Source organism: Hyperoodon ampullatus (genome assembly GCF_949752795.1).
Source record: "Hyperoodon ampullatus genome assembly, chromosome: 10".
NCBI classification, from domain to species: domain Eukaryota; kingdom Metazoa; phylum Chordata; class Mammalia; order Artiodactyla; family Ziphiidae; genus Hyperoodon; species Hyperoodon ampullatus.
This window is the reverse complement of record NC_136923.1, coordinates 78,030,290-78,096,307: the sequence shown is the minus strand read 5'-3', so window position 1 is coordinate 78,096,307 and position 66,018 is coordinate 78,030,290. Positions and strand designations below refer to the sequence as shown.

At 40.8% G+C, this 66,018-nt stretch overlaps 1 protein-coding gene across 1 annotated transcript; it reads right to left on the bottom strand.

The window, feature by feature from the left end:
- Positions 1-17,353: 17,353 nt before the first annotated feature.
- Positions 17,354-56,093, bottom strand: OPN5 (opsin 5; the record flags this gene model as incomplete). Its single annotated transcript, XM_079712654.1, has 8 exons — positions 17,354-17,561; positions 18,212-18,270; positions 31,032-31,089; positions 32,539-32,780; positions 44,661-44,995; positions 48,303-48,473; positions 51,799-51,918; positions 55,964-56,093. 8 exons carry the CDS (start codon positions 56,091-56,093, stop codon positions 17,354-17,356), a joined length of 1,323 nt encoding a protein of 440 aa, XP_079568780.1.
- Between the last annotated feature and the right edge of the window lie 9,925 nt (positions 56,094-66,018).

Below are 66,018 nucleotides of genomic sequence, written 5' to 3'. Positions count from 1 at the left end.
AGTCTCGCTCCCTTGTGAGTCAACACCTTCAGATAGTTGTTAGGAAGCTCATCTTCACATTGATCTGATATTTATGTTCATCCTTTGTCTCAGTCAGGCTAAATCTAGCTCACCTTTCCCATAACAGATCCTCAGTATTTAAAGAGATCTCCCTTGTTCCCCTTTGGACTCTCACCTTCCAAAAAAAAAAGAAAAGAAAAAATACAATCTCCAGCCCCTTCGACTACTGCTCAGATAACACTATTTGCTGACCCCCCCATGATGCTGGTTTCCCTGTTTGAACTTGCCCCTGCTTCTCAGCAACACTCTGGAAACACCTTGCCCAGAACTGGACACAGCCTGATTGTCACACAATAAGAGGGAAGATTTATTACCTCCTCGGCAGCCTAAGGTCCCGTGAGCCATCCAGGCAGCCACATGGCACTGTCAGCACAAGCACAGGATGTTATCAAGTAGAGAGCACCATTACTTCTCAGAAGCTCTTCAGCTATCTTCTTACTGATGAGGCCCTGGGAACCCACTCCCATGCAATTTACTGATAGGAAACAGGACCGGGAAAGCCCTGGGCGCCCATGCTGCAGTTAGCTCCTAATTTCTTCAGAAGCCAACACCAGCTGCAGGAGGGAAGCTATTCCCTGCCAGGTTCCCTGACTCAGACCCTATGTGACATCCTACAAAGGTTGATCTCAGAGCAATCTCAGCACCCATTGCTGTCAGGAGGGAGTCAAACAATCCATGTTGATTGGGCATCCCTGCCCACCCTTTCAGATTTGGGGTCTTAATTCCTGATTTGAACAAATACTTCATAACTTCTAAACTATAGAAGAAAATGAGCACTAGAAAAATCCCACCTTCTATGTTTTTAAAATTTTTATTGAAATAGAGTTGATTTACAATGTTGTGTTATTTTAGGTGTACAGCAAAGTGATTCAGATATATATTCTGTTTTTACATTCTCTTCCATTATAGGTTATTATAAGTTATTGAGTATAGTTCCCTGTGCTATATAGTAGGTCCTTGTTGATTATCTATTTTATATATAGTAGTGTGTATGTGTTAATCCCAAACTCCTAATTTTTCCCTCCCCCCTCCCCTTTGGTAATCATAAGTTTGCTTTCTATGTCTGTGAGTCTATTTCCATTTTGTAAATAAGTTGATTTGTATCTTTTTTTAAAATTCCACATATAAGCGGTATCATATGATATTTGTCTTTCTCTGTCTGGTTTACTTCACTCATATGAGTTAGGAGGCAATGGCCTTCATTTAGCATCAACACTGTACTAATTATACAGCAATCTTTCTTCTGAATCTTGAAGTCATAAGCTGAACTTCAGTTATCTCTATCTTGTGGAAATATGGAAGTTGAAGTATCTAGTTGATAATATTCTATCAGTTGTGATGAGTAGTGAGTTAAATAATTACAAAGATTTGGTGTGAATTTTCCTTTCTTTCAACTTAATCTTTCCATTATACCCATCAAGCAAACCCAGATGATTCTGGCTGGAGCTGAGATTAGCTTTCCTCATGGATCCAAGCCCAGGTGGCAGATTCCTGAGAAAAATAAATTATTGTTGTTTTAAACCACTAAGTTTTGGGTAGTTGTTACAGAACAGCATTACATTATAATATTTAAATCTAAAATGCAGAATAGCAGGATTGGAAAATATACTCTAGCAGTTATCAAGCTAGCCTTTTACGTTTCATGAACGGCATTACTAGGTTCAGGGAAGTTAAGTGACCTGCCTATTATCAAGGTGATAGAACTTACACAACTAAAACATACACGATTTCCATTTCCTTTCCATTATTTAGGACCTTTTAATTGGCTGTCCCCATTGTTTGTGCCTTCTCTTGTTTTCTGGACTAATTTTAACTTATTTCAAATCTTCTCCTTCCCCAAATAATTCAGGATGTATTTTGTTTCAAGTTAAGCCTTTTTAAAAGGGATAATATACTTGGTATATGTTTTGGGTTTGTTTTTCTTTTTTTAACTTTGGTGACCCATAGTTACAACCTGTTCTGCATCACCTACATCAGAGACAAAACTGGCAGAAGAAAGGGATTTTTCATAGTTTCAAGTCAATATTTTTCACCGTCAAGGCAAAACCACAAAGTTTAATGTTCCCAAGAAAGAATTATGACAGAGGGGAAATACCCTGCCAGAAAGTGAAAGCAAGGTAAGCCTGCTCTTTCTAGGCTAACTGGGATGTAGAGGAAGATCATGGGAAACATATGTCCCAACTCCCCCTCTTTGTGCCAAAATCCCAATTAGGAAAGGCATTTTATAAAGGCTTAGGGAAAACTGAAAGCAAATGATGCTTCCTTCTGTTCTTCTTTGAACATTCAACATTCCCAAGAGAACCTTGGGGAGAGCTTTCTGGGATGATTGACTCAAAGCCAATACGAAGCACTGCAGTATAAGAGAGTAGCTCAGAGAAATGACTAGAGAAATAAATCTCTTGTTCCTGACAGCCTGCACAGGGCATGTGGAGACAGAGAAGATTCTGGGTGCCTTGAGGATGGAATGAAGAGATGTTGAGGGAACCAGTGTCTGATGAGACCTGGGAATTAGGCCCAAATGACACAGAAGAGTTATTATTGGTAGCAAACAGCCAGGACCACAGCCTTCAGGAATCAGTGTAGAATAAATCCAGACCAACCTCCCCCTAGCAAAGACCCAAGAGGAGCCAGAGGAAACTGCATGAATCCACAGTCTTCTCTCCCCATCATGCACTCAGAGGCCATATTGCCAGAAAAGAGAGAAAACAGCTAAGAGCCTGAGCATTTAACCAAAAGAAAAAGAATGATTGCAAAGAGATCATTTAAACCAACACTTTTTTAAAAATTAATTTATTTATTTTATTTATTATTTTTGGCTGCGTTGGCTCTTCCTTGCTGCGTGCATGCTTTCTCTAGTTGCAGTGAGCGGGGGCTACTCTTCATTGCGGTGCGTGGGCTTCTCATTGCGGTGGCTTCTCTTGTTGTGGAGCACGGGCTCTAGGCACACAGGCTTCAGTAGTTGTGGCTCACGGGCTCTAGAGCGCAGGCTCAGTAGTTGTGGCGCACGGGCTTCGTTGCTCCACAGCGTGTGGCAAATTCCTGGACCAGGGCTTGAACCCTTGTCCCCTGCATTGAGAGGCGAATTCTTAACCACTGCGCCACCAGGGAGTTACATTTAAATTTACTAAACACTTGACCAAAATAATCAAAAGGGAGTGAATATTGAGTCAATGTATTCTGCTTTCCAATGAAGCATGAATTCATATAGAAGATCAGAGGCTATAGAAGAGCACACTTCAGATTAAGCCTGGCATGTTTATCCTACTGGTTTATTAATTATTCCCCATGGAACGAAAAATCAAACAAACAAAACATTTAAGGAATAAAGAAGGTATATACGCATAAGGACAAGTAAGACCAGGCAAATAACAGCAGATAGGAGATGTCAACAAAATTTTGGAAGCTTGAAAACAGATGGAAATTTGATAGCTGATCTGGAAGACCAAATGAGGTGGAAAACCAGGACTGTAAGGTGGGCGACTAATAAGAACGCACTCCAATTTTCACCACAGAGCTCTAAAAAGTTCAAGGATTGGAGGGAAGTGAACATGCAAGTTGGTGTTGTGAGTGGGTCTAAAAACAAGAGTTGGATTATTCACCCAGACCCAGGCATTCTCCAAGGAATCAGAGCTTTCCTCTCCCAGCATGGGGTCAACTGGAGCTGAAACAGATGAGTCCTGAGTTTGCAGGATCCCCGACTGGGTTGAGAGGCATTTTGTCTAGTGGAAAATAAGGCCATGGTGTGTGGGAACAGACAGGAAGTTGGGAGCAGATGGGAAAGGATAAAAAAAAGGACTGTAAGGAAGCCATAAGGACTGGGAAGAACACAGAAAGAGGGAAGGATGGAGGTTCCTGTGGGACACCCTCCAAAGACCTACTTGACAAGGCCCTGTCCTCTTGTATGGAAAAAAAAAAAAAAGGAATAAGTTAGATATACCAGGCACAATCCCTAGGCTCTTGATTATGTAGTGTTTCAAGATATTAAAATAAATGATTAAGCCTCCACAGGGGTCCACTGATAAATTGTCTTGGGTACATGGAAACGGCCCATTAACCCCCAATTCTGTAGCTGTCACACAGACACTGGCCCAGCCCACTGCAAATTAGTAGGAAAGAAATAGGATTGAAAAGCAAACAATACCAAGCCAGAGACCTTGAGTCCAATTCTTTTGACTACCACCATCCCCCAAAGTGACTAACAGCTTCCCCTGCAGATCAGAAAGAGAAGTCTCTGATCCAAAATTTGTACTATTAAAGTTATTATAGTTTTGTAGTTAAAAGTAAGCATGGGGCTTCCCCGGTGGCGCAGTGGTTGAGAGTCCGCCTGCCGATGCAGGGCACACGGGTTCGTGCCCCGGTCCGGGAGGATCCCACATGCCGCGGAGCGGCTGTGCCCGTGAGCCACGGCCGCTGAGCCTGCGTGTCCGGAGCCTGTGCTCCGCAACGGGAGAGGCCACAGCAGTGAGAGGCCCGTGTACCGCAAAAAAAAAAAAAAAAAAGTAAGCATGGGAGTTGGAATTCCTAAAACTAGTTTTGAGTCCTGTGTGAGAGGAACTTAGAAAGGGCTGGGGCTTAAATAGCACCAGGACATGCGAGGTGTGACTTAGTACTTATGGAAATCTCTCTGGCAACCGCTGAGATGTTTTTGTTCCTACTGGGTCTTGAGTCTTGAGTTCACACCAATCACTGTCGTTGTCCTTGGTCTCCAGCTACAAAGCTCTTTCAAGGCCAGATTACCATTAACTAACTTTGTCCCGCTATGAAACATGGGATTATTCCACTGCCCAAAGTGGGGATTTCAGAAGTGTTGATGCCAAGGATTGGGAAATGGGAAGGAGGAAAAGGTTATCCAATGTGTAGATATTAAAGAACTGATAGATCAAGGTATGGACTGGTTCATTTAGGTGGATCATACAGTTATCATAAATGATGACAGGACTAGAGGTGGAGAGGGAGATCAGGAGCCAGAGAAGGAGTTTCTTCTCTTCAGGGAAAGAAAGGAGAGAGCAGGAGGCCAGTAGTCAGCAGCAAGGGTAAGAATGATGATAGCATAGTTGAACGCACTGAGGTTCCAAGGAGCTGGATGTTTGTTTCTTTGTTTTCACTGGTTTATTTGTTCTGATGTAGGAAAAAAAAGAAATGGCCTGGAAGCAGCGTTTGAGAGTCAGGGATACACTTACATCACTTTCTGGCCTTGAGGTTTATGAGATGTGAGAGAGAGAGACTGAGTCCTTGTTTGAGAGAGGAATGAGAGAAACCCTATCCTCACAGAAGAATCAGGTTAAAGGAAAGGCAAGGATGTGGTTCAGAGAACCATTTGAATATAAAGACAACTCAGCACATTGCAGACCAGTGGAGAGAGGAAGCTGGGACTGGGTGAGTTTAGCGGTCGTACAGAGTAGTGAGAGATGAGCTTCCAGTCAATCACAGATGACAGGGAGGCATATGTGTGACCTTCCCAGATCACTTAATCCCCTGGAGCCTGAGTGGCTTCTGTGGGGAGTGGGATGAATATATGCACCCCACTCCACACAGAGAGATGTGAAAGTTAAATGAAAGTGCCGGGAAATATTTATATGCCCAAGCCCATGAGGCATGGCAGAGGATCAAATACGGACACCCCTGTCACCCAAATCAAAACAGCCTGAGACAAATGTTACTCCAGAATAAAGTGTCGAGTTAAATCTCAAATGTCCAAGGGCTGTGGAACTTCAGGGGGAAGAGCAGGCAGGGAAAGCTTTGGTATCTACTGAGTGAGGGTTTGTGTGTGATGTGGAAACTCACCCGGCACTGGAAAATGGGGTGAAATTAGTACAGAGAGAGAAGAGAACATTCCAGATACACTAATTTCAAGTATTTCCCGTCGTTATCACCTCTTATGAATGTTAAACTCTGGGGTCCTCTTACACATGGTTATTTGAGTATCTTGCAATAATGCTCTCTTTTATCAATCCCACCTTTTCTCTGGATCTGATTTCCAGATCAAATTTGTTCAGAGCTTCAAAGCCAAAAAGGCTGATCCCTGTGCTCTCTTTGACATCCTAATATCTACCAGGAGAGTTCCCTTTCACACATCATTTTTCTCATCCATATCCCCTCTTTTCATTTATTTCTCTTTAGATATGCATTTTCTTTTTCTAACCATAAAAGCATATATATTTATTGTATATGATTCTATGGAACATAGAGCTAATATTTAAGAGAATGAATTAGATCCAAGTGTATTAATCTAGTCCAAGAGGGCTACACTTGGCATGTATATTTTTTAAATTGAAATATAGTTGATTTACAATATTGTTTTAGTTTCAGGTATATAGCAAAGTGATTCCATTATATTATTTCAGATTCTTTTCCCATATAGCTTATCACAACATACTGAATATAGTTCCCTGTGCTATACAGTAAATCCTTGTTTATCTATTTTATATATAATAGTGTGTATCTGTTAATCCCAAACTCCTAATTTATCTCTCCCCTCCCTTTCCCCTTTGGTAACCATAAGTGTTTTCTATGTCTATGAGTCTGTTTCTGTTTTGTAAATCAATTCATTTGCATTATTTTTTATATTCCATATATAGTTGATATCATATAATATTTGTCTTTCTCTGTCTGACTTACTTCACTTAGTATGATAATCTCTAAGTCCATCCATGTTGCTGCAAATGGCAACATTTCATTCTTTTTACAGCTGAGTAGTATTCCACTGTATACATGTACCACATCTTCTTTATCCATTCATCTGTCGATGGACAGATTAGGTTTAGATTTCAGTTGCTACCATGTCCTAGCTATTGTAAATAATTCTGCTATGAACATCGGGGTGCATGTTAGATATACATTTTCTATTAATGCATTAATAGAGTTTGATGCTGTATTTATTACAGGATATTTGGTTCCAAATTATAAAACAATCAGGGGCTATAAAGGCAGAAGAACGTTTTCAAATATTTCTTTCAAAGCATGAGAATCTCTTTTCATTTTTCTCTGTAGTTCATGATTAAATTAAAATTAACCACCTCCCATTTAGAGCTCACTATGTGCCAACCACTGGATGAAGCATCTCATCTCATTTAACCTTCACAAACAGGCCATGAGGTAAATATTACTCTCTTTCCAGTTTTGTTGAGAAATAATTATATCACTGTATACGTTTAAGGTATACAGCATGATGGTGTGATTTACATATATTACAAAATAATAACCACAATAATTTCAGTTTACATCCAGCATCTCATATAGAAACTCTTAGTATCCACTCTCTTAACAACTTTCCTCTATAGCATACAGCCATGGTAACTGTAGGCATCATGTTGTACATTATATCCCTAGTACTTATTTATCTTATAACTCAAAATTCATACCTTTTGACCACCTTCATCCAATTCTCCTTTCCCCATATACCCTGCTTCTGGTAGTCACAAGTCTGATCTCTTTTTCTATGAGTTTGGTGTTTTAGGGCTTTTTGTTGTTGTTGTTTTAGATTCCTCATGTACGTGAGATCATACAGTATTTGTCTTTCTATGTCTGACTTATTTCACCTAGTATGCCTTCAAGTTTCATCCATGTTATCACAAATGGTAGGATTTCCTTATTTTTATGGCTGAATAATATCTCATTGGGTAAATACTCCTCTTATCTCCATTTTCTTAGTTAAGAAATTGAGATTCGGAGAGGTTAAGTAACTTGCCCAAGACCACACAGCTAGGAAGGGGTGAATCTGGGGCTAGAGTCCAGAGCTGACACCTATCCTCTTAACCATGCTATGCTATTTGAGAGTCAGTACCAGTTGTGAAAATACGACCCTCAGTTTGACACCTATGACTTAAAGTGAATATATGTACATACTCTTGAATCCACAGGCAACCAAGATCAATTTTCCAGACCTTCAAGGCTTTGAATAACAGATCACAACAGGTGACTAGAATGATTGAAGGGTTAGTTGAGGAAAGTTAATGGAGGAGCCACTTGGGCTTTCAAATATATGCTGCAAGTTGTCACCTAAACAATCGCCACCAGGATGAAGAGCATTGGCCTCTTATTTTTCTAACATGTTCTAAAGCCAGTTGGAAGATAACACCTAAAATAAAATTACAAACAAAATCCTAGGAAGAACATTGTTCTGCATCTGAGATCGTACTTTCAAAGGCATTGCTGTGCCAGCATCAAGTTCATTCTTATTAGAGGAAAAGAAAGAGCAATCTGATTGTGATGGGCCCTGAAACTTTTGAATCTCCTACCTGGCAGGCAATTTTGCTTTCTTAAGCATTTTGATAAGTTAACTTTGCTCTCCTGCCAAAAGGCTTCTGCTGAGAACACCCAGTTATTAGTACAAATCTAAGGAACTATTACCCTATCCTATTTTCAATTTAACTTGACCTTGAAGAAATATTAAGTATGACTTGTTTAGAGGGGAGGAGAAGAGAACTACATCATTCTCCTGCCTCTGTCATCTCTTCCTAATGAGAGGAATTGCACACCAAGAGGAACTGGTGACATAATGAATTACTAGTGTGTGAAATCCTCCAGAGGACATGTACTGTTGCTTTGCGGTGATGGGACTGAAAATGTAGTACTGTAAATAGATTTTCATAAGACCTCCCCTGTCACTTTGCCTAGTGAGATAAAGAAATTTCCCCATCACTGAATCTTTAGGTGGGTCGTGGGAGGAAAGAGGGAAAATGCTTAGATCTTTTTATAAAGGAAGCTTGCTGTTATATTTCACTTTCAACTTGATCTTCAAATCATATGAAATCCATATGACCTACATTTTATAATTTAAAAAAAACCAAGAAGGTGGCAATTTTATTGACCACAGATAGTTCTAAAGTAAAACAAAACAAACAAAAAAACCCCGAGTATTTTCAGTTAGGATTTGTCAAGTCTGTCAAAGTTCCCTGCATGGAGAACTCAATGTTCCTGATCATCTGAATCCTCCACATTCCACACCAATCAGCCCCACTTCAAACTCACCTATTTAGTTTGTCACCAAAGACAATGTCTGAGAGTCATTGACTCTATTCTCTCCTTTTTCAGCACATCTACTCAGTCCCCTGGTCCCCTCATATTTTTTAAAATATGTCCCACACCTACCCTTTCACCTCCATCTCCAATACCACCACCCTTCTCCTGGTGCTGCTCTAGGCAATGACCTTTATTTTTTTATTAATTTTTATTGAAGTATAGTTGCTTTACAATGTTGTGTTAGTTTTTGCTATACAGCAAAGTGAATCAGTTATATGTATACATATATCCACTCTTTTTCAGATTTCCTTCCCATTTAAGTCACCACAGAGCATTGAGTAGAGTTTCCTGGGCTATACAGTAGGTTTTCATTAGTTATCTATTTTATATATAGTAGTGTATATATGTCAATCCCAATCTCTCAATTCACCCCACCCTCCTTCCCCCCTTGGTAACCATCAGTTTGCTTTCAACATCTGTGACTCTATTTCTGCTTTGCACATAAGTTTATCTGTACCATTTTTCTAGATTCCACATGTAAATGATATTATATCATTTTGTCTTTCTCTTTCTGACTTACTTCACTCTGTGTGACAATCTCTAGGTCCACCCATGTTGCTTCAAGTGGCATTATTTCTTTCCTTTTTATGGCTGAGTAATATTCCACTGTATATATGTACCATACATCTTCTTTATCCATTCCTCTGTCGATGGACATTTGGGTTGCTTCCATGTCCTGGCCATTGTAAATAGGGCTGCAGTGAACATCGGGGTGCATGCATCCTTTCAAATTATGGTTTTCTCTGGATATATAGGCAATGACTTTTATGCAAGAGAAATCTTACCCTCAAAGCCTTTAGTGGTTCCCCATTACCATAAGAATAAAGTGCCGATACCTCAAAACAACCCATGCAAGACTCACTTTCAAAAGAATGAGATTTTGATCCTTAAAATAACCCCAAACTCCCAAACCTGCACCAGCAGGAAGCAGGCTGAGAACCCTCTGCAGCCTTCAGGAAGGGCACACTCTCCAGTGCCCACTTCAGATTGCGTCGTGGACAATAAAAGGCAAAAAAGGATTCCCTTGGGCAAAGCCAGAGGTCATAGAAGCCAAGTGACAAGGGACTCCTTCCAGTGGGAAGAATTAGAAGCTACTAGATGGAGCTAATCAATGAATTTACTCTACTGCTGGGGCAGAGAGGCTTCACAATGCCTTCCAGGTTGGATTTGATAAATGCTATGGCTCTGTGATGCAGTATTTTCCATCCCACGCTTTTCCAAATGAGAGCTTTTATGGTGGCTGTTCAGTTCATACCCCCACCATAGCCTATTATGTGGGGTTGGGAGTGAGGGGTGGTCACTGGACCACAGAAGCCTCACCCAAACCTGATGGAAAGAATTCCCATCACCCAGAGCTTCTGGGCTCTTCCAAGCCATTAACCAGGTGGGACTTCAGGGTTTTCTTCCTTGGTGGAGGTGGGGAGAGGTGGTGGAGTGTGTTCTGTGAAATGAAGGGTGCAAACTGGTATTTGGGTGGCAGAGAGGTGAGCTTTGGCAGAGACTGCTGTTTGCCCCCATTCTCTCCTTTTCTCTCACAGTGATTAGACTGCATGTTTTAGCCATGGGGGAATATACCCCCTACCCACCCCCAAACAGAATAAAGGCCACTTTTTTCTTAATCTTTGTTGTAATTAGAGGTTGCCATATGACTAAGTCCTGACTAAAGAATTGTGAAAAAAATGATATGTAGGACTTCCAAGTTGTATCCTTAGAGTGGACATGCCCCCTTCTCCTTTCCTGCTTCCTTCTCTCTCAATGTGAAAGCGATGGGAGGATCTGGAACAGCCATGTGGGTCATTGAGATTGGCAGAGCAACAAGGTAGAGGGAGCTTGAGTCCCTGATAAGCACTAATCCCATAACATCACCCAACCACCTTCCAGAGAAATAAACTTCTGACTTGTTTGAACCACTGTTATTTGTAGCTTCTATTTAGATGTTAAGGGGAACATTGTGAAACAAGTGAATGACGTATCTACAGGCCGACATCATGGATAATATTATTTATCCCCCCGCTATCTCTTACCAAGGACTTCAAAAGACTTGCACTAGTATTCAGGGTTGATATTTTCACTGGTGCCAACAAATAAAATGAAACGACCACCCCTACTTGTGTCATGTGTTCAACGAAACCATTTCATCTTCCTCTTGGGCACATAGGAAGACTCATTTTCCCACACCTTGTTGCAGGTGGGTTGGACCATATGACTCAGTTCTGACCAATAGAAAGTGAGGGGAAGTGACGCATTGCACTTCCTGGCATGATCCATAAAATCTCCCCGCTAGAGTATCCACTCTCATCTCCTCCTTTTGCGGTGACCTTGCAGACCACATGTTGAAGATGGAGATGTCACAGGACAGCCGTGAAGGACACTGACCCTGAAGGACTGCATGGAGAAGAATCCATCTGCCCAATGGCATTGAATTGCAGCAAGAACAGGCAATAAATTTTTATTGTGTTCAACTACTGAGATTAGGGGGTTTTTGGGTTTTGGTTTGTTTGGGGGTTTGGGTGTGTGTGGTGTGTGTCATTACTAGAGTATCATGGCCTTTGTTTTAATAAAACATATCAGGAACAATATTTTAAAAGGTTTTAAAATGTGGCTATCACTACATGAGAGCTGATTCATGTCTGTGTTAATCCCTTTAATTTGTGGGACTAACAAACACACATGTGCACACGTACACACACACACACTTTCATGCATCTATTAATACTTTTTTAAAATTTTTCTTCAATATTATCTGCCATGTTTTTGTTTCTTTCTTAAATGGTCATAATACAGGATTGAGACATTTGCTGTGGTATTGGGTTTCTTGGATAGCATGTCTCTCTACATTTCTGGGGCCCCTGTTGCAATAAGTTATAGTCAGTGGGAAAACCAGCTTTTCTAACTAGACAATGCTGTCTTCTAAGATGAAGGCACAAAGGTCACAACAGAATATTTATTGGTTGTTCCAATTTTTAAAAGGTGACCTTGGGGGACTTACTTTTGTTTAGACAAGGAAATCGGTGATATAACTCCCAGGGATATTTTGAGTTGCTTGGATAACAACCAGTACTATCAAATGTTAAGAAATATTCCTAACCAGTGAGCATTTTAACCTAAATCTTGAAGTTTTAGAAGAGTCCACACAAATCACCATAATGGGCAGATAGAGTTACCAAATTGTACAATTTGGCTGGTCCCTTTAATGTAAGCTTTTCTTAGTTCTGTCAAAGCCTCTCATTTATTACCCACTGTGCCACTGAATCTTTAGATTTAAAACAAACAATGTGAACAAAACCAATATAATTCAGAACATCAGTGCAGCATATTTTCTTTATTGAAAAAACACACTTCAATAACACAGCTGTGGCTTGAAAAGAGAGAGAAATTATTTTAAATGTGAGGATACAGAGAAACTGACAGAGATGAGAAGAACTAATCCATCTTTCCCCAGTGCAGTAGCCAAATGTGCCCTTTAGTTGAACACACAACTGGGAGAGAGCAAACAAATAGGAAACTAAACATCTTCTGAATATTCTCATAGAGAGTACTTACAAATGCTTTGTACAAGTGAATTTGGCAAATTATGCTTCTAGAAGTTTCCCAAATAAGAGTCAAAATTCTAACCATCTACAGGAAGCAGTAATTGGTGGTTTCAAAGACATTTTTACAATAATAAATTATCAAGAAGCTCAATTGCTATCACAATAAATAAAAAGCTTAAGCTACTCATTGCCTTCCCATTGCTAAGGATGCCCTTTCCATCTTGGGTCACTGTTTTGTTTTTTTAATTTTTTTAAACATCTTTGGGTCACTGTTTTTTAATCATCCATGAAGATTGCAAAGTAAGTACTTAACAACATATGTTGCCTACTGATGATTAAACTTCAACAACAACACTTCAGCTGGCCTTGGTCATCTATTTTCTCAAGCTTAAAAAACAAATACACATAACAGACTAAATTTTTTTCAGAATTTCAAAATATGTATTAGAACCTGTCATTTTTTCTCTGAAGCTCTGTGAACAGGTGAAGGGTTTCTTGGCCCCAGAGGATAGCTTCATATTCCTTGTCACAGTCCCCATTATTACGAGGACCCATTCTATCCAGTTCATGAGTACTAGAACATTTGTACCTGCTCTGTATAGACAATAGCATTTTTGAGGGGAAAATCCATTGTTTTTAGCATCTATTCAACTGCTCTTCAAACCTATTCACAGAAGGCACAACTATATGGACAGTGTACAGCCTCTGAGCCATACTCTCTGAGGCCAGACTCTCATTTATCTATTTATTCACACGTCTCAGCAATGGACACTGGGGTGGAGATGGAGAGTTGTTTGACTTTTTTTATAAAGCATCAACTTTAATGCTTGCCTTTGGTAACTTCAGATAGATCCTAAAGATGAAAACCCAGTGAGAAAGAGAAAGTTCCAAAGGGTACTGCCTAACCCAGTTGAACTTATAACCAGAACAGCCTACTGTATTGTGTCCCACTAAGAAATGTGTAAAATTTCCAAGTTAAGAAATTACTGCTAAGCTTTCTGTAAATGAAACAAATTGCCACAAGAGCAAGAAATATGCAATTTTTTCCATTTCAAAGAATTCCATAAATAACACAATTATTACTCATCACGATTTTTTACAAATTTTTTGATTGAGAGATTGGCCTATTGTATGCAGGGATACATATGTTTATATAAAGACATATATACATGCATATATATGATCACATAAATAGATGAATGAATGGAAGAAAGAAAGAGAAAGAAAGAAGGAAGGAAAGAAAGAAAGAGAAAGAAAGAAAGAAAGAAAGGAAGGAAGGAAGGAAGGAAGGAAAAGAAAGAAAAGAAAGAAAGAAAGAAAGAAAGGAAGAAAGGAAGAAAGAAAAGGGTTATTTCCTCAGATTCTCCCATGGATGCACAGATACATTGTGTAGCTGTAATGCTATTTGTCATCTTACAATTTGGATAGCATACTGCAAGTCAAAAGCCCCAAAGAGATAACCCAGGCATAGTAGGATTATGCTCCAGTGGATTCAGATTAAAGTTTTATCTCTGCATGAGAACAATATTATCTATCATTCCAACACTTTCCTGTATCATATTCACTAGACAGAGGTAGCTGCCTCTGGAATCAAGGCAGCTATTCCTCTCCAAGCCCATCTTTTTTTTTTTTTTTTTTTTTTTGGTACGTGGACCTCTCACTGTTGTGGCCTCTCCCATTGCGGAGCAGGAGGCGCAGGCTCAGTGGCCATGGCTCACGGGCCCAGCCGCTCCGCGGCATGTGGGATCCTCCCAGACCAGGGCACGAACCCGTGTCCCCTGCATCGGCAGGCGGACTCTCAACCACTGCACCACCAGGGAAGCCCTCCAAGCCCATCTTATCCAAATATTTGCCTGCTCCAGATCTTCCTCTCTCACCCTCCCACAAGTGTATTAAGTCCTTGATTCATTCTGCTACTTAATTTACTTGTTCATCTGCCTCTAGATCCTTGATTTCTCTTTCTGTGCCCTGAAAGTCTGGGTCATTTCCTTAGCTTGATTTTCTAACCTTTGCACCTTACAACCATGCCCCCAAAGATGCATATTAAATACACATTGGTGATAACACCTGTTCTAAGGATATGTGATTACCATGTCAGCATATACTTCTTTCTGTGACACTTGGTTAAGGAAATGAGGAGTAAGGTTTGAGGGAAGAAGTCTGATTGTCTAGCATCTCAGTTCAGGGATAATTTTTGAGAAATAAATTATTCTGGGTCTGCTTCTCTTGGTTCCCTTTTTTGACCCCTGCCTGACTCTAGCCCCAAAGCCTTCAGTCTAGCTTCTCCTACATTGATTCAGCCCAAAGAAGGTAGTTCTGGTTGTCTCTGATCTTGCTGAAAAGTCTCAAGCACTTTGCAATTCTCTGGTTTTATCTAAAAATTTGCCACTTTTAACATGTTTTCTCAGGTGTGTGAGTAGGATACACATCACACTATTTACACTGAGATGACTTTGCAGGGAAGGTGATCGGTCATCTTTGCTTTTATACATTTGCTTTTGTGTGATATTGTTCCAATGAGATGGTATTACTATTTAAATTTGCAAACATCAAGTAAAAAACTTTTAAAAATTCTTCTTAGTATTATTTTGTAGTCTCTTTAGGATGAACTGAAATCTTTCTATATTTTTTCTCTCGTTTGACATTTATAACATAAGAGACGAACTTAATTACAGAGGAAATCATTTTCCCCCAACAATTCAACCTGCCACTCAAACTATTTGTAATCTACCCAAGGCTTGTCTGAAAAATAACTGGAATTTATTTCCTTTTTCATTTGGGGAGATTATATAGCCCACCTTCTTATTTAGGATGTAATTACTGCAGACTTTCTAATTTATTTTACCAGATGGCCACAGATTGCTCTGAAAGTTACCCCCAACATATGCCAGACACTTCTACCTACCTTAGCTATGTTTTAGGGTCTCTCTTTTCCTTAATGATATTCTTTTTGTAGAGTAACAGCCATGCTCAGGATACTTTACAAAACACCCATCTAACTTCCAGTAGATAAAGCAGGTGGAAAAGTTCTGATTCATGAAGGCTTCTCTAGCTCTATCACCAGCTTTCTGTGTTTTCTGGGAAGAGCCTTTGGGGTTCTCTGAGTTTTAAAACCTCCAAGAATGAAACATGGATAAGTTGCCTGACTTCCTAGGGCAAGTGGATTCTTTCATTGATTTGAAAGTTTGGTATGAGTAATAGTTCCCTGGGTTCATGGAATAGACATTTTTCATTCTGGACAATCACAACCTAATTAAATGAACCAAAAAAATAAACAAGATTTACACTCTCTTATCACAATAACCATTGACCTACACATACTTAGAAACTTAGAACCAGGAACCAGGAACAAAGTGACCAGGCCAGAAAAAAAAAAAAACACCTTTCTTTCTTCTTAGTGTTACAGATCCCAAAATCAGTATGTACTGCATTTCTAAGGTTGATACTTAGTGTGTGACTGGCTCTTCTGGTTTTCTCTGGCTCATTGCTCTTGAGCTAGCTGACTCTCTTCTCATCAGTGAACTTGGAGACAGCCTGATGCACTCCTGTTTCAGAGACATAAGTCTCAGGTTTGCACGCCCAGATATACCATGTCTTACAGGGGACACTGCTGTCATTTGTTGCTGCCTTTCTAGTCTGGCTTTATCATTCCCGTTTAAAAATTATTATTATTATTAACAAATTTTTAGGACTGTACATACCTATATCATATTATTTGATTCCCCAAATAATTATTATCTTCATTTCCAAATAAACAAACCAAGGCTCAAAGAAATTAAATGATTTTCTCAAGGCCATGTTGTCAAAAGTATAAGAACTGATTCCTTAACTCTGATTGTCTAACCCAAGGACCAATGCTCTTCTTGTTATATCATGGTCCCTCCACATGTCTATTAAGTTTTAAATTTACACCTTCCTTAATTATGAGAGGAGAATATAATACATAATGAGATCATGATGCTTTACTCTCTATCTCTCCTCTTTTAATCTGTCTGGAGACATGTATTTTAATCACCTGCAATGAATGATTGCTTATTATATACTATTATGGCCTAGCTATATACAGGACTAAAACCTACTGAATTGCCCTTGGTAATTATAGCATGTGGGGAAAAAAACCTATCACACTTGCTTACTTTGACCTACTCTTTTTTTTTTTTTTTTGCGGTACGTGGGCCTCTCACTGTTGTGGCCTCTCCCGTTGCAGAGCACAGGCTCCGGATGCGCAGGCTCAGCGGCATGGCTCACGGGCCCAGCCGCTCCACGGCACGTGGGATCTTCCCAGACCGGGGCACGAACCCGTGTCCCCTGCATTGGCAGGCGGACTCTCAACCACTGCACCACCAGGGAAGCCCTGACCTACTTTAATGAAGCGATAATGTCCGTTATTAGCAGCATACATCCAAATGTTCCCTATCTCCATGCAAGTGTGTCTCAGCCAAAATAAATGCCCAGTTAATCAGAAGTGTTTTAGTTTGCTTCAGTAAAGCTCTAAAAATGCTGGCACTTAATTCTGTGTAGATATTATACAACTGTTCTGCTTCCCATGACACATTTGAAAATAATTGCTTAATTCTAAAACTGTTCTGCATGATTTTACACTCGGGGGAGAATTTACCAAACGTGTCCTCTAGAAGACAATACTCTGACCTTGACAGAGGAAAGGGAGATAGAATAACAAAGAGCTGCTCTTCCAACTCTCCATCAGTGCATTTCCAGCTGTATCATGGACATCTCTGCTAAGGAACCACAGAGTGGTTCCACAGAGCCTCTCCCACCACCAACAAGGCATGGGCCAGAGCTTCCAAAACAGATTGAGGTTGGATGTGGGCAGGTTTCACGATGAGCATTGGTGGAATTTTTCCTGGTCTAAAGGAGCAAAGGGACATGATGGGAGTCATAGGTTGTTCTAAAACAATGAAATCTTTAGATTTATCCTTTCCTACTCTAAAACACGAAAAACATGATCTAGCTGTTAAGGAAAGCACCAGAGCTTGCCTCTAGAATATTTCTGAAAAGAGCATTACCACTTGTGGACTCTCCACTGTCAAGTAATTCTGAATTAAGTCCGTCTCCCCACAAACCTCCCTTTTCTTTGCTTCCACAGTTCACATCAACCAGAAAAAGGCAGGAGTCAGGGGCAGTCAAAAGAAAAGGCAATGGACGTAAATATTGCGGTTCTAATTCCAGGGCTGTAACAAACTTTTGACCTTGGTCAAGACACGTACCTTTTCTGTGCCTTATCAGCTGAATAGGAATAACACTCATCCTACCCTTTTCATAAGGCATTGGTAATAATCTAGAAAGTACAAAGCACAATGGAAATAGAAAATAGTATTATTAAACAAAATCCTTAGCCTAGTCACTCTGACCAAGTGTGCTTTGTTGTCCCTTTGTTTCCCTTGTCACTATAAGAAAACAAGAGGATATCAAAGCCACTAGAGGATGCTCATGTCATCAGATATCGCTAACCCCTCCTCTCCAAATGTACAGCATGGTGGATGAGAGCTCAGGTTCCAGGGGGTCACACACCTCTGGAGGTAGATCCTGCCCCTGTCTCTTACCTACTGTGTGACCTTCATCAAGTTATTTCATACTTCTGAGCTTCAATTTCTTCATCTGAAAACAGGGCAATATATTCATCTGGAAATCCCATCTCAAAGTATTATTATAAGGATTAAATAAGGCAATGCATATAAAAATGTTTTATAGAAAACTTGGCAAATAGTGAGTGCCTAGTAAATGTTGTAAACATTTTCTCTTAACATTTCTTCCACTTGATATAAATAGGATCTGCTGGAAATAAAGAGTTCTAAGACTCAATTAAGTTTGGAAGATATTGGTTTAAATTTCTTACACGCAGATTTCTCAGAACCATTAATATGTTAATGTACAGGGAACCTCTTCGAAAAGGAGAGATGGTGTCTAGCATTTGCCCAGAGTATTTGAAGATTAAAACCCTTTATTTTTGCTGTAGCTTTTCAGGACAGGGTTTTCGTGGATCATAGTTTGGGAAATCTTGTTCTCACAAATCAGATATTCATAAAATTGTGGTGAAATCCCAGGATGTTATTTGCTTCAAAATAATGGGGGAAGAGTGAGAGGGAGGTAGTGGATGAGGGTAAACATGGAATAAGATAAGCTAGGTGTTGATCATTGTTGAAACTGGATGATGGCTATATTGGAATTCATTGTACTATTCTTTCTCCTTTGTATATGTTTGAAAAATTCCATAAAAATTTCTTTTTTCCAAAATTCCAAAATTCTTTTTGAAAAGATATTAAGCAAACCAGAAACACACACACACACCCCAAAATCCAAGAGGAATGGCTAATCTTCTGAGGTTCACAGACCCATTCGTGCAAAGGTAAATTATCTGCTTCTCTCACTAACTTGGAGATGAAACTCTTCACACACCTGAAAGAACCTGAAGAGGTCACCCATGGAGACAGTAGTCAAGAAGAACCCAATTAGCTTAATTTTTTTGCTCATATGCCTACAAGATACACTATTACAGCCAAAATCAACCAACCCCACTTTAGCAGAAGGAAAAATAGAATCAGCTGCTGGATTACAGAGCATTGAATATGCCAAACATTCAATTGACCTGATGCAGTAAGAAATAGGCTTGACTTGAAGGGTCGTGTACATTTTTCATTTTAACTAAAGCTGTCTTTTAGGAATGCCAAGGTTTCCAGCTGCCAGGGAAAGGATGTGCAGTTGACCTAGAACCTATTTCACTTGCTAAAGTGCCCAATTTATTATATGAACAGAATTCTCTCTACTGATAACAATGAAATCACCACACTACTATCACTTGTTGGCTTTTTGGACAAATTCTCCCTAACTGCTCTCTTGCTCTAAATGTCATTATTTTAAACATACCTCATTATTTTTAATTATGCCCAATTAAAGGTACTTGCATATTTGCATCATGTATTTAATGATTTAAACTCATTTTAGGGCATTAACAAAATTCTATTATTGTTCATTTAATATTTAGAAAGTTCTCAGATAGCTAACCAACCTGCCACCAGGATTTGTGTTCATGCATTAGTCATTTCCCAACTAGACCATTTCAGTCTCCAAGCAGGGCCTTTTTATTCATCTCTTATGTGTTTATAACCCACTCAAAATTTATAAGATACTTAAGTTTGTTTCCATCCTCTAAATTTCCTATCTCCCCTCTCCATCTGGTCAAGCACTGTGACTTTCTTTTTCAACTAAGAGTTACCTTTGAAATTAAGGTAGACTCTTCTTATTTTGTTCCTATTGTACAGTTCAAAAAAGAAAAAATAAATTAAAAAACAATTCTATTGAGTTATAAGAATAATGGGTCTCTGTTCTCCTCTTTACAAAAAAAAAAACATTGATTCAGGTTGCCCTGGTTTGACTTCTTATTCTCTAAAGACTTCTAATAGGGGACGTTCCCAAGATCCTTAAGGTGGAAAAAAAGAAAAGAAAAAAAGAGGAGGAAGTAATTCGATTGTGAGAATTGGGCAGTTTCTGCACACATGGGACCCACATCTGGCAACCTGCATCTGCAATGACCTCCACATTAACTGTCATGACGGAACCTCTGAGCACAGAAAGCCCACACTATCCTCATGGAAACTGGACTTGACCTGGAAAAAACCCTAGGGAGGTACTCAGATACTACGGTAAAGGCATCAGGACCAAACCTGCCTCCCTAACCTGGCGACCCTTCCCATCAGCAGAAGACCCCTATGCGTTGCTTTGTCAGTTCTAAAATATATTTTCACCAGGGCACACTCATGTCTGCCCAGCACCTCTTCTGTAAGAGAACAAGTCAAATTACAGATGGGGAGTGAAACTGACCCAGAAGGAGACACAGACTGACCTTCTTGAATCAGCTCTGGGTCCAGATGAGCTCTCAAAAGCCCAATACATTAGAACATCAGTCCCTTATTTATAGATTAAGGTGTGCAGGGGAGGATGGTGAAAGTGTGGGTCTCCAGCATGCTGTAGTTGGTAACTCTGCCATTATCCTAGAATGGGACCACTCAGCTAGTTGACTTCAATGTTCCTAGGGTGCATCATTATTCTGACATTCCTTGTAAGTTACTTTTCTCCTAATAGGGTAAATAGGGTGGGGGTGGGAGGTCAGAGAACCAACATTTGTAAGCTAACATCTCTGTATGTGCCAGACACCATGTGAGCAATTTAGATGCACTCTTCAGAGCCAGGAAGTATGTTATTCCCATTGTAGAGAAGGAAAAGTTGAGTTTCGGGGAGAAGCATACCACCAGGTCAGTGGGAGATTCTAAAACAAAATCCAGACCCTAATCATACCACACATTCACACACACACACACACACACACACACACACCAGAAGGACAGGGGTGGGGATGGACATTGTCATTGAGGACAGCTTCTCCCATGAATTCCTTTTCCCACATGTAAATGGTCCTGCAGATTCAGGCTTTCCAGATGCATCTCATCCTGTTCCCTTCCTGAACATTCAATGGTCACTATTCTAGTTCAGGACTCCCTTCTTCTCTGTTCCACTTGCCTAGTCTCCCAACTCCTGTCCTTGTCTTCTACTCCTGAGATACATTGCCTAGAATGAAATGCAACCTCCTCAGACTAACCTGTAAGACCCTCTAGGATCTGCCCCCTACTCACCTGTACAGCCTAACTTACTCCTACACAGTCTTTGATCCATCCAACGCAAACTGTTTTCTATCCTCTGGTCATGCCCCTCAGGGGCCAGTCCCCCGACCTCCTCCCATACCCAAAAACCTAACCCATATTTTAAGTTTCTTCTCAAACTACTTCTTCCTTGAAGCCAAACCGTCTATCCATCTATCCCTTGACTCTGCCATTCCTGTTAGAAAACAAGCTCCTTGAGGTTTACATTCATACCTGATTTAACATCACTATCCAGTCATGTGTTGGATCAAGGCCATACAACTAACCAGGGGCAGAAACCAGTTCTGACAACTCCCTTAGCAATATTCTTTCCAATCAGATTGTTGCTTGGGGCTTTGCTGGCATCACACAGGGGCTTGTGCTATTCAGAACAGCCAAAGCCAACAGTATCCTTGAAGTGTTTCCTTCAAATATATGGGAGGGACCTCAGATGACACTTCTGGATTATCTATGACAGATTAGCTTGTGGATTTGTGAAGTTTGAGCATTTCATTTGAGGAATCTGATCAACAGACATGTGGGATGATAAAATTATCAACTAAATAACATTTTCTCCCAGAAATTAAAAAAACGATGATAACGTTGGTTCATAAACAAGTCTTCATTAGCTCTCTAATGGCCAATCTGCCCACAGAACAGACTCCTTTTTTTAACTAAATTCTTCTTGCCAGGCTCCACATCCCTCACATTTGGCATGACAATTTCAAAAATATACTGTATTATGTATTGGGACCTTCATTTGAATAAATATACATTCCGACCAACCACTCTGGACATTGTTTTGAGTTTCTGGGGAACTAAACTGAGTGTTCATTTTTAGACATTCTGGTTCATTTCCAGAATAAAAAACAAGAAATTAGTGAGCAACTGTCTGAATTATCCTGGGGGAGAAGGCAGGAAGAGGTACAGTTTTAGGTGGGAGAAAAATAGTCTCTATCTCCTTTCAATAACTTAAGTCAGAGTTTTTTTAATCAGGAAGAGCATTTCCTTTTCCTTTGCTACCCATTACCCACAGCCAACGAATCACCAACTCTTACCAATTTTTATTTCCAAACTACATCTATTATCCATCTTTTCCTCTGAAGCCCCTGTACCCCTATTTAGACCCATATCACTTAGATTAGCATTCCCTCTTATTCCTTCTTAAAACTACCCTTCTCAAACCGAGGAACATATAACAACCACCTGGGATGTTTATTTAAATGCAGATATAAATAAACACCACTAGATTTAAACATCACACAGATTTAAATAGGTACCACTCCACAGAGAGTCTGATGTAGGAGGTGTGGAATGGGGCCTGAGGATTTCCATTTTAAACAAGCATCTCAGGCAACTCTGATAGATGAGCTCCAATTGCCACATTTGGATGAGAATGAGGACTACTCTGCCCTCAAATACATCATCCCAAAATGGAAATCTGGAAACAATCTGCATATACTGAAAACACTTACATAGTTCCCCACAGTCAACTGAAAATAAAGGAAGCTATACTTGTGCTAAATTAAATCAAGACAACACTAAACCGAACCAAGGCACTACACTGCTGAATACGGAGTAAAGTTCTCCCTTGCTTCCCTCCAGTATCACAGGTATACTTACAATGCCTATATACATAGCCTTCAGAATTGTTCAGTTAATTATGACCAGTAAGGGCATGGCATTGGTACCACCGCCTAGGAAATTTAGGGTGACCAAGGGGTGAGGCAACAGCTAGATATTCTAGTCAGGGTGTTTGTTTTGCTGCTAAATTATGCACACAATGATTTAACCACTTCTGGTATTTTCTCCAGGAGCTAAATATAAATAAATAATTTAAAAACGAATTTAAAGGAGTCAGGCTCCGGACACGCAGGCTCAACGGCCATGGCTCACGGGCCCAGCCGCTCCGCGACATGTGAGATCTTCCCGGACAGGGGCACGAACCCGTGTCTCAACTCTCAACCACTGCGCCACCAGGGAAGCCCTAAAGGAGTCCTTTTTATATAAACTTTTGCAAGCAAATATTTTTTTGTAGAGTTTGCCTAGAAGAAGTCGTTGCTCTCCTCTGCCACAGAGTCCCCAGTTTATGAGATCCTCCAAGTCCACCTGCAGGGACTGGACGAGCAACAGCTGCATTAACCCTGCACACGACAGGAAATTCTCTTGTTCTTCCACTGTCTCATGCACCTCCACTCCCCTCTCATTTCTGCCTTATCCACTCAACCCATTACAGTCCAGGGGCTCTTGATTCTTACCATGAAGACCTCTGAGCCAGCTGCTTCTCACAGCAGTGCTTGCCTGGTCTCCTGGCTCCAGGCTGACCAGACTGCTGATTTCCGGGACTGTCCTGCTCCCAGCCCACACCCTCCATTGCTGGCTCCTCCTTGGTGGCTGCCCAGCTACCTCAGCTAACAATACCAGGAGAAGGCTCAAAAGAGATGCTGTTGTAAGCAGCTCTTTGCAGGAAACCGCCCTCAGCAAGAAGCCCCTTTACATGTCACTTTAGCAAAGCTGTATTGTAACTAACTTTGAAACTAGGCACCCCCATGCTCTACTCATCTCCTGCCCAAGTGCACCTTTCAAATCTTTTAGTCACACAATACCTTGCCTAACTTGTCAGTTCTTTCTGTAGATCAAAGCAGTAGAAATGAAGAATAAGTAATTAACAGATGACCAGATCTCTTCCCTAGCTTCCCCTTCAGTAGTCTCCCAAACAAACTGTGGAACCAACCTGTGTGAACAAGATCACATCTGGAGGCAGATCACGGGGAGTCGAAGAGCCTGTACACAAGCCTGCACACAGTAGGGCATGTCGACGACTTTGACCCCCATCTCAATGATTCACCGAGACTACTTCCCTGTTTCCCTTTAAAAGTTTTCATGGACCAACAGAATCTTCAGAGGTAGTCTTTGGGGGACGCTGAGTCCACCACCTCCCCAGATTGTCAGAATTCTGATTAAAGGCACCTTTACTTTCTATCAACATTTCTGAGTATTGATTTGGTAAGCAGCAAGCAGCGCAACTTGATTTGACAACAAAGGGTAGGGTCTTTTCTCATCTTGGGCATCTTCCCTATCTTAGGACTAGTATCATCTTTAAAGAGTTCTTGGTTCCATCCTCACCCTGAGCTAAGGGCTTTGTTTCTGACCCACAATCAAGCTCAACTGCAGAATTAGATTATCTTTTGGATGGATGCCCTGCCAATTCCCCAATGGCAGCAAGTTTCTGCAAAACCCTAGCTTGGAGGTATTTGTACTGTGTTCAGGTCTGGTCCTGTATTTGGAGAAGGGTGCCAGTTTCTCCACTCTCCAGGGGTGTTGAGAGTGACTTGGTACTTTCATGCTATTATTCTTCACTTCCTATGCTTTAAAACTTTTTATCAGTTTGGGCTCATCCATGGCTGTGCTTCCTACATGGATGGAATGTCAAAATGTGTAGCTTCAGATATAATTCTGGGCAGTTTGGATAAATCCCACATGTTGGCTGCTGCTGAATTTGGCTCATTTTTCAAATGGATCAGATGCTTTTCTTTTCCTCTAACAAAATTAGATTTTGTTCACTTGGGTGTGTGTGTAAGTGGATGTAAGTAAGAAAATACTTACAAAAGTGTAAGTCTTGGTATCAAGGGAAATTTCCTTCTCTCTAAACAAGTTAGCTTTGAATAGTAAATCCCCGCTAAAACACCCCTGTAGGCGAGGAATGTGTTGTCTCACCCACCAGCCTCATGTTCCCTTCCCCTGGTTTTGTGAGAAGGAGAATCTAGCCAGCTTTGAAAAAATAGCCAAGCTCTTGTTCTGAAGACTACACTGTATGCAACAAGGATTTAGGCCACAATCTACACATCATACATAGACATTAACAGGTTAAAAATCCTAAATAAGCCTTCAAAATGGAATCTTCTCTGCTCTAACTACACTCTCCAGCTAGTAACCTGAGGGCCAGGTAACTATTTGAGAATTTTTATAACTAGTTTGAACCTCAAAGAGGATTTCTGATTCTGCCTCTATTTCCAAAAAGATCCATAGTGGGAAATTATAATGTTCTCACCTCAGTGAAGTATTTTTGAAGGGCTGATCGTCTTGATCCTTCCGTTAGAACTAAATAGACAAGGCACTCCTGCCCCCTTCTCCTTCCAGAAGGGCTCCCACTGGAATGGAGCAAACCTCTACTCTCTTGGTCTACTGCACTACCTGCCGCCTCCAAATGTGGCTTAAACAGGTAAGCATCTTCCCGAGGTGGCAATTCCTAGCACTAGCTGTGTTGATCATAGGAGCTTTCATTTATGGTATAATTTCAGTGGACCAGAACTGTCCTAAGAACCTTACAAACTTAAATCACTCACAACCAATCCTGATGAGGTAAGACTGTCCCTATTTCACAGCTAGAACAAATGAGGCCATTGAGCGATCGAGTCATTTGCCCAGGCCTGTGCAGCTGGTAAATGACAGAACCTGAGTTTGAGATCAGCTCTGGGTGAATGAGCAATCGTGCTCAGTACTTCTAAACGATGCTGTCTCTCTGATGCTCTAATCTTTGTTTGGGAGAAAATGCAGAATTTCCCCAAACCGCCTAGCTGGCCCAATTTTATTGTAACCTGGGGAAAGAAACATTTGTGAACTTTGCCTTTGCTCAAACCAAGCATTCAAATATCCAGAGATTGAAGCAGATCGTTGCCCCAGGCAAGGAATGAATTCAGCTCTAAAAGACTTGTCAGAAATCCTATAGTTCTCTCCTCATCTGGGGCACAGAAGCACCTATGCAAATCCGTTTCCAGGATCTGTCTTGACATTTTGCGTTTTCTCACAGTATGCCATCAAAGTAAACCCTACTGGAGTCTGTAGATCCCCATCTAAAAATTTTTACTATTAAAACCATTTATAATGTAGATAGAGGTCACGACTTTGCCAAAACCCCCAAATTCTTAAAGAACTGAAAGCACATCCTCCTCTTTTTTGCATCTCCCAAAACATTCAGGACAGTGTAGACTACAGGCCCTTTAATAAAAGCTTCCTGAATTCAAAGCTGAATGAGAGAATGCAGTATTTGCCTATGTAGATTTGGTCAATGTTAAAATCAAATTAAAACAAAACCAACAATAATGCACATATACAGTTTGAATGACTTTTGCTCTCAAATATGTTTCTTGTAATGTATATAATGTCTGTCTGTCTATTCTAGAGCCTGTGATACATGTGAGGGTTTTATATATATATAATTTATTTCATGATCAGATGATAAAACTGGGAAGATCCCTACATACAATTATACACAATGCTACTGCACACTTAATAGACTACAGTAGAGTGTAAACATAACTTTTATGTGCACGGGGAAATTACAAAATTCGTGTGACCTGCTTTATTGCAATATTCCATTGATTGTGGTGGTCTGGAACCGAGCCCACAATATCTTCAAGGTCTGCTTGTATATCTTCACTCTATAAAATGTCCTCTGACATTTCGAAAGTCTTTAAGACATTTTGTTAGCAGGCATCAGTGACCCCTTCAGTATCGTCGTACTCTCAATCTCCTCCTCTCTTCCTTTTCCTCCCTCATTTGCACTAACTTAATGGAGATGCATTCCCATTGGTGGATTTGGGGTTCATATTTCTAAAGCTCATTAGAGCTGGTATTGAGTTTTTCAAGGGAAAACTAAATGAGAAAAAAATTCTAGTTACCACTTCAGTTCTAAATAAGCATCATGCTTGATTCTTGAGACAACTATATTTCTGAGTCAAATAATAGGATTTTACTGCATAATATATTCCTGTTGCCTCACTCTACTTGGAAAAAATCAAAATATATTTGGAATTTACTATGATTCTTGAAATCCAACCTTTCAAGTTAATAGGGCATTTCTTTTCTTAATTCCCATTTCACAGATTCATTTATTCATTCACTCATTAATGAGACAGGTCATATTTAAATGGAGGTCCATAGAAGCAAGTGAATAAGTGAACTTAAAGAATAAATCAGAGATCTAGGATTTTACATTCTCGGTTTAATACACTAGCCCATACTTCCAAATCTTTCCCAAATCTTAATCTGATAGCTACCCTTTTGATGACTGATTTCACCATTCAGTTTCCTAGTGCCCATCCCACATCAGGCACTGGACCAGTCACCAGAACCTAGAGGAGAATAGACATAGTGCCTGCTCAAGATTTCAAAGTCTGTCTTACACACAACCACATCAGCACACAAAAGGTAATGTCTTTCTTTAAGCTAAAGTAAACTTAAATTGGTAGAGGTGTTTGGAGACTACACAGGGCTTTTTCGAATCATTGGAAGACCCTGGGGGAGGGGCAATTACCCACCGACAGCCCGGTGTATACAAGCTCACCCTCAAAGAATCATTCTTTGCTTCCTCCATTCTATGCCAAGGACCAGCTCTGTCCTTCCCTATCGTTACTGGGAACATTTCTGGAGCCTCCCAGATCCCAGAGTACCACACACAAAAAAGTAAAACTACAACATGGAGGATCACGGTTTAAATTGTATTTTCAAATTGGAAGCAGAAGAGAATTTTCGGAACTTCCCTCAAAGCTCCTAGTGTTAAACGCTTCCTCCCCTCGTCCCACACCCCCATCACTCTACTAATCTTTTCTTGTTCCTGCTTTTCAAAGCTGTGTTAAAGACCACATTCCAGTTAACCAGTTAGTAAATGACAGGGTAGGGTCTACCTTCAGGGACTTCCTACGTCAGTGTTAAATTCTACCTTCTAGACAAACCGACACTCATCTGAATGCTCTTTTCTACTTATTCCCTCCATCATTTATTTACATAATCATTCCCTCAAAAACAAAATGAACAAAAACTCCTCCACTTCATTTTCTTCAGGTTTTTTGGAAACAACAATTTCTTCCTTAACATGCTTTTCCTACCTGCTAACTCCCAAACTCTATAATCCCCATATCAACCGGTATGAAATGTAGATTATTTTTAACCACCTATTTTAAATAGCTTGGCCTGTGTTGTGACACTGTGTTCCACACATCCCAAATATAGTTCATTATCTGCCCTCCATCCCACTCTTGCATGCATTTTTCCCTTCTGTAGAAACCATCATCCTCCCAGTTTCCTAAGCAGACGCCTATGGGTCATCCTGACTCCTCTATTCTCCAGGCAATCAATTGCCAAGATCTCCTACTTCTTAAAAGATTTTAAACCTATATTCTCCTCTTCATTTCTGTTACCATTCCTTAATCCAGGCCCCCATTAACTGTTGTAATTTCTTTATAAAGCTGCCTAACTTGTCTCCAAATCTCTAATCTTGAACTCCATCCCCACCCAGGACAATCCACCCTCCATATGGCTATCAGGCCGGTCTTTCTAAAAATCATAAGCTTGGACTTCCCTGGTGGCGCAGTGGTTAAGAACCCGCCTGCCAATGCAGGGGACACGGGTTCCAACCCTGGTCCAGGAAGATCCCACAAGCTGCGGAGCAACTAAGCCCGTGCGCCACATCTCCTGAGCCTGTGCTCTAGAGTCCGTGAGCCACAGCTATTGAGCCTGCGTGCCACAACTACTGAAGCCCTTGCCCCCCTGGAGCCCGTGCTCTGCAACAAGAGAAGCCACTGCAATGAGAAGCCCACGCACACAATGAAGAGTAGCCCCGGCTCGCCGCAACTAGAGAAAGCCCGTGCACAGCAAGGAAGGCCCAACACAGCAAAAAATAAAATTAAAAAAAATAATAAATTTATATTAAAAAATAAAAATCATAAACTTCCTTTCTTCCTTCCCCTGCCTGAATTCCTGCAAGGTCTCTGCATTACCTTGCAGGTAAAACCCACAGAACAGCATAAACAACAAAGGCCTTGCTGACTACAAATTCCAGGCCCACTCCTGACAACTGGTGCCCACCTTAATCATAATTAGAGCAATTGCTAACATGTAAGGGATGCTCCCTCTGTTTCAGGCATGGTGCTAAGTGAATTATATGGATATTTTCTCTTCTGAGCCTCACAATGACCCTGTGAGCAAACTCCTGTTACTATCCCCATTCTACAGGCTCTCCGAAGGGCCCAGAGCTGGGGTGCAGACACAGACAGACTCTCTTCTCTAAATCAGTGTCGCTCTCCACCTGTGGCAGCACACTTTTTCACACCTCTATATTTTCTGCCTATAAGTCCCTGGCCTCTCTATTTTCAGGACAATCCTGCTTCTTTTCTCAAGAGGTCCCAAGCCCCAAGTAGAGTTGTCACTCCTTTTGCTTTCATCATAGAGTGTGTTTTATACACACATCTATTTAGTATTTTTCTTAAACCACTGACACACCCCAACCCATTCCTTGTCCCCCACCCCAATTCTGGAGAAAACTGAAAGACCAAGAAACTGCAGGTGTCCTGTACTGAAGGCTGAACCCTGGAGGAGGGTCCATTCTCTATCCAGTGAAAGGAGTGGGGAGGGGTGGAGAGAGTACTAACGGCCCCTCCCTTCCCTTCCTCACTTCTCTCACCAGCCGTTGTCAGAAAAGCAGGATCAGGATCATGCATTATGTTCCTAGCAGAAGGGGGAGGTAGATGGGAGCTGGGAGCAGGGGTAACACATGGTTGGCCTTAAGTAGAGAACTGTAGTAGAGATGGCCTTGCATGCTGAATTAGGAGAGAAGATAGACGTTGAGTTGAAGGCCAATTTAGACCTAGTATTTACATGCCTGCTGCCTTTACTGGCTCTTAAAGGGCAGGCATCTGCATCTCTTTACCTGCGGACCTCACAAGGTATTTGTTGGAAAAAAAGAAGGAACAAAAGAAAGAACAAAGGTAACAAAGAACAAACGAATAAAAGAAACAGCACTTATACATAGCTATGTTCACTAAATTCATTTCTTAAATAATTATAGCTAGTAATGCCCTGTCACATCCACTATAGTAGTATTAGAACTTAATGAAAAAATCCATATGAGTAAAATTATCATCAGTGGCAATTACTTTGATCCTCAAATTCTGAGATACAAGAGAGTTTTCCATTTAGGGATTTAAGGCAAAATTGATTTCCCTAGAGGACTACTTTGTGGCATCACTACCATTAGAGTGTGACCCTCTGTCCGCATGAGAAGAGAGAGGCTGCAAGAATCAGGAGCATCTCCCAGTCAAAGAGCCTGTGGTCCAACACCCTGTCCCCATGATCACCCACCTAAATGAGCCCCAGAAATGGCCTCCCTGGCCCTACATTAAGAAATAATAATGATGATGTAATGAAATTAAATATGCCCTAATAAATAAAACTTTTTTTTTTTGTGGTACGCGGGCCTCTCACTGTTGTGGCCTCTCCCATTGTGGAGCACAGGCTCTGGACGTGCAGGCTCAGCGGCCATGGCTCACGGGCCCAGCCGCTCCGTGGCATGTGGGATCTTCCCGGACCGGGGCACGAACCCGTGTCCCCTGCATCGGCAGACGGACTCTCAACCACTGCGCCACCAAGGAAGCCCATAAATAAAACTTTTAAACATTTTTCTTAATACCTCAGACTTCACACTATGTACCATGACAATAGGTTTTAAAATAGAATTAAAAAGAAAAAAATTCCACGGAGGCTCATTCTAGTAATAATCCTTGAAGCAGTAACCTATCATCTAGTTTCCATTTGGCCACTGGAATTTCCTAGCAAATCTTGGCCTAAAGAAAAAGAGGGAGAGGGTACAAAATATAAAAATATAATATCAAGATAAAAGTGTGGTCACAATCAAACGTTTACAGCAGTGAAGAAGCAAATAAGTGAATAATTGTGTCCATGAGTAATGCCGTGTCCACCTTCATACCTCTTGGTGGACTTCCAGCACAGCAGAAGACTTCTGGACTGTGGTTACAGTGTGCAGCCTGGATATAGGAGAAGAAAGATGCAATTTAATATATATATATATAATACACTATATATGTACATACACACACAGATATATACACAAAGATATATATGTATAGCATGTCAAACTTGAGTACCATGAAGATTATATGCACAAAACTTGAATTAGAAAGAGATGGAAAATAATAATTCAATTTAGAATATTCAAAGTCAAGAAATTCCTTGGGCAGAGCTTTCCAAAAACAAGCCACTGGTTTAGAGCACATTCCCTGTGCCCTAGTGAGTTTCCTGTCCTCTAGGACAAAATTCTCTGCACACCAACCTACCACTCAGTTGGGCCCTGTGACTCACCCAACTAATGTGGTCAGAGGAGGCTTGATTACAAGCAATGCCAGAGTCTGGGGCTTTTTTCTTCTTTGTTCTTTATCTTTACTAAAATACTAGGAATGTGGAATGCCTCAGGGCTTCACTGTGCACCACCAGCTCTTTTGAACATTTCTATTGCACCTAAGATTGGCCTTGCATCTGAAGTCTGGGTCACCTGTCACTGGTGATGGGTGGCCTCATTGGTCTCTAGGTAGGTGGGGTAAAAGGCCTATGACTCCACGTGCTGCAATGTCAATGTCTTCCTTTCCCAGACTCTGGTTCACTGGCTTTCAACCATGACTGTGTATGTGAATCATCTGGGAGAGGTAACCAAACAAACAGCTAATGTTCAGGCCTAATCCAAACCAATTAAATCCAAATTTCTGCAGATGGGGTCCAGAGGACACAGTAGTCATAGCATAAAATGGTAATAAGTGCTAACATTAAAAATGTAGATCTTTTAGAATGTGGTTGAACTCGAATGAATATCAGTTTAAAGCAAGTAGATATAGTTATGGGTCAACATGCTTGAGTTCTGAAACCCAACAGACCTTCACCTTGCTTGAACCTCCATTTCCTCACCTGACAAAGAGAAGGAATATAATATGGGTCTTGCTGTGAAAATAAAGAAACTGGCAGAGAGTAAAAATGTCATCTCCCCTTCTCCCCTTCCTTTACCTGTCCAAATCCTATATCTTAGCTAATGGTAGAAATGTCCCAAACAAGAGAATTTTTTCTGTTGTGAAAACTTAACTTTGGATCAATGCCATGTGGCACAGTAACTCTTGGAGTGAAGTGGATTTGGTTCCAGTAAGGAAGAGTGATATAGGGTGGATGCTCAAATGGGCGTGGCTCCATATCTTGGCTGCTCTACAATAAAAAGCAGAATCACTTTTCCCACCCTCTACTCCTGTTGTCCAACTCCTATATATCTGATTACTTGATTTCAGGAATTCTGGTGAACAGAAAGTAAAGTCCTCCTAGCACTAATCCTAAGTGATGAGCTCTAACCCTAAGAAGGCAGCATTCCCGGTGGCTTGAACCCCGTGGGATTTTGAAACAAAGAGGGTATCATTCATTTGCAGCTTCAGAAATTTTACCTGAAGTCTTCCAAAGATTTCTTCTTGGTGGCTTTCAAACCACCAGTTTGGCAACAGGCAAATTTGTAATCGATGACCTGGTAAATGATGGGGTTGTACACTGCTGCTGATTTTGCCAGGAGGGTTGGCACCACGGAGAGTTGTATGGGGATGGAGTCTGGCCTTCCAAAAGCGGACCACACGGAGACCACTGCGTAAGGAATCCAGGCGATCAGGAAGCCAGCACAAATCAACATTGCTACCTGGTAAGGGAAAGCGACAGAGAACAAAATCGAGGCACTTGGTGGAAATGATGGGTGTGGGAGGAGGAACAGGCAGCCTATTTACACCCAAGAAACTCTGTCTATCGTGTTTTCATTTATCTTGCCAGTAGGATTCATTTCATATGGATCTCTGAGATGTTCAGCCAGAAGAAGTTATGACAATTCTTATCCCATTCACCACATCTTATCCATTCTCCACTCCAGAATTTGAATGTACCCAAAGACCCGAAGTTTAACCCTATAAAAGGTATCAGATTGTGCCTACATGGAGCAGGAAAATCATGCTAAAAGGACATCTGTGAGCTGGAAATTTCCAGACTTCTCAACCCACATTCACTTAAAAACTAGATGGAGAATATAGACACCTTGATGAAATTTTAAATCACCCTTATTTGCCTCAGGAAACTTAGAAACTCTGTTTTTGTTTGACATTCTAATAGGAAGCTTCTTCAGAGATTTCTATGAAATGTAATTTCCTTTGGCTCAAGTTTTTCTCAAGTTTGAGGCTCAGATGGTGGAAATTCACTAGCTACAAGGCAAAAGAGAGTCATCGAGCTTGAACCAAAGTGACACAGTTGTATAAAACGAGACTTTTCCAGAAAGTGCTTTTCTCTCTCACCAAATTATATTTACCTTTAGAAGCCTCTTAACTTTCAGACCAAAGAATAGTTAGAGATAGGGTTTAAAGCATCCTGACTAGTTTCTCACCATCTGCCATTCAGTCTCTTTAAGAATGTAGTCTGGGACTTCCCTGGTGGCACAGTGGTTAAGAATCTGCCTGCCGGGGCTTCCCTGGTGGCGCAGTGGTTGAGAGTCTGCCTGCCGATGCAGGGGACACGGGTTCGTGCCCCGGTCTGGGAAGATCCCACATGCCGCGGAGCAACTGGGCCCGTGAGCCAAAATTACTGAGCCTGCGCGTCTGGAGCCTGTGCTCCACAACAAGAGAGGCCACGATAGTAAGAGGCCCGCGCACCGCGATGAAGAGTGGCCCCCGCTCTCCACAACTAGAGAAAGCCCTCGCACAGAAACGAAGACCCAACACAGCCAAAAATAAATAAATAGATAAAGCAAACTGTCAACAAGTAAAAATAAACACTATAAAAAAAAAAAAAAAAAAAAAAAAAAAAAGAATCTGCCTGCCAAGGCAGGGGACACGGGTTTGAGCCCTGGCCCGAGAAGATCCCACATGTCGTGGAGCAACTAAACCCGTGCACCACAACTACTGAGCCCGCGTGCCACAACTACTGAAGCCCGTGTGCCTAGAGCCTGTGCTCCACAACAAGAGAAGCCACCTCAGTGAGAAGCCCGCACACCGCAACGAAGAGTAACCCCCGCTCGCCGCAACTAGAGAGAGCCCGCGCGCGGCAACGAAGACCCAACGCAGCCAAAAATAAATAAATAAATAAATTTATTTATTTTTAAAAAAAGAATGTAATCTGACCCTATAGATTATCCCACTTGAATTCAACAAATCTTTTTTTAGCAAGTGCTTTGCGTGTAAGTGCTCTGGAGACACCCGCACACCTTCGTGCCTGGGTTGTATCCCTCTAGAGCACAAACAACTACGTGACAAAGCTGAATATGGTTTAAGTGCCAGCTCAGAGGAAGACAAAATTACATGCTATGGAGCAAAGTAAGAACAGTCTCATGAGGAACGTGGCATATAACCTACACGCTGGCAAATGGAAATAAAGGCAAGTGAGACCAGCACAAGCAAAGGTAAAGACAGGTATGTGTGAGGTTTGTGTAGGAACTAGTAAGCAATTCACTTTGACATATGAGAAAGCAACCAAGGGAGACGAGCCTGGAAGAAAGATAACATCCACGTATTCAGGGTTCTGTATAACACATTACTGAGCTTGCCCTTAATTCCATATGCCTGAAAGCACGAGTAGGTTTTTGAGCAGGAGACATAGGAGAACCACGTTTAGGAAGATTAACCTGTAGAATAAAATGCAGCTGGGAAAAATCGGAGGCAGAAAAGTCATTGTTTATTCATTCAACCGGCAATCGTGATTGAGCATCTCCTACGTGTTTGTGTTGAGGATAAAAGAATGAACAAAGCGGGCACAATGCCGGCACACCTAGACTTTCCATTCTGAGCAGGTTTGTTTAGGCGACTGTATGAACAAGAAACAAGAGGGGTCTTAATTAGAGTACTGAGATTTGCAAAGGAAGTCCAAGCTTCCGGTTTTCTTTTACATGCGAGCTATTTTAAGCCCCGGTTGAGAGAGAGTGAACTAACTTCAAAGCATCCTTAATACCATCATCTACTAGATTATTCTTTCAGGAAGATAAATAATGAAACTGTATTCAAATTTGCCCTCTGTGTGATGGAGATCTGGTGTTGTTTGTTTGTATTTATTTTCCTCTTCCCAGTATACCTTCAGCCTTAGCTTTGCCAGAAACCCTTCCGCCTTGTATAATCTTTTATGGAGTTGGCATCTCAGGAATCACAAGAGCCAAGTCTGACCAAAGGACTGCGTGCCCCTGGCTACAATCCTAGGAGCAGGGATGGACACATGACTAGAACAAGCATAATCAGACCCACCTTGGGATTTTATAGGGCAGTTTTAGGAAAAGTCAGCCTTCCTTTTGAGTTACCTAAACGCCTGGGAGGATGAGAGGCTGGAGATAGCTGAGGCCAGGAGCCACTTCCTTTCACAGCCCCCATCCCCTAATTTAAGAAGTAAAATGGGGCTTCCCTGGTGGCGCAGTGGTTGAGAGTCCGCCTGCCAATGTAGGGGACAAGAGTTTGTGCTCCAGTCTGGGAAGATCCCACATGCCGCGGAGCGGCTGGGCCCATGAGCCATGGCCGCTGGGCCTGCGCATCCGGAGCCCGTGCTCCGCAACGGGAGAGGCCACAACAGTGAGAGGCCCGCGTACCGCAAAAAAAAAAAAAAAAAAAAAAAGTAAAATGTAAAATAACAGCTCCCAGCATCAAGGTCAGCAGCGTCAAGCTGGTGTGGAGGATCAAGGATGAGGAATGAGACACCAAATATTTTATTAATAGTAGTTAAAGCAACAATATTTGCACATACTTTATTGTTTTTGAAATTCAACTGGAAGAGTTTTTCCCATTACAAAGTCATTTGTGTGCATGTGCATTTCAATATGCTTTTGTGGGAGCAGAACTATTGCAGGCAGGAAATGATCCGTACCCCTCAGTCTACCTGATCTGTGGAACGGCCTGCCAGTAGGGTGTGCTTGCCCTGGGAACCCCATATGTGTGGGCTGTGTCAAGAAGGAAGCATGAGAAATCTACCTGAAAGTCTCAGATTCTAAAGTTCTACCCAAAAAGTTCAAGGATCATCTTTCAATATTAACTGTAGCAGAGAAAACCCTCAACAGTAACCATTGTGCTCCATTTTGCAAATAGAGAATCTAAATCCCAAAGAGGTGAATCAAATGAGCCCAGATCTCCTGCATGTCCTGAAGTCCCGAGTTAGGGTCCTGAGCTAAAATTCTCACCTGAGCTCGGCAGTTATAGAGCAGGCCTGATGCACACATGCAGCTCTCCTGCTTACTTGCCTTTCCATCTTTCCTCAGAAGCTTACCCAGGAGAAACAGCATTTGGTTTGGTCTGTGTGACTTTTGTTTGTAAATGGAGTGGATGCCTCAAAGCTCACAGTGAGGGTCGTATTTTTTTCTAAATCCTCAAATAAACAACAACGATATAAATAAAGCTTGCTCTAGCAGATGTCTGGGAACTTAACATAGCTCCATCCTTTCTCCTTTGGTGAGTCATAAGATAATTTCACAGTATCTCAAAAGCTGTTTTCTGTGTTGCTGCCAAAGTCATTGACAAAAAATAGATTAGCACTTAGTCCATAATATTTTCTACGTTTTACATATTTTCTCTTTTTATGGGGGTGTATAATGGGGAACAGTAAGGACTTAAAACATTTGCATTTTGTTATCCTTTTTAAAAGGACAGAGGAGAATTAAATTATACCAAGGTTTTTAAATACATAGCAAATGAATCCGAGTGTTTTTTCTGGGATTAGAATAAAGCTAAATACTTCAAATTGAATGACTAGAAATCAAGTTTAAAGCAGAAAGAGGGATAAAAGCTTAGATCTCGAAGTACTGCATAATGTTACTTATGTTTTTGAAGTGAATACAAAGTTAATATGAGGCACAGTCATTTTCTACAAGCTTCTCATGTTAAATAAACTCCACAAAATATTAAACTTTGAAATATTAAAGCTATTTTTAAGAGAGACTACAAAACTTTGCAAGACTTTCATGCGACATTCAGTTTTTCCAGAACTTTCTACTCAAGTTGGAGCACGTTTAATCTTCCCATCACTCTGTCCTTCACTTTCCACATTTCTAAGTGTGTCCTCTTTCTATTTTCCAAAATTTCTCTCCCAGACATCCTTAAACCAATTCTAATACAGGCACCTGTACCCATCAATTTCTTCTAAGTTGTTTATTTTTTTAATTGCTTCATTTTTATCACTGCCTTTTGGCTCACTGGAAAAGGAGTAAAACTTCAAATTCTTAAACTAGACAGTTTTTGTGGGAGGAAATTCACAGAATACGTGTTTAGCTTCTACAAAAGAATCACACATCTGCAGCCCTGTTGATTTTTAAAATATCTTGCTGCAGAGGACCAAGAAATACATTTCAGCTGCACGGTTCAAGCTGGCATCAAGTGTCACGTAAGCAATACTGCCCACAATGGGTCAATTCCAGTGAATTAACCAATTAAAGCAAGAATAGAATAGGGATGAAGAAGTTCTATAAGGCGCTGCCTCTGGGCCCAATACATCTGAACCATTACAGCAGAGAAGTTTTCCAAAAAGGGAAGTCCTATCTCGTCTGTGTGCAGAGACAGCGTGGAATAGTGGGGAAGTCTGACATGGAGATATTCAGGTTTGGATTCCAATCTTGGGTCAGTTCTACTGACCACTGTAAGGGAGACAGAATCTCTCTCTAAGATATGCCCCTTCAGTTCCTTCCACCAGACTCCTTTGCCCAGATATAAGTAAGACTTCAGCCAACATTTGAAGCTGCCTGCTACCTTGGATAATGAAATAGATGAGGAGAGGACTGGATGTGGAAGTGAAGGCTTAAAATCAGAGCCAAAGAGATGGAATAAATTCCCCACCAATGACGAGGCTGAATCACACCCCAGAACCAGCTAGACTACTGATAACAAAGATATTTCAGTGGCTGGGATGAGATAAGGTCACAAGGAGAGAGATCACCACATCTGTGCATTGAGAGACAGGGCAGGAGAGGGTCCCACCTGCCTACAGAGAACGTACAGTTGGTAGGAACACAGGCAGGATCACATAGATGTGGTTTTTCTCTCTTGGCTCCAGCCAGCAAGTATATGGATTTGTTCCCAACTAGAGGGGAAAACGGTAATAAAAGATGGCAATGCAATGATAAATGCCAATTGTAAGACTACGACCCTCCACGTGCGGGCAGCCTGTCATTGAGTGATGCTGCCAGTGACAAGGAGGAAGGTGGGGAGCTGGACAACTGTGACCTACCTTCCTCGGCCCTCTGTTTCCTCATCTATATAGAAAGAGGGGTAGCAATATTTCGCTTTCACACCACCTTTAAGAAATTAAGTAATGCGACAACTCCAAACACATCTAGTTTGAGTTTCCTCCTTCCTTCTATTTTACCAGCAGAATGACAACAAAGGCCAGCTGTCTCAGACCCACCTTCATACACTGATGAAAAAATTTCTGAGAGCTTTGGTGCCCTGGTTGTTATCCGACTAGGAAATATTAATTTATATATTTTTTAAAAGGAGTAGGGACCTCCCTGGTGGCGCAGTGGTTAAGAACCTGCCTGCCAATGCAGGGGACACGGGTTTGAGCCCTGGTCGGGGAAGATCCCACATGCCAAGGAGCAACTAAGCCCAGGCGCCACAACCACAGAGCCTGCACTCTAGAGCCCGCATGCCACAACTACTGAGCCCGAGTGCCACAACTACCGAAGCCCACGCGCCTAGAGCCCATGCCCCACAATAAGAGAAGCCACCGCAATGAGAAGCCTGCGCACCGCAACGAAGACCCAACGCAGCCAAAAAATAAGTTTAAAAAAGTTTTTTTAAAAGGAGTGGATGAAAGAGAAGAATTCTGCACTTCCCAGTTGCAGTTTTCTCAAATCTTAAAATACCACTACTCCATAAACAAGCGAAAGCTGTGATTGGAAGGAGAGGCTGAAAATTAGGTCATGTCACTCTATGCATCTGTGTTTTGAGTTGTAAGCAACAGAAATGGACTTTAGCTGAGTGAGACAGGAAAGGAATGCACTGGTTAGGACAGAGCATCACTGGGAATGCTCAGCCGAGAATTGGGGCCAAGCTAACAGAAATGATACCCCAAACTATGACCTGGACTGGTTCTGGTACACAAACTCCTGCTGCTGTCGCCGTGTCCTTGGGATCAATCTCCCTGGCCTTCACCAGGTGTCACTAGTTTCTGAGACAGGCGACCATAGCTGGAGCCTTGGGTCATAGCTGCACTCTAGCCACAGGGGAATCTTGGAAGATCAATAACTTCTCTTTGTGGATCTTTTAAGTCAAGAGGCCATCTTTGCACAGAAACATTGTTTCTCCCCTGCTGGTCCCCAGCAAGACATAAAATGTTGACAATTTCTCAACGTGGAAATTTCAGACCCAGAAAGGGTTTCAGCCACTGTCAGCCAAAACAAATAATAAATGTCAGCTTTGTGAGATTTCTCAGTGGGCAAGGGGCAAAACTGGCACTGACCCATAGTCTGAAATTCTTTCCTTCAACAAATATATCTGTATATGTTTGAGGCATTGTATTAGGTTCTGGGGACACAAAGTGAACAGAAAGATATGGTTGTTACCCCTGTGGGCCTTACTGACTAGTGGTAAAGACATACATGGAACAAATAATCACAGAAGTAAGTAGGTAATTGTAAATTAACTAAAAATTGTGACAAGTTCTACAAGGCAAATGTAAAAGCAGCAATGAAACATTTTTTTTGCGGTACGTGGGCCTCTCACTGTTGTGGCCTCTCCCATTGCGGAGCACAGGCTCCGGACACGCAGGCTCAGCGGCCATGGCTCACAGGCCCAGCCGCTCCGCGGCACGTGGGATCTTCCCGGACCGGGGCACGCACCCGGGTCCCCTGCATCGGCAGGCGGACTCTCAACCACTGCGCCACCAGGGAAGCCCGGCAATGAAACATTTTAATAAGAGGACTTGAATTCAATTTGGAGAATGCTTCTCTGGAAAGTAACATTGAAGCTAAGAACAAGTAAGAAGAACCAGAGGAAAGCAATTAATAAATTGGTTCAAAAAAAAGGAATACAGTTCTGCTTTCCCACTAACTGCCCCCAGAGTCCACATGGGGGTTCTCTGAATCTGAACCCCCAATGATAAATAACATTCAATGAGCGATGCTGGAGGGGAGTCTTTTGAAGGAAGCAGAGGTTTACGTTTATGAGTTTTAAAAAGACTTCACAATCAATGTGAAAGAGCACAGCAAAACAAAATGCCTCTGCAGGTATAAAATGGACAGAGGCCCTCAAGCTGGGTGGGGGTCAAGGGACCAGTTAACACTGATCAAGGTGATTAGGTTAACATAGTATATTCAATTATGTGTCATCCCAGCAATCCTGATTAAGCATCTAGCAGGTGTTGGGCCCTGGGGAGCCAGAGCAAACAGCACTTGCCCTCATCCAGCTACTATCTTGCAAAAAGAGCCACAAAGATGTGTCATTCAGAAAAGGGGATATGCCAAGTGCTCTGGTGGCCCATAGCAGAGGGACTTCAACAAAGCAGGAGGGATTAGGAAGGTTTCCTGGTAGAAATAAGAGAAATTAAAAGAAACCCAGGTGTCCACAGAATCTGGATACTAACTATAGGCCTGGGACATTGTAGGTGAGCTATGTGTGCTGAATGAATAAATATGAAGTACCAATATGCACAGCATAGTAATATATGGAAAAATTAATAGAAACTTCTGGTATTTCCTTCCTGTTACTCCACCTTCCCCCTCATCATAGCAGCAGCAAGAGTGTCCACTGCATTGGTATGAAGGTTTTCACAAGCAGAAATGCCGAAGAACTGGAACATTCGTTTCTCAGCTTCTGAGTTTCAAAATAGAAATTCGAAACTTACAAGAGAGGAAATAGTTGAAATAGAGGGTTTCAAGTGTGACAAAATTGATGTTTGAGTATCTGCAGCCAGAGATGTGCAAGACTAGAGGCATTCAGTGAACAATGTGGACAAGTTAAAGGGACGTACGTGGATACAAGAGCCCACAGTGCGTCAAGGGCCTACAGCCCAAAGGCAAGGGAGGACATCAGAGGAGCTGGTCACTGACCTTGAGAAGCTGTCCTGAAAATACTCCACTGAGCCGAGCACAGGGGGCCAGGGAAGGGGTTGGGGGAACAATAGACTCTCAATGCATTTGCACAAGCAGACAGCTTGTGCCTCACTTCCCAGGGTGCCAGCCAAGGTCTTGACATCCACCCAATGGGTTGCCAAAGAAAGATGGGGAAGTACCTGGAATATCCAGTGAGCCTAAAGAGGCCTTATAGCTGAAACAAGAAGGATGCAAAGTGACCCATGACAATGGATGCCTGAGGCCAGAGGAAGCCTTAACTATCTCAGCAATACCAGGGTCAATAAATGACAACAACCAAACCAGATGCCCCCACCCACTGGTCCCGTGCAGTTATAAAGACCTCCCTGAACTTACACAGAGCCTAGGAAGAGGAGGAAAACCCAGTTCAACTGAATTTACCCTGATTGTGTAATGTTGTTTGTTTTACAAGGTCAAATGCCGGCATAAAAATGAGATTATACTGAGTCATAGGAATACAAAGAGAAAGGTTTATTCTTTCCTTTTTTTTTTGGTTTCTGTAAGGTTATTTTGCTTTTGCATACCTCTGCAATTTCTGTAGTCTGTGAAATTTCAGCCTGCTATAAAAAAAGTCTAGCAAAACCATTTTTTAATTAATTAGAAGGAAATTACAATGTGGAGAAAGGTTTATAGCTGGAACATCAATTTTTAAGTTGACAAGGTCAGACTGGCAAAATGCAGGCCCAGATAATAACCTACCTAGAAATAATTAGAGTACACAAAGAAATGAATTATTTTGATCCCATAATCCAATGAGGTGGCCTTTAATAAGCTTTTAGACCAGGACATTCTGAAGATCAGAAGCATCAAATGAACAAGCAAAGTGCCAATCCTGAGAGGTAGTTGAATGGAGGACAAGGCTTCTAAGACTATGAAAAGGCCCATGAAGGTTTTTCTACTTATTTTTACTCATTACAAAAAAAATCAAAATTAACTAGTAACTGAAAATAGTTTAAATTTAGAACAGAAGGTGCCACAATAGAAAGTTCTGTTTATTTTTCAACGTAGGTTGAATTTTGACTTAAATATTTTGCACAAATGTCAATAATTAGAAGCACTGTATGTTTAGGTTATTTTAATATAGGTTTTATATAGACAAATGAAGTTAAGATGTAACATAATATAGATATCATATATAATATAATGAGAATACATGTTAGAAGACATATATAAAGTAAAATCATACAGATATATGCCTACACTTTTCCTTTAACATCGCTTTGGTTAATCTGGTCTGGGTGAGCCTGACTATTTGGTAACAGATCAAGTTTGGGATTGACATATACACATTACTGTATTTAAAATAGATAACCAACAAGGACTTACTGTATAGCACAGGGGGCTCTGCTCAAAACTCTATAATCTAAATGGGAAAAGAATTTGAAAAAGAATAGATACACTTATATGTATAAGTGAATCACTTTGCTCTATACCTGAAACTAACACAACATTGTTAATCAACTATACCCCAATATAAAATAAATTTTTTAAATAAAACCAAACAAAAAAACTACGCATCAAATTAAATGGTATATGCTGAGCTTCCCCATGTATGTGTAATGAGCTTTAGAAGCTCTGAGTAATAAGCTGCCCACCCTCAAGAATACACAAAGAACCAGATGCTAGGGTATTGGTAAAAGCTGGCTGTGAGTGGGCTGAGTTGAGGAATTCAACTAACAGGAGAGAGGATGATGAGTGATTGCCTCAGAGAAACGAGAGAAGGGCCTCATGGGTAGGAGGACCCAGACTCACTGCTTAAGACCAGCCAAGCATCTCAAGGCCAGTAACCTTGGGGGATGGGAAGAGGAGAGGACATCATACGACATCTCGGCAGCTTCATGGCATGCCACACTACAGGACTGCAACTGAGATCCCATACCCATGTGACAGACATCACGTGGTTCCCTGGGCATACTTCCACGAACTATTGAACACAAACACTTTTAGCTCGGTTGCATTCACCTAGTTCCTAGAACAGTACTTGGTACCGAATAGGATTTGGATGAAATGGAATCCACATTTAACTTGGATTAATTTATTGGCATTAGTTTGTTTTTTACATCACAGACAGGAGCTAAAGGAAGAGCTAGAAATGAAGAACTTAATTCATGATCCTGAATTTATGGAAGTATTTTTCCTACATAACAGCCAATTGTAAGCTAGAAGTTGATCATGATTCCTGATGCTGCATATTTGTCCAGGTAGAATGGCTCCATTTTTAGGTGATCAGTATAGATTTAGAGCGATGAAAACTTCAAACTTCTTCTACTCAAATGTGGAGTTTAGGGAGTAAAGGAACCAGAACCTCTAGCTCTCACTGTGCAACCAAGAGGTCCTTGCACAACATCTAAAAACCTGAAATTTGGAGAGAAAACTATTACTAGGACAAAAGTCCTGACTTAGTAGGTAGCCATCTGTGGTCTGGAGGGAACTGTGTTACTCCTGGTCCCTAAGGCCAGTGGTCTCCAGGGCAGGCTGTGAGGACACTTGAAGGTGGATATCAGTCAACATGATGGATTGGGACACCAGAAGAATGATTAGAACTTCAATCTACATTTATTTTTATCTTTCAAATATAAGATGGAAACTAGGGTGTGCTAATATTAAAAACTCAGTTTGAGAGTATGTGCTGAAAAATATTTCCTATATATAAGGGTGAAACGTGATGGAACTGTAAAGACCACTGCCTTAGCCCTTACCAGAAATCCTAAAAGTTAGAAGAGACATGAGGCATTATGATTTCTTTAACATCATCCATGCAGCCGACGACAGGATAAAATGTTTATCTCATTGAATCCCCACCACAACCCAGAGAGACAGATGTTACTCTTCCTGTTACACAAGTGAGGAAGTAGAGATTCAAAGAAGTTAAGTATCTATCTCTGGGTCACAAACCTGGCAAGTGTCGGTGATAGAATCCAAACTCCCATCCGTTTTCAAACGGTCTGCTCTTTTCCTTACACCACAATATCTGAAGAGCTGCCAACTCTGAGACTAGCATTTGCCGAGGGACTCAATGCCGCAGAAATTGCTCTTGTGTGAAGATGGGTTTCCCATAGGAAAGCAGACATGGTAAGCTCTTACCCTGTTAATAAGGCATGTCCCTAATCGTGCCCATCAAAGTCCATACAGGACAGTAAATACTGTGGGCATTCTATGAATCATAAAAGTTATTATTCTTATTAGTGAAATAATGTTAAGAAGCAATGATATCCTATTCAATAGAAAGAAAAAGCCCCCAGTAGATCCATTGTATAAATTTGGTAGGTATTAGACGTGTGTGTTTGTGTGTGTGTGGGGGTAAATGAGAGTGAGATAGAGACAGAGGGAAAAGACACTACAAAGGTTTAAATAAATAATAACAAAGTTCGTAAGGCCATAAACAGTGGACATTCGAAGTTCTCCCAGCCTCCAACATTCTCCATCCTCTTTGCCCTGTGAAGTTTTAATTGATTAGAAAACATGTTTGTAAATTATGACTGCAGTTACCTTGGTCAGTTTCATTTCCAGCACATGGCTGCTATGGATCCGACTGTCAAAATGAGCTACTTCTTTGGAGGAAGACTTAACCTTAGCAATGATCTTCACATAGGAGAACACGATCACAGCCGTTGGGAGCAAGAGGCAGAAGAAGAGGATGTTCAGGATGAAAATCTGGCCCCCCCCTGAGGCTTGGGCCAACCACCAGTCCAGGGTGCACGAGGTTCCGAAAGGCTCAGGTGCGTAGTCCCCCAGACCTACCAAGGGCATGGTGGTCCAGAAGGAAGCATAGGCCCAGATGACGGCCAGGCAGATGTAGGCGTGCTTTCTTTTCAGCCAAACCCCTGGAGGTGGAAGAAGAGCATTACCAGGATGTAATCTACCCTCCACCCAGATACCTCCCTTCCATAGGTCAAATTCCACATCCAAAGAGTTAATCCATTGGATTCTGGAAGAAGTGGTCAGTAACCAAAGCTGGAGGGAGAGTAGGGTGGAGGGAAGAGAGTTCCAGAGCTTGAGCCCTTTTTCCAAGAAAATAAAACTGGAAGTGATTTCACGGGGAAGGTTTTCTCTAGGCATCTGGGAGCCTTGGGAGGGGGAAGTGACAAAAGCTGGGGAGAGGTGGCAGTAAAAAAGATGAGAGGAGGCTGAAGACAGTGGAAAATCTTGGGGAAACATCCGGAATGACCTCTGAGATCCTATCCAGGACAAGAGGCCAACTGGTAGAATATAGAGATAGAGCCCAAAAAAGCATGTGTTAAGGGTTTATCTAAGGTAGAGTCCTTTGTGGGAGAAATGATAAGACACTGCCTGTATCTTTAAAATATGCTTCTTCCTAAAAGCTCGTGTGCCTCTCACCTAAGCACTCATGGAGTGGGTGTTGGTGCCACGGTCATGACTGTGTGGGGTGACGTTATGGGGTGACCCCACTGGGTGAGAGCAGATTTGGATCTTCCAATGTTATTAATACGACAGTCACATTCACACAGCCATAGATAGAGAAGTGGGGAATCTAGGTAGATCATATCATGTTCTGCAAAAGAAATTCTGTGAAAATATTTCCAGTAAAACAACAACAACAAAAAAAGAGCTCTGTGTTTCAGCACTAGTTTCCATTCACCGAAAGAGAATTCCAAGAGGCAGAAACAGTGCAGTCATTTAAGGAAAGCTGTAAAGCGCTAGTGATCATTTGCAAAAGTTCAATACAACCACCTAAGACAGGTCAGCCTGATCTAGGGCTTCAGCCTGCAGGGGAAATTACCTCCGTACCGGTTATTGCCTGAAACCCAAAGGGCCAGAGAAGTAACCCCTAACTGCCTTGCTTTTTGGTAGCAGAGAAGAAATATCAAAACATGCTTAATAAAAGCCAAACGATTTCTTCAGCACAGACTCAAGGCCTGCCTCTGTTTAGTGTCATGTGAGGTCTGGGAAATCAGAAATCATTTCTATTATTTGACCCTCTTCATGTAACCTTTCCAGACGTCAGTGTTCTGATCAGTAAAATGGAGAAAATAAAGACATACTGCTTACAGATTTTGATACGGCTGAAATGAACAATGCCAGGCCTCCTTTGCAAACTATGAAGAACTACACTAACACGAATATTTACTCCTGTGTTTGTCTTATTTGGCGCTAACAAGAAATATAACAGATTGTTTCCTTTGTCTCTATTTTTTTCCAATATACGGTACCATAAAATGCAAATTTCACGGACCCACCAGATAGGGGTAACAATGACGTAGCCACAACATCTGTCAGCTCTCAGTTATCCATTATAATGGAGAAAACACTGGCACAAATAATTATATCTATTGATAGGAATGTGCATAGGCATACGTAGAAGCATTTATGGTTAGGGTTACTTAGTGAGGTGTTTTATACTTACATTCGGTTATGGTGAAAGGCTGTCAAGTACAGGAGGGAGTAGATTAGTAGATTGGTTCTGTGATGCTCCAGCAGTCAGAACTAGGACCAATGGGTGGAGGTTACTGGGAGGCAGTTTTGTCTTAATATAAGGAATAACATTGTAACAATGAGAGCAGACCAATCAGAGAATGGGCTGCCTTGTGCAGTAGTAAGCTCCCCGTCACTGGTCACTGGAATTATTCAAGAAGAGGCCAAGTGGCTGTCTGTCAGGGATGCCTTAAAACAGTTTATCACATTACATGGGAAAAAGGTCTACATGTCCCCAAGCGACCTTCTAATTCCAGCATTCCAAGACACTGTGTGGAGTGTTTAATTGTGCGACAAATCAAATGATGAAACTAGACTATTGAGAATCAACCTTAGAAGAATGTTGATAATTCCCATAGGAATTATGCCCTGCGATGATTCTGGGGATGGACAGCATCATCTCTTTAATTGACTCAAAGCCTAAAGTCAGGAGGATATTTAAAAAGCAGAGACATCGAGGTTTAGTATTCCTCAAATATTCTCAGGAAATTGAACTTTTGCTTTTTTTGTCTGTAAAATCTATATTTAAAATCTATTTTGATATGACCAAAAATAAGTTTATAGAAAAATATTGACTCTGAAATCATCCAGAATAGTTATAATTGTATTTTTTGTATTTTATTGGAATTTTTGATTCAAGCTATTTCTATTGCAAGTTTTAAGCTGTTTAGAAGAAGAGATGCAAATTTTTTTTAAAGGTGAGCCTGGATGGTGCAGACATTGGGCCATGAACCTACCCCTGCCCTGACCCCACCCCTGCCCTGACCCCCTGAATGTTTTTTGGTTTTTTTTAAATTTAGGACTGTAAACTTTTAAAATATAAAGAGAAATTCCACCCCATTGAGAGTGTCACGTCAACTTGATCCTTCACATTTCAGGCTCCAGGCCATAGTCTGTCCCCATGGTCACAACAATCAAGCTGATTGAGATGAACAAACAAAGCAGCGCGGTGGGAACCAATATTATTCCCTGGTTGCACCTGGTTCTCAGTATTAAATTTAAAGGGCCCAAATCCTTCTCTTTTGGGTTCAATAGATTTCCGGAGCCCTAAGAAGCCAAAGTATGAAAAGTTTATTTTTCACATGTAGAATCGTTTTATCGTTAAAGAAAAATCTTTAGCCTCTGAAAATTTGTTTATTGCTGGCTCACCCCTGACCTGTTCTCTTAGCTACTCATCTTTCTACCTACCAAGACCACAAAAAGAATGTTGGGCAGTATTTCTGTATGTGTGTCCTTTCCTGCAGGCACGGCTCTCTAACCTGGAGAATTCCTCTTCTCTGCAGTCATAGGGATCCTGAGTGCTAAAGGAGAACCAGAAACATCTTTCCATATAATTATATTTACTACTTGGGGAACCAGCTAAACATCTTGGGCCCAACATCCTTTCAATGTATAAAATGCATTCTTTTGCTTGTATGGCATAACACGGTAAAAGCTTACACACTTTAGACAGAAAAATGATACTATTAAAAGCATCATAGCCAAACACCAGACATACCTATAGAAGTAGTATTTAAAGAAACCTACATTGACACAGGTTCAAATCTTTAACATAGGTTAGAACAAGATAAGCTCTAAGTAGAAATACTCCTGGTCTCTGAGGTTATTCATAATCCTTATTACCTCTGCGTAAAACATGTACCGCTTTGACAATCCACCTAGATTTGACTCTCAGGGAATAGAAACCTTCCTACTTACCATACGATAAATAGCAGATTTTCAAGTACCGGTCCAGGCTGACGGCAGTCATGGTGATAAGACTTCCACAGCCGAAGAAAAATCCAGCCCATCCGTACCAGCGGCAGCCAATCCAGCCAAACACCCAGCGGTGACAGAAGCAAGAGATGATGGTGAACGGTTTGCCTACAACTAGAGCGCCAAGCAACTTGTCAAGGGAAGTTCCCTTCAGTTAAAATTTACCTCGCCTACCTCAACTCGCTGTTGAGTTTTATCCCATGCAGACAACAGAGTGCTCTTAGGTCCAGTTTGTTTACAGCCAGACCCAGATTTCTGGGATTTAAACTATTTATTCCTTCAGGCTTCATCAGTTCGTTTTGTTTGTTTGTTTTTTTTACTTTCTAGAAAGTAATCTTCTACTTTAATTCATGCCCTGCACCCGCCTTATCCAGCTGTGCATTCAATCTTCCCCCTCTTTGAAGGAAATGGCTGAGGAAGCTTTCCAAAATCTGTATCTGATCCATCTATCAAAAGAGGGTTCCCCAACCTTAATGCATTAGAAGAACCAAGTAACTGACATTGGCAGCCTGCAGGTGCCAGCCTGCCCCACCCCTCCCAGGTGGGCCCCGTACCCGGTACACTGTTAGTTCAGTCAATTAACACACATATTTATTGGGTGCTTTTCTAAGTTAGACACACATCGCCTCTAGTGGTCTACACAGCTGGTCTCATACTCCAACTGGCTAGACTGGGCACCCTCATATCAGAGCTTCCCTGTCCTGTTGGGTCTACACCCCATTGTCAGCGAGGAAACCCAGTGTAAAAGAATTACTTTTTTGTTTAACAAATGAACTATTTAGTGCCCATTATGCAACAAGGTGCCAGAGGACAAAGTGGAGATTAAGATGAACAGATTCATTTTTAATAGATACAAGGGGCAAAAGAAACAAATAATTTGTAATATAAGATACAATATGATGGAATGATGGGTCATGATGAGTTCCGGGAAGAAAAATGAAGCAGAGGAAAGAAATAGACAGAAATGGTTGTTTTATATCAGGAGATCAGGGAAGACCTCTCTGCACATGTGATGTTTAGGTAGATGCTAAATCAGTGGTTGAGGACTCGAGCAAACATCTAGAGGGAAGATATTCTAGGCAGGGGAGACAGCAAACTCAGAGCTTGAATTGAGTGTCTGCTGGGTGGGTGCTAAAGACAGCAAAAAAGACAATTGAATGTGACTCCGATGGAGCAAAACTTGTGTCTGTTGTGCCTGGGATCCATCAGCAAAAGGTATTTTAGGCTTCTTTCTGGAGTGGAGCTTTTGATGAACCTATGGGATGTCATCTAGAACCTTCGGGTTGCCAAAGGGTTTTGATGAACCTCTTGGAAAGGTCTCTCCCTCCTCCACTAGGTAGAATGGTTCTAAACCCAGCTGCACATTAAAATCACTGGAGGAGTTTTGTTTTGTTTTGCTTTGCTTTGCTTAATTTTAAATATCAGTGTCCAGAGCTCCAACCCCCAGATAATCTGATTTAATTTATCTGGATTTAATTTACCTGACTTCATTTATCTGGCTGGGCCATCATAATATATTGTTTTTAGCTCCCCAGGTGATTCTTATACATATACATGATTGAGAGCCATTGATATTTAAACAATAAATATTAGTTGTATAGATGAAATACATCTGGTCTCTAGGATGTGTTTCTTCAAGGTGCTTATAATGGAATATAGTGAAGCAAGAAAAAAATTAAAAAGACATAAAAAATTTTAAGGTTTATTGGAAGGAAAAAATGTATTTAAGAGATAACCAGAGGTTGCAAGAAATGATCTGTGTTGATCAGAGAAAACTAACCCATGGCAGAAAATGCTTTCTGATGAATTACTCTAAAGATATATACAGAGTAATGAGGTGGTTTATGCAATTCTACAGCAGACTTGCTTGGTTGAAAGCATTTTCAATGTATCTGACCAACTAAGGACATTTTTATTCAAGTCTAGTCTAATTCAGCCTTAAGCATCAGTCCGCTATAAGCGAAGGACGTGACTGAAATGGCAGGTTTCATTCAAGCATTTTACGTTCAGTACCAGTGAGAGAACCACTAGGGGGCAGCATGGTGAGCTGACCGGAGAGCCATCATTCATGTTGCGACACCGCCATCGCGTGGCCAAAATGAAAATGGCAGTCACTTTGCAGCCTCGCAAATTCTCTGAGGCATATCGCGACTATTTTCACAGAAAGGGGCCGGATATGTCACTTTCCTCTTAATGTGCATGTGTATTTCCCAAAAGAGGTCATGATATTTCAGTCCGTCCATACTGAGTAAAGTCTTCCCAAATAACCAAGATCATGCAAACTCAGTGAGAGGGCAGCACATCCATTGCTGTGTAATAAACAGTGACTCAGTAAGTAGACACATCACCAAGACTTGTTTTCAGCGAATGGTAGTGGGAGAAAAATCCACTTATGAAGAGAGAAACAAATACCGGGAAACATTTTAGAAGGGATGCTTTGGATGAGACCCTGCTAAAAGATTTCCAGTGGAAAGACGAGTTGATGTGTTCTATTCAAACTCAATTTCCCTAATTCTAGTAACTTAAAACCATACGCTGTGTAGCAGAAAGTGGGAATCCAGAGGCATATTTGAGTGTATCTAAGCAACCCTGGAATTTTATAGATGAATGTAAAGGGAAGTGACTGACCCAAAATTGTTCATATTTGTAAAAATGAATTACAGTTAAAGAGAAATTTTATTCCAATTCCTCCTTGCTGGGTTACCAGAGATGCCAAAGAAGCAAGAAATAAACCAGTGGTTCAAAATTTTGGCTGCACAATAAATTTACCTGGAAATTCTAATTTTAAATAACCTGATGCCCAGGTAACATTCTCAGCTAATTAAAAGCAAAATTTCTGGGTATGAAACCCAGCTGTGAGTTGTTTTTGTTTTGTTTTTGTTTTTAAGTTCCCCAAGTGACTTTTTTGTGCAGCCAAGGTCAAGAACCACTGAACTAGAAGCTTCCTATACTTGCAGTCAGTCCCTAAGCCACACTTAAATATGTCATTACAAGGGCAACCCTTCCCCCTTCCTTGGCTCACCTTTCTGACCCATCATTTACCCTTAAGACCTTACCCCCTTGATGTTTATTTTAACAGATTTCCCTAAGGGAGTGAGGGATGTAACAAAGCTCAAAACAGTGATCTAAATCCTGTCTGTAAGCTTCTGTTTTCTGAATCATTTAGCCCACTCTACTGTGAGGTATCCAAAGTCTCATGTATCATTTCAAATTGTATCCTCAGCATCTAACATGCCCAGCACATGGAATGGACTCCATCTATGTTAAATGGATGACCTCTTTAGCCAAACAACACTCTGCTGACTTACCACAAACACTGTAAGGATGATTTGTGAAAGGAAGAGCAAAAGAAGCTGGGGGTAGGGTGATCTGTGAGCCAGTGAGGACTTTATAACGGGACTTTCAAACCCCCAAAGAAGAAATGGCATGGCTGTGTTACCTGAAATCCCCAGATCACAGATTGCTAAATTGATAGTCATTATTTCCGCAGGTTTCAGCTTCTTTTTTCGTCTAGAAGACATATAAAGGACATACCCATTTCCAAGTGTGGACAGAATCCCTACAAGGAAAAATATAAATTTCCATCATTAAAACTAGGATTTAGAGCTCACTCAGATATGAAACACTTCTCAATTTCAAAAAATGGACACCATAGATTTAGAGGGTAGCGAGAGGATTCTAAATAAAAATCTAAGTTAAGAAGATGAAATAAAAAGCATGAGTTGTGAGTGACAGGCGAGGGATGGTTTACCTCCAAAGGGATAGGAGTCAGGGATTGTCAAACGGCACTTACCCAGGAAAAGAACCACTAATTTCCCAGTGAAGCTCAGTAGGGTGTGGGAATCCCCACGGTCAGTTCTTGGACTAATCCCCAGGATGGAGCATCTCCTCAGCCATTTTTAGAGTATTAGCTTTATAGAACTCCTCCCCTCTGATGAGAAGGATTAACCCCTTGGCTATCAATAAATTCTGAAGACGAAGTGACCCAAACCAAATGAGGTGCTTTCACTCTTCTTGTGGACTCCTGAGGGGGGGCCAGCATTCAGGAGAAGCAGAGGCCAGATTAGGCTGGCATGACCCCCTGCAAGGACAGGGTCATCTCCTGGACACACATCCAGGACTTTTTTGCATCCTGAGGACATGGACACTGGATATCTGCCACTGCTACTGGACTCGGTATAAAGGGGAAGTGGGTGACAATTGATAACATGGACTCTCCCACTCCCACCAAAGGGAGAGAAAGTGGCCGTCAACTCACCAACCTACCAACAATGATATAAATGTGTTCCCATTTTTTTATATCCTTTTATTAATGACTGGCTTTGACATTACAATGATACTGTTCAAAAGTTCTTACAAACCCAGTTTAAATCCAAAAAGACCCAATCCCTACTGACTTTAGTTAAGAAAAGAATACACCTACTTCCATAGCTTAACATGTAGAGTAGATTTCTTCAGGAATTCTTGCTTCATAGTGTAGCTGTGTATAAATGAGAATCTGGTACAGCTGCCTTTAGTAGTAAGGAATAAGGAGAGTATTAACAGGAGAAACCCAGATTTTTCTATCTTAACTTCTACTTCTCCACCACAATTCATTTGGGGGGACAAGGGGGAAAAATGTGTGTTTCAGCTGATGGTATGGAACCACCAGGCACTAACTGCATTGTGCTCTTAGGAAATTCTGAATCCCAGGAGTCAGTGCTGCCTCGTGGTCTATTTAAACCTCTTTAGCTTTCTTAAGACAGAGGAGGAAAAAAATAGAAGAGGTGGTGGAGATTCTAAACCAACTAAAATGAAACCCATGTCGCATTAAAGGAAACCAGCTAACAAGGCACACTGGGAAACTAAAATGTGAAAACATGGCTCGAAAAATTATAAACACATGCCTTCTACTTCGTATCCAAAAAGATTAGAAAAACAGTAACTATGCATATGCATTTGATACACAAAGCTCATTTAAACATCCTTTGTCTTTTTACTTCTCTTTTGAGAATATTGATTTTCTTATTTTTCCTTTCTTATATTATCTTTACTAATGATTCATAAGGCTTCACCCAGTGCCCAAAGCTTATCAAAAAATAGTCAACTCTCTGCGAGCTGCATGTTGATTATTCCCACAGGCAATCTCCCGTAGGGGAGTATCAGGAGAACGCAAACTTATTATTATTATTATTATTTTTTGTGGTACGTGGGCCTCTCACTGTTGTGGCCTCTCCCGTTGCGGAGCACAGGCTCCGGATGCGCAGGCTCAGCGGCCATGGCTCACGGGCCCAGCCGCTCTGCGGCATGTGGGATCTTCCCAGACCGGGGCACGAACCCGTGTCCCCTGCATCGGCAGGCGGACTCTCAACCACTGCGCCACCAGGGAAGCCCGCAAACTTATTTTTAATGAGAGTTAAAGGAAAAGAAGATTAAGAAGGTAAAAGCTAAAGTGAGGGGGACATTTTTTGATGACCAAAATCTTGACTCTTTCTATGAATACAAAAAATTTAAATCTCGTATATAGACCGTTAATGAGCTACATATTTCTAGTAAAAGAGTAAAGGATGGAAATGGGTCTCTAGTTTATTTCTCCTCTATTCCAAACTCACATCATCGTTTCATCTTCCAGTTTTCCCTAAGACTTCTAGTATTGAACAAAGCTCACCAAGAATGTCATTCCACTCTGGTTCCTTAAAAGGAATCTGGGCACATCCCCAGGAGGGAGGGAACCAGACACAGCACCAAGCCCAAGACTGGGTCGAGGATGAGTGCAGCCCCCACCAGCTGACCCTGGCCTCATCTTGAACGAACGACTGCTCTGGAACACACATTTGGCCTCACCCCCGACTCCCTGAGTGATCTGAGGCTCCCTTTGTTCCGGGACTCTTTTTGGACCTCTTTATCTGGTGCCTCTGCAGCACTCCCATTTGAAGATGATTGTAGATTTTCCTTTCACCCCTTAATCGTCCTCCCTATTTTGTGTCATCTGGAGAAAGCTGTCAGGTTACAGATGCTACTTCGTAATTCATTCCTTGCAATTGACTGCGACAAATTCAATTTATAAGACGTCTATTTTTCTGTCTTTTCTGATCATTGAAAGTACTTATGTTTAATAAAAATGCAATGTGGATTTTACTACCAGGTAGTCCCTGTGCGGGGAGAGAGTAGTTTGCCCATTTTGTTCACTTCTGTATTCCCAGCAACTTAAACAGTGGCAAAGAATAGGCACTCGATATATATTTGTGTTTGAAAGGACATGGAGGTCCATTGATAAGAAACAGAATTTAAATCAGTACCATAATAACTAATAACAAAGCCAAGGACCCAGGGAATCCCTTTGCAGTGGAATTTCTGATTCAATTTCATGGATTCCTTTTGCCTCAAGCACTGACCATAGAGGGGTCTCCAGACTTTTCTAATGAGTTTGGCTATTTTTCAGGAGGTTAAATGAAAGTCTTAGCCCGTAATAAGTAGATGAGAAAGAGAGAGAGAGAAGGAGGGGGAGAGAAAGAGAGAAGGAGAGAGAGAAAGCTTGACCCAACAACTGAAAAGATTAAAGACAGACACACCTAAAGACATAACCCACCTGCACACTGGTTACCCAAATTTAAAACAATGATTTTCAATGTAAGAAAAGTACTGTGGTTGAATCTAATTACCTAGACTAGTGCTGTCCAATAGAAATGTCATGGAAACCAGAAATGTGAGCCACATATGTATTTAAATTTTTTCTGGTTGTCATATTAAACAAAGTAAAAATATTACTAAATTAATTTTGAGAATATATTTGTTTAACCTAATAGGCCCCAAATGTTATAGGTTAGACATGTAGTCGATTGTTTAAAATTATTAATGAGCTATTTTACATTATTTTTTCTGGTCCTATGTTTTCAGTATCTGGTGTCTATTTATACTACAGCACATCTCAATTTGGAAAAGTCACAGTTCAAGGACTCAGGAGCCACACGTGGCCGCCACATTGGATACCAGAGTCTGGAAGCAGATGTACCATGCTCTGGATCAGGCAGGAAAACTTTTGACCCTGAACTGACTTCCATTTATTATTCATACATTTTTTTTCAACTCTCATCAAAATCACTTAGTGATGCTATCATGGTGGGACTTGACTTTAGGTGAAGTAAACACAGTGTATCCAACCTGACTACAGCATTGGGACAGAGTTCTCTCCATTGTGAAAAGCAGAGGCTAAACTAGATGAGCTCTAAGGTCCATTCTGAGACTATACTCTTATCCTTATATCAAAAGTATTTTTAAAAAAGTAAAAGCATTCTATTTAAATAAGCTCATGATCATTAATTTTGTCATTCGGTAGACAAACCTACGATCAAAGCAACCAAAATGAAATATAGTCTCAAGGTAAATTATTTTGCTGTAAAACTTCTTTGGATTATCGAGGGAATATTTATCCCTAATAATAGAGGTAATAGAGCCGTTTCTATGAAACATGTATGAACTCTGTGATGTCACCCCTTCTTCCTGCTGCCCCCCGCTCTCCATCTCAAAATATCCACTCAAGTGTTGGAATCTTTGTGCAAAATTAACATAGCAGCCCATGAATTTTCTAGATGCAGCCTTTGCACTGAAAAGGCAAGGAAACTTACCAATGATTGTTAAGTAAAAGCCAGCCACTAAATCCGCTTCCCAGGAAAGTTTGGAAGCAAAGGGATCCCCCTCCCGAAGGTAGTACGGCAGGCGCTCATCCAGGGCCGGAGCCGTGTGGTTCAAAGCCATGCCCTCCTCCAGCGCCAGGGTCTGAAAGGCAGATACGTGGAGGAGGTCACAGCAGAACTGAAGAAGCCAGCCCGACCCATCTCATAACCACGCCCCCTGCTTTAAAATGAAAAGCACGTTCCCAGAGTCATGCTTGAGTCTCTAATGAATAACTGGTGAACACTTGAATGTTTTTCTTCCATGATCCAAATATGTCAATATTCAATTCTTCAGTGTGTATTAGCCAAGCCTATGTTATCTCATTTATTTTATTTTATTTTTTTGGCCACGTTGGATCTTAGCTCCCTGAGCGATCGAACCTGTGCCCCCTGCAGCAGAAGCATCTAGTCTTAACCACTGGACAGTCAAGGATGTCCTTTATCTCATTTTTTTATCATGGCACCCCCTTCGTGACACCTCACACATCCCTTGGGTGAATAACAAGTTGAAAACCAAACCCCACCCATTTTCCTGCTTCTCGCAATTTTTGTAAAGGTCTGAGCTAAGAGAAGATGTATGGAGATAAATACATTGATGAGAGATTTCATCAATATTTTAAAAATATTACAAATGTATAAAATATTTTTAATTTGCCAGAATATGGTGTTTTTTTAAATTATCCAAATTGCCCAGAAGAGCATCTCTGTCAGTTATATGTCCAGTGAGCTTCAGAGTTTTTCTAAAAGAAAAAATAGTCATTAGTTATTAGAGCATTGAATACAAAGGAACATGTAATCTTCACTAAATGAAGTTAAGAACTAGGAGATTGTTAAGAACACCTTGAAATGTTGGGCCGTTTAGAAATGAGCTCCATCTTGGATGTAACTCACAAGGCTCAGCCACAGGCCGATTTGGGTTTCAAGTTTCTTAAAGCAGAAAGCAACTCCATTATTTCCCACCATGCCCCCTTCAAATCCATTCTCTAAATCTATTGTTTGCTGTAGAAATACTGCGTAACGGTACAAATGCTTCTTTGAAGAGTCTAATATTTCAGGGAAGGTGCCAGAGGGTTGCAAGAGAAGCATCCCATCTAAAAGTGGAGCATAAAATAAATGACTGCTCGATATCCCCCCTGGATCTATGATTCTACGCAAACATATAAAATAAACCTTTTGGAGGAAATTATATGTGATTAGTCACGTTATTCATGTTAGCATAATCCTTCAAGCAATAAAATATACTCTTGTGCCCTCACATTTGCTAGTTAATGATCTTTTTGACCATGAATAATGCTTCCTGAAACTGTTCTCGTAACACCTTATCATAGAAAAATCTAAAAACATCACCACTCCTCATCACCCATAAAAGTTTTAAGTATTTTTTTTTTTTTTTTTTTTTTTTTTTTTTTTTAGCAGTTTGCGGGCCTCTCACTGTTGTGGCCTCTCCCGTTGCGGAGCGCAGGCTCCGGACGCACAGGCTCAGCAGCCATGGCTCACGGGCCCAGCCACTCTGCGGCATGTGGGATCCTCCCAGACCGGGGCACGAACCCTTGTCCCCTGCATCGGCAGGCGGACTCCCAAACACTGCGCCACCAGGGAAGCCCAAGTATTTTTTGAGTTACAAGGATTCACCTGAAAAAAATTTTTCTATGATTTCACCATAAAAATTAAGAGGTAACTTGAGGTATAGCCAGACCCAAGGCCTCCTGTCTAAATTGAATGGACTTTCAAATGGCTATTTAGCAGATATGGAAAAGAGAATGGAAAAGCATCACCTCCTAAGATGAAATCAACAGCATCAGTTAGTATCAAGGATGAGAGTCTAATTCTGTTCAACTTTATCCAGTCTTAGAATTATCTTCAAAAAATGTTAGGCAACAAATTTTTCCTCTGACCTGCTAAATTGTCACTGGTTTAGGGCAGGAGTTAGCAAAAAGCATGGGCATTGTAAATAGATAATTTCTTATACAAAGGGTCTGAAAGTGTTCTGCCCAAAAATGAGCTTCCCCACTAGGCTTCTCTGGCCTCTGAAACTTTTACCATTTTTTGCCTGAAGGCTTTATCACCCCCAAATTTATTTCTAGGTATATATTATCTGAGAACATAAGATGTGAATCTGTCAGCACCCATGAAAACTTTAACACTGAGTAGTTTATGAAATGAGTTACTTGGTACCCAGCAGCATCCAGTGGAGCTGAAAATAGTGGGATACAGGCAACATCAATTACAACACAGAGGAGGGTGGAAACATTGTAGCCCATGGGGATCCTTGAAAGAACCTGGAAGGCCAGGCAATAGCCAGAAAGTTAACAAAGAAGCACCCAAGAGCTAGGGAAAGGTGGTCCAAAGAAAGAAGAACAGGAAGAATTGAAAACATTCAACCTCTAGAGGTAAAATTTCTTAGCATTAAGCCTGATACAAGGCAAGCAAGGAAATTTTTTAAATTTCACAAATCACATGGAGGGCTTATCTAGGTCTTTGTCAAGTGGGTTGACAACTTTGTCAAGTTGGCCCATTTTTACTACTGTCTTCAAGGTTACCCACAATAAGCCTAGAAGAGAAAGGGTCTGCAGTTAGATTCACTTTGACATCAACTCCAGAAATGTGTGCCCCTTGCTAAGCTGGAGTTTTATGGGGAGAGGCCAACAACTCAGGACCAAACTTCCTGGCACCTCAACTCCAAAGACCAGCCAGCTGAGGCCCATCATCATGAGCAGCAAGACCATTACTAAAGACCAGGGGGTGGAGTTTTCTTTGTCTTTGTTCTAGTCTCTCTCCTGTCCTCTTCAACCTCAGGCTCTGCCTTTCCTGTTGGAGAACCATGGAGCCTCACCCCATCACCCCCACCCCATCCTTTCCTGTCAAATTCTTCTCTAAAAAATGGAGTTGATACATTTTGTTGACACAGGAGGACGTTCACAATATATTTGGTGAGAAAAAAACTATCAAAGAGTTAGGAAATATTTTTTAAGAGAAAAAAAATGTAGAGAAATATATAGAACGATTTATGTCAAGGGGTTAAAAATTTTCATTATAAATTGTGATAGCCTAGTTATTATGTATAGTGATGTTAAGAGTTATTTTTTCTTTACTTTTTATTTGGGGCATTTGGTGATATATCCATTTTCTAATTATGTAGCAAGGGTATGTTACTTTTATAATATTTATCATCTGTATTTCAATAAAGCAGTTGTTACAGATTATTTATAACATTCGTGAAAATTTTATACCCATCCATTCATTCATTCGTATAAGTATTTACAGACTACAAGTTATGTGGAAGACCTCTGCTGAGTTCCTGAGTTCCTTCCCTTAGGGCTTTGCCACTAATGGGGTACTTCACAGGAGCTGAGTTAGGAGATTTTTCTGCAAAAGACTCTACTCATAGCCATGAAATCTCACCACGCATGGTGCAGGTCACATCTGTGCCCCGGATCGTGCACCAAGCACTGCCTTGGATGTGTGTCAGACACAGGGAATTTTCTCTCCCATTCTTGAGCCTCTTCTTGCTCACTGAGTGTTGTGTAAATTCAATAAGCATAAACCGTGCTCTTCATGACGATGTTTTACTGTGTTAGAAGCTGCCGGGGCTTAATGTGCATCAAGCAGTAATAATACTCATGCTAATATGTTGTAAAACAGATCTATATCCTAGTGAAGTGATTTGGATGATTTGGGCTTATATAAGGATATAGTATTTTTCTTTTATACATAAAAATGGATAAAAAACTTTGTTTCAACAAAGTGGCAATCAAGAAAAAAAAATAATTTGGGAGCCCAAATACCTGCAATCCAGGTCTCCAGAGAGGTAACCTTTATCTGTCAGTTAGTGCTAATGAGATCCTTGCCTTCTCTACAGGGGAAATGTTCACAGCCACAAAGAAAACTAGTGCTCAGCTGACGTTGGCTGTCAAACAGAAATGCACATTAACACCCTTCAGGTTTTTCTGCTGTGGTTCAATATGATGCTAGAGAAGAAAGTAAAAGTCCTGTATTTTGATCCACTTAACAAGACAGGAAACATGGGGAGGAAGAGAGGGCTGGAAGAAAAGAGAGAGGAAGTGAAGGAGGGAAAAAGGAAGGAAAGAATATTTTCTGTTGCAGAACCAAGCCAGCAAGAGAGCAATCAATTCAATTCAGTAGCTTCTAAGCCATGTAAAAAGGGGCTGAACTGTCTCTTGAGAATAATAACCTTCGAGTCAATTTACTCCTAAGCAATTCTGCTTGAAGCAAATTGACAAGTCCCAGGCATAGTAAGCAAGAGAGGTCTGCTTTAATATTGTCTTAAATCGTTCGTGATACTTTTTTTAAGTGTCAACTGTCACGTAACTTCTATTTCAACCATCTCTCCTTCTCTGAACTTCTGAGAAATGAGTTTCAAATTAATTCATCCCACATTCTCTCCAAACCACTTTTCCTAGGCAAAAAAGATGAGGTACAAATTTCATATAATAATTACTATTTTAATTCCCAGCCCTCAGTACTTTTCACTCCTAGAACAAGGGCCCGAGCACTCACCCCAATTCACCTACCAGACAATACTGCCCACCTCTGTCATGGGGCACCTTTTCCTCTTTCTCTCCCAGGGGTCTTCCTGTACCATATACCTTAGGATCCTTTCCTAAGGAAGCAATCAAATAGCCCAAACCTCTGCAGATCATCAAGGTAGCCCCTCGCCTAGAGATTGTCTCAAGAACATATGGGAAAATGCAAACCACAGAGATGATGCTGGAACCTCAGGACCCCTACCAGCATCATGACAGAACACCAGACCTGCAAACCCTTCTCAAGTTGGAAATATTTTTGTCTGCAACCTCACGGTCGACATTTCATTTTCTCCCCCTGCCCTCAAATTCTAGTGTAAAAAGAAACTTGGGCAAAATAAAATAACTTTGAAAAAAGGGTACGAAATCCCCTACTTCCTTCCCCAATTCACTTCCTGCGGGGCCTGAGCTCCTCCATCTCTTTAGATCAGATCGTGTTTCCTGTGATTCCTAGTTATGAAGTTGCCCTCAGTAATAATAATGGCCAACATGAAGCACATGCAGAATCTTCAACAACTGAGTCTATTCATTCCTTTGAGAAGGAATAAACCATACCACATGAGGTTTTAAAAAAAACTGGGAGGAACAAACCGGCTAGACACACAGTTACTTTGGCAGAAAACTCAGAGTACTTCAGACAGATCCCAAACTGCAATTTTACAGTCTCTCATTGTTCTAGTGCTGGGTGCCTTCTTGTTTTATTCCTGATCTGAAATTCTGTTTCTGCCATGCCTTTTAAGCATAAGTTGATAAGCATTAGTTGATAGATTTCACCCTAAACTCAACAGGAGGGGAAAAAAAATCCAATTTGCTTCATCAATTACACAGTGGCATTCAGAATAAAGATTCAGACAGAATCTTCAGAAAAATTCAGCTCTAACTTTTCCTAGTTCTTACAGTCACACAGAAGAGGGGGAAATCCCCTAAAAGTGAATTAAGAACTGCTGTCTCTGTGCCCCACGAATCATGCCTTGGCAATCGTCATCATACCCTTTAACTGACCATTCAACTCAAAGTTCTATTTCCCCGACAATCATCTTAGAATTTGTTGTTTCTTTGTTATTTTGTCCCCTTATTAAAACTCACCAATTTAAGGACCTGCCAGAAAGAAATGTCTTTCCCTGGGCTTCTCAGGCTGGGTTTGCTCAGATCTTTTGATGCCTTCCTATTGGCTCTTCCAAAAGCAACACTAGTTACTCTGTACTTCAGCTGATTTTAAACAGTACCCAGTGAAAGGTGTTCATTTTCTAGACTTTCCTGCTCTCTCCACCCCCCTGCTGAAAGGACCAATCATATCCTTGGAAAAAATAACCTCATCTTATTGAATTATTGAGAAGAGATGCAATTTTTGGAAGCTTAACTTATTGCTGATTAAAAACCCAGCAGCACCTACTGGGCCCTGATATTGATCAGAAACTAGAATACGGTATTTTAAGATACCATATGCTTGCTTTTTCTTTTTTTTTCCAGATTTTTACGTCTCAGGTTACTCTTTATGATTGAGAATTAAATCCTAAAGCTTTTTATTAATTGTTTATCTTCTTAGGCTTTTTTTAAATATCAAAACATACTCTCTTCAGTTACCTAACATAACTGCCTGAGAAAGAGCACAAAAATAGAAAGAGAAGCTCACACGTAATTTTTAAAGCATAAATGTTAACATTTTGTCCTAACCTGGTTTACAGCTCTAAATATTTATCAGAATTGAAAGTGAGGTTCTTGCTCTTTGGCATTAAGCATCCACAGGATCTAACATCTAGCATTGATCAGATACTCTTCCCATAACTGGCACTATGTTTAACGTTTCACATGCGTTGTTCCATTAAAACCCTATGACAATAATGCTACAAAATAGGTTGTTGTTATTATCACCATTTTGTCAATAAGAATACTGAGATTTAGAGAAATTCAGCAGCTCACATGATGTTACACTACTTAGCTCCTAGTAGAATGTCATTAAAAGCTTGTGGACTAAATCAATGAACAAGCCCTTAACCCACACATAACACTATTTCAAATGTGTTTTCATGGACAAAAGGGGCAAATTGCATTTATTTTAGAGAAGAAAAAATGGTATGTGTCAATAAACACAGTCATTTCAGACAAGCCTCCTAAAAGATAAGATTATTTCAGATCACCCCCAAAAGAAATATTCCCAGATTTTCCTATCTGATCTCGATTTTAAATATTCTATCCTATCAACACTATAACTGTGCTTTTCCAATCAAATAATACCATTTTGTAAATTTCAGATTTATTGAGGTATAATTGACGTACAACATTTTAAGATATTTAAAGTGTACATCATGGTTATTTGATAAACATATACATTGCTAAAGGATTCCCCTCCACTGAGTTAATTAACACATTCATCACCTCACATATTTATCTTTTTTTTTTTTTTTTTGGTGAGAACATTTAAGTTCTACTCTCTTAGCAAATTTCAATTATACAATACAGTGTTAAGTTTCAATTACAGTCACCATGTTATACATTAGATCCTCAGACCTTATTCATCTTATAGCTGAAAGTTTGTACCCTTTTACCAACCTCTCCCTATTTCCCCCAACTTCCAGCCCTGGCAAACTCTTCTCTACTCTCTGCTTCTATGAGTTTGACTTCTTCCCTTTAATATTCCACATATAAGTGATACCATGCAGTATTTGTCTTTGTCTGGCTTATTTCACTTAGCAGAATGCCCTCAAGGTCCATCCATGTTGTCACAAAAGGACTTCCTTCTTTCTCATGGCCAAATAACATTCTACTGTACACATATACACATCTTTTTTATCCATTCATCTTTTGATGGATACTTAGGTTGTTTCCGTCTCTTGGCTACTGATATGATCTCATTTTTGAAAATCTTCTCACCATAAATCACGCCCCAATTAATCTCCCATCACCCACTTACCCTCCCTCTGGAGATCAGATACCTTGTTTTTCAAAGCCTGGCTTTGGAACACAAATTTCTCCTTCCTGGAGGTGTGTGATTTATTTTTTAAAACTTAAAAATCATGATGTCTTTCCAAAGAAAGATGTTGAAATGAGAAAAGTAATGAAAAGATGCTTAAATGGAGGGAGGGGAGAAAGAGTACAAAGAACATTGACTTTTTAAATTTGCATATGGATTCTCTACTAATGCCAGACCATGCCTTGTGCACAGATTCATGCTTGCCACAAAATGAAATCTCTGAGTGCAGATTCATAGACCCAAGTTCCAGGATATGAAAAGATAACTAATGGCCACAGAAATTCAGAGTTAAGTGTCCAAAGAGAGGCTCAAATCCTGGAATTCCAAGAAGGAAGACACCAATGGTTTGGAAGAGGACAACATCATCTATGCAATATAATAGTGTCCATAGGACTATATGGGTAATACTATTTATTTCTTAAAATAAAGAATATCAGTTTTTCCACCATGAGCCAGCAAATCTACTGGGTTCTGGGAATAACAGTAAAATGACAAATTTTTTTTTTTTACATCTTTGTTGGAGTATAATTGCTTTACAATGGTGTGTTAGTTTCTGCTTTATAACAAAGTGAATCAGTTATACATATACATATGTTCCCATATCTCTTCCCTCTTGCATCTCCCTCCCTCCCACCCTCCCTATCCCACCCCTCTAGGTGGTCACAAAGCACCGAGCTGATCTCCCTGTGCTATGTGGCTGCTTCCCACTAGCTATCTATTTTACGTTTGGTAGTGTATATATGTCCATGCAAAATGACAAAATTTGTTTCTTCCTTCATAGAGTTTCCATTTTAATGGAGGTGCAAGGTCACAACACAAAATCTATTTAGTTACAATTGAGTTAAGTGCTTATCCAATAAGCATGAATAGATATATGGGTAATACTATTTGCCTCAGTGAATGATTGAGCAATGGGAGTATATTTATAATTCTGTGGGTTTAGATCAGTGATTCGAAATTTTAACTGGATATTAGAATTACTTATCAAGCTTGTTAAAATGCACGTGTCTGGGTCTCACTGGAAATTCTGGTTCAGGTCTTGTTATGCATATATAAAACCCCTCTAGTGACTGATGGACATACCTCCACGCTTAAGAGCTCTTGACTTATGACATATGATATGAGACTCTGTTTGTCCTTGATTTATTTTCATATTGATATGAAGAGGTAATGACATAGAGTTCTCCTAAAGTAAAGCATTCCTCAGAAGTGAATGTGTGTGTGTGGTGGCAAAACATCAGGAGAATGGGAAATGGGAAAGCCCTAGATCATTCCCTTCCACATCACAACATACCCCCAACCATAGTGCAAGATGCCATCCATGACAGCTAAACATGGCAGCCTGATGTCCTCCAGGTAATCGCTCCAAACAAGATCGAATATAAAACACAACTAAACATGAAAGCAGCTACCTGCATTATAAAACATCAGCAAGGGTATATAATAAAATAATGAGAAAAGGACAAATTTGTCATCAAGAGAAAGATTAAACAGTACTCCATGGGGAAATTTATTTCTATCTAAAGGAAATTTTGTTCACCTGATGACTAAGATGATAGTTAAAAAATAATGGTGATGACGGTAATAATAATAATTCCTACCATTTATTGAATGGCTTCTATATGCCAACCTATACTTATTTGTGTGTGTGAGTGTGTGTGTGTGTGTGTGTGTGTGTGTGTGTGTGTGTGTGTGTAGAAGGAGGGAAAGACTGAATTTGCCTAAAACAGTGGTGATTCCCTTGTAAGTCTGTGTAAGTAAACAGTCCCAAAAGCTAAGTTTACAAGAATTTTTGATCCTAGACAAACAAATCAATCATGCCAATCACAACAATATTTTAGGTTATTAAAAGTTATTATCCCCTGTTTGAACCCCTTAAAATTTCGTGAACTATCCTGGCTTGTCAGTTGAAGACCCAAATGTGGGGAGTGGTGTTTACATCTTCTGTCCAGCAATCCCAAAGAGGAGCTTCCGAAAGCACTCAAAGAAAGTGAAGTAAAAGTTGCTGGCACATAAATAAGCTGCCGGTCTTCACTCTGCAAATCTTCTTGCCCAAATGAGGCAGTGAGGAAGACAGACAGCCAAACCAGCTGACATTTTCCTGGGCACACTCCTAAGTGCTAATGCAAGTCCCTGGTAAGTGAGTAAATGCTGAATGTTGTGATTAAATGAAGCATGAAGCATGTTGAAAAGGAGCTGTGTGGGTGTATGTTTGGAAGGGAATTTATAAAAGTTCTCATCAAATTGGCTTTCTGAAGATTTACAGGGAGCAAAGTGGAGAAATACTTTCTTACCTTCACAGGGTTTCAAAGAAGAAAAAAGTATAAGAGACAGAGGAAATGATCTCTTAAGACATAGTTATTTTGGCACCAACTGAAATTTCCATGTAGACATAATTTGAGAACCCCTCATGTGACACTTTCATGCAGTGAAAAAATACGATAGAATTTTTAAAATTTATTAACCCTCAAAGTTTAGTTTAACAGCAAACA